Source organism: Vigna umbellata, chromosome 8, assembly GCF_029865625.1.
Source record: "Vigna umbellata cultivar VRB3 chromosome 8, Vumbellata_1.0, whole genome shotgun sequence".
Classification (NCBI taxonomy): Eukaryota; Viridiplantae; Streptophyta; class Magnoliopsida; order Fabales; family Fabaceae; genus Vigna; species Vigna umbellata.
In genome coordinates, this window is record NC_142172.1 from 28,085,017 (window position 1) to 28,157,105 (window position 72,089).

General features: G+C 33.6%; 4 protein-coding genes and 2 pseudogenes across 9 annotated transcripts; 3 read left to right on the forward strand and 3 right to left on the reverse strand.

Annotated features, from left to right (window-relative positions):
• The first annotated feature begins 716 nt into the window (after positions 1–716).
• LOC124834284 (flowering locus K homology domain-like) lies at positions 717–6,337 on the forward strand. 3 transcript variants are annotated; one of them, XM_088096952.1, is made up of 8 exons: positions 1,750–1,891; positions 2,655–2,838; positions 3,224–3,385; positions 3,963–4,212; positions 4,462–4,610; positions 4,935–5,231; positions 5,325–5,519; positions 5,971–6,337. In XM_088096952.1, exons 4-8 carry the CDS (start codon positions 3,966–3,968, stop codon positions 6,154–6,156), a joined length of 1,074 nt encoding a protein of 357 aa, XP_087953078.1. In that variant the 5' UTR covers positions 1,750–1,891; positions 2,655–2,838; positions 3,224–3,385; positions 3,963–3,965; the 3' UTR covers positions 6,157–6,337. The 3 variants fall into 3 exon arrangements, with proteins under 3 accessions (XP_047164904.1, XP_087953078.1, XP_087953079.1); XM_047308948.2 differs by lacking the exons at positions 2,655–2,838; positions 3,224–3,385 and adding an exon at positions 717–858 and having other exon boundaries at positions 1,377–1,891; XM_088096953.1 differs by lacking the exon at positions 2,655–2,838 and having other exon boundaries at positions 1,754–1,891.
• Positions 6,338–8,014: 1,677 nt separating this feature from the next.
• On the reverse strand, positions 8,015–13,136 carry LOC124834287 (pfkB-like carbohydrate kinase family protein). Of its 2 annotated transcripts, XM_088097532.1 has the most exons (6): positions 12,709–13,136; positions 11,891–11,940; positions 11,672–11,752; positions 11,273–11,564; positions 9,338–9,490; positions 8,015–8,858 (listed from the first exon to the last, which is right to left on the reverse strand). In XM_088097532.1, the coding sequence occupies exons 1-6, from the start codon at positions 13,021–13,023 to the stop codon at positions 8,475–8,477; spliced, it is 1,275 nt and encodes a 424-aa protein (XP_087953658.1). In that variant the 5' UTR covers positions 13,024–13,136; the 3' UTR covers positions 8,015–8,474. The 2 variants fall into 2 exon arrangements, with proteins under 2 accessions (XP_087953658.1, XP_047164907.1); XM_047308951.2 differs by having other exon boundaries at positions 11,672–11,940.
• Positions 13,137–22,425: 9,289 nt separating this feature from the next.
• INDH (INDH1(iron-sulfur protein required for NADH dehydrogenase)) lies at positions 22,426–27,337 on the reverse strand. Of its 2 annotated transcripts, none has more exons than XM_047308958.2 (8): positions 27,140–27,337; positions 26,942–27,050; positions 26,712–26,822; positions 26,042–26,139; positions 25,729–25,855; positions 25,165–25,250; positions 24,216–24,341; positions 22,426–23,140 (listed from the first exon to the last, which is right to left on the reverse strand). In XM_047308958.2, the coding sequence occupies exons 1-8, from the start codon at positions 27,143–27,145 to the stop codon at positions 22,982–22,984; spliced, it is 822 nt and encodes a 273-aa protein (XP_047164914.1). In that variant the 5' UTR covers positions 27,146–27,337; the 3' UTR covers positions 22,426–22,981. The 2 variants fall into 2 exon arrangements, with proteins under 2 accessions (XP_047164914.1, XP_047164913.1); XM_047308957.2 differs by having other exon boundaries at positions 26,712–26,834; positions 27,140–27,336.
• Positions 27,338–36,892: 9,555 nt separating this feature from the next.
• LOC124834290 (putative myosin-binding protein 4) lies at positions 36,893–40,990 on the forward strand. 2 transcript variants are annotated; one of them, XM_047308952.2, is made up of 3 exons: positions 36,893–37,077; positions 37,797–39,104; positions 39,185–40,990. In XM_047308952.2, the coding sequence occupies exons 2-3, from the start codon at positions 37,928–37,930 to the stop codon at positions 40,600–40,602; spliced, it is 2,595 nt and encodes an 864-aa protein (XP_047164908.1). In that variant the 5' UTR covers positions 36,893–37,077; positions 37,797–37,927; the 3' UTR covers positions 40,603–40,990. The 2 variants fall into 2 exon arrangements, with proteins under 2 accessions (XP_047164908.1, XP_087954017.1); XM_088097891.1 differs by lacking the exon at positions 36,893–37,077 and having other exon boundaries at positions 37,495–39,104.
• Positions 40,991–50,948: 9,958 nt separating this feature from the next.
• LOC148194383 (uncharacterized) lies at positions 50,949–52,238 on the reverse strand (annotated as a pseudogene).
• Positions 52,239–68,338: 16,100 nt separating this feature from the next.
• Positions 68,339–69,292, forward strand: LOC148194384 (WEB family protein At2g38370-like; annotated as a pseudogene).
• Positions 69,293–72,089: the final 2,797 nt, after the last annotated feature.

Consider the following 72,089-nt stretch of genomic DNA (forward strand, 5'->3'; position numbering starts at 1 on the left):
GTCCCCACTTCTCATTTATATTCTTCCGGTCTCTATCATCATTTGTTGAGTCACTTAATATATGACCTGCATGTCATAATTTTTTAACACTTAAAAAGACTATTTAAATAATTTGTCTTGTTTAAAAGAGTGAGTAGTGGACTAAAATTAAAATAGTTTAACTCCTACAAATTTTAGACAAATTTTAGTTATTTCTACCATAAAATTAAAAATTAGTTTTCTTAACTCATGAATGAAACTGTGTTTTCTAAGGTGAACGACTTATTTTAGAAGATAAAATCATACGGATCTCTATCATCATTTGTCGAGTCACTTAATATATGACTTGCATGTCGTAATTTTTTAACATTCAAAGACTATTTAAATAATTTGTCTTGTTTAAAAGAGTAAGTAATAGACTAAAATTAAAATAGTTTAACTCATACAAATTTTAGACAATTTTCAATTATTTCTACCACAGAATTAAAAAAAAACAGTTTTCTTAACTTATGAATAAAATTGTGTTTTCTAAGGTGAACGACTTATTTTAGAAGATAAATTAGCATATTAGTTTTTAATTTTTTTATCAACAATTAGTTAAATAAGTAAAGGTTTAAAATTATTTATTCACACATTTAATTTATTTGCAATATTTTTAAGAAATTCAAACATCAACAATAAAAAATAAAAAATAAAAGAACCGCCAAAGTTGTGAATACGAGTAGGTTAAAGGCGAGGAAAGCAAATAAAATAAGATGTGAAGGTGTCTCCGTCTCTCATCCTTTACGAAAACCTAAATTCTGCACAGCACCGTTCTCTTCGTATCGAAACGCCACCGTAGTTCTTTTCTCTCCGTTCTCCGAAGCTTCGAGAATCAAAGTAAGTTCTCTAACTCCACTATGCTCGCGTGAGGGTTTCGACATTATCCTTTGTTTTCACTTAGAAGTATTTTTTTCGTTCGCTTAGAATATTCAAATGCGAGTTCTACAGTTTTCACTTTTCGTTAGGGTTGAATAACTGCATTCTTTCTCTTCGCTTTCGTATCTGAGCTCCTTCTATTCGTCTTGTTCGGCTAAGTTGTTATTCTGCACTTCTTTCTGGTGTGGATGAACGGTGGATTTGATTACTTTTGTGTCGATTTGGGTTTTTCTTTTATTCAGCTGATGCGGGGTTTTGTTTTATGACATTGGAAGTTACGGAGTTTGATTGTAGGGTTTTGTGGATTTCGAACGGTGATTCTTGTTGTTAGCTAGTCCTCTTCTTGATGAGTGTGTGTAGATGGAACAATTGATGAATTCTTTACCCCCGTTTTATTTTTATCATTGAATTAATTTGATTTGTGTGTTCTGTTGAAAAGGATACTTATGAGTTGTTGTTTCATGTATTTGGTTTCGTAGTTGCTGGGATGTCTGGAGAAGTTTTTGACGGACAAGATGCTGGCTATGTGCCTGAGAACCCTGAGTTTCCACAAAATCATTCTGAGGAACATGATGGAGGAAATGTGATTGATGACTCAGGGTTTCCGCAACTGCAGCCCGATGAACATGATGAGGCCAATTTGGCCGTGGATGCTGATGTTCCGGAAAATAATTTTGATGGGAATGATGGAGAAGGTTTGCCTGAAAACCCTGATTTTCCTCCGCAAGAAAATGATGAGGAACAGCTTGTTGAAGGAGATATGACTGAGAATTTAGGCTCTGAGGAGAAACAGGAATCTCAGGAGGAGTTGAAAGGAGGTGAAGTAAAAAAATGGCCAGGGTGGCCTGGGGAAAATGTTTTCAGGATGTTGGTTCCTGTGCAAAAGGTTGGCAGTATTATTGGTCGTAAAGGCGAGTTTATTAGGAAAATTACTGAAGAGACTAAGGCTCGTATAAAAATTCTTGATGGTCCCCCTGGAACTGCGGAAAGAGCTGTGAGTATATATTTTTCAGTTTCTTGTTATTCATGCAGTTGATAATGTTCGATTTTAACTGTTTCAAGCACGTTATGTATTTTTCCTATCTAGGAATATTAGAATTATTTGAATGGATTGATTTATGGTTTTCCTTCAACACCCTCCTTACCGTTAGGCTTTATGAACTTCCCTTTCCTTCATTGTTCCATTATCTTATTGAATAAGTGTATAGTTAACAATACGAAATGCCTTGCATGACCTACCTTAAAGTTGCTATAGTGGGTAGGGGATTGGTTACTTTGCTGAACTATTGATTCAGGATAAATAATGCATAATAATAGTATAGAATATATACAAATGCTTAAACATAATGTATTATCTAAAATGATGATATATTCTTAATTCTTAATTAAGAAGTTAGTCTAACGCATATTGACCATTAATTTGAGCTATAACATTGTGAGAAATGAAACTACACGAAATTAAAAGAAAATTAGGAAAATGGAGTTTATAGAAAAACAGAGGGCCATGACAAGAAAGATAGTGGAATTTTATGTATTTGATGTGCTATGAATAACACACTACACGAATAAACAGTGGTAGTCATATATTTCTTAGTTAAGATGCAGCAGTTAAGTGTTTTTTGAATTGCAAAAGAGAATGGAGGTGAACTTGGCAAGAAAATGAATGGGCTTGGAAGAAAAGGGGTTGATTGTGCAAAATGTTAATGTATGTTGTGGTTAAGTTGCAGCAGTTAAGTGTTTATTGAATTGCAAAACAGAGATTGGAGGTGAACCTGGCGGGAAAATGAATGGGCTGGAAAAGGGGTTGATTGTGCAAGAAAGGTTGGATCCGACTATCATATGCAATCTGGCTGCTATTGTTTCAATGCCAAAGTGGTGTACTATGAGTTTCTTGTGGCCACCAGCTCCTGTGATGCTCTGCTGCAGTGTTATAGTGCCGTGGTTGGTACCTATGGATTCTTTGCTCGAACATTATGAATCAGAGTTATAAAATATAATAAAGGGAGCTTCTATTTGATAAATCAATCATACGTCATGCTTAGTCCTATATTTGTTAGTATCTGATTAGTACCTTGATGTGGAAAACATATATTTGATAAACGAAGTTACATACTAAATTTGAGATGAAACATAATGTTTCATTCATGTTAACAAATGAATATTATTGCTAAGAAACTGTGTTATCAAAATAAAACAAAAAATTAACAAGGGAGTAAAAGCATAAAATAAAAATAATCTAGTTGAACCCAAGAAATAATAAATAATCAACAAGTTAATATATAAAAAGAGATGTCTTTTGTCACGATGATCAAATGGGTGTGTGCAGGTTGTCAGCTAATATGAATGACTAAAGTGGCATCAAATTGAAGTGCCAAAGTTCAAGTTGAAGGAAACAACAATGAGCATTTACAACTGCTGAAACGTTGTTTTTGACTTAAGAATCAAATAGTCTGTGCAGATTTTGGTGGAAAGAAGCGTTCACTTCCTGGTAACTTCAGAACTTGGTCGATTGGTGGCTTGCCACACTCCCAGTAAACACTTTCCTCGGAACACTCTTAAGTTACTAAAATAAGAATTAAAAAAGATTATGAAATTTGAAATATATCTAATGTGTAGATCTGAAGCTATATGGGAAAATTGTAAATCTGAAATATATCTAATTAATAAAACTGAAATATATCTTGGTTCATTTAATTACTTATCATTATCAAATTCTTCTCAAGATTTACAATTATTAAATTCAGTGTTTATGCTAATTTTTGGATTAAGGGATGATGCATTCTTCCTAAGAAATATAAATAATGTTAAAGAAAATTTAGTTTAGTAGAGTTGCTAATTTGTGGAACCAAAGACACACTGATTGTTAGAAATGAAAATAAGGTTAACAGATAGTACATATATGTTTTTTCTTTTTTTTGCTAGTGATGCAATATTGATATGTATTTTTGCAACGTGGTGATGAATCAGCCATGGGTCAAGTATATAAAATTAGCTTGCTTTAAAATTTGAAATTTAGCTGCTTATGTTGTGTTTCTTTCTCAATTCTCTTTTTACGCTTTTAAAAGGTAATGGTTTCTGCAAAAGAAGAGCCAGATCGCACCATACCACCTGCTGTGGATGGTTTGTTAAGGGTTCATAAACAGGTTGTCAACGTAGAGCCTCATCCTGCTGATGGTGCATCAGGTGCAGGACGCACAGTTGTTACAAGGCTTCTAGTGGCAGATACTCAAGCAGGGAGCTTAATTGGGAAACAGGGAGCCACTATAAAATCCTTTCAAGATTCCACAGGTTGCAACATACGTGTTCTTGGTTCAGGTGCGCCTTCGAGCACTGTAAACTATATTAGGAAGTGTTAGTTTTGTGTGCCAATGAACACATTTTCCTTTTCAATATTTTCCCAAGTTTCAGTGAATCTTTGATGCTACATATGTTAGTATTTGAAAAGTTGGCTGTGTTGTCAAGTAATGAACTAATAATATTTTAGTAACCATATATTTGAGAAGCATGATTTATGATATCCAAGTTAGTAACTATGGTACCTGAATCATATATTATATACAACAGAACACCTCCCAGTGTTTGCCCTGCGAGATGATAGTGTTGTCGAAATACAAGGAGAATCCTCTGGGGTTCACAAGGCAGTTGAACTTGTTGCAGTTCATCTACGGAAATTCTTGGTTGACCGCAGCATAGTTGGTGTATTTGAAACACAGGTCAGTTCATTTTACTTTCAGTTTTTTATTCAAAAATTGAAAATTGCCAATGACCAATTAATAATGTATATAGAGAATTTATCTCACGAGTTTAATTATGTCATGATAAGTCATTAAGTCTGATTTGAACACTCTAAGCTATATACAGAATGTTGTTTTCAATCTCGGGTTATAGTTGAGGATAGTTGATTATGATATGGTGGGATGGAAAACGTTAGAGTAGGCTTCCTGTAAATTGTATATGTATTTTGTGTAGTTATATGGATCAATTTTATTACCATTCATTTTTGTGAATAATATTTTTTTCTTCCTCCAAAACTTCAGATGCAAAGGCCAGATGTTCGGGCAAACCAGAATGTGCCACATGGCCCACCACACCAACCTTGGGGTCCTCCTCAAGGTTTTCCAGCTCCTGGACCTGTTAGTGGTGGTGGACCTGCTTTCCCACCCAATCCTCAGTATATGCCCCCTTCGCATAACTATGATAATTACTACCCACCTGCTGATCTGCCTCCCATGGACAAGCACCTACATCAGGGTCCTCCACCTGCCTATGGAAGAGATGCTTCCATGGGAATTCATTCATCCGGTGCGCAACCGCAACAATCTGTTGTGACTAAGGTATATTTTTGCCAAGCTTGACTATTTCAGAGAGAAACATTGATTTTAAAACATTTTTTTGTGGTTTAATATGATTTTTTTTGTACTATGTAGGTCACGCAGCACATGCAAATTCCTCTTTCCTATGCAGATGCTGTTATTGGAGCATCAGGGACAAACATCAGCTACATCCGTCGTGCCAGTGGAGCAAGTATTACAATTCAGGAGACCAGGGGTGTGCCTGGAGAGATGACTGTTGAGATAAGTGGTACTGCTTCACAAATACAGGCTGCCCAACAACTGGTGCAGGTATTTTTGTTTTAAAGGGTTTTTGTCATTGTTTGATAGACTATCTGGGTTTTTTTTGGTAATTGGAGTGGCAATGGTTAAATTTGTTTGGTACGTCTTTTTATTTATGCATTACTAGCTCCCAAACTAGTTAATTCGTGTGGGTATATTAATTTCAAATACAAGTATGTTGGGTTTAACTTAAAGTTTGTCTTTTCAATATTCATTCTTTTACGTAAAGTTATAAGTGAATGGTATAAAGAAAGTGCCGCACGAGGAGAGGGAATGTACTTGACATCCAAGTATTTATTTGTAGTCTAGTGTTTGTCATGAGGTTTGAATGACAACTGTTGTAGTTAAGGCTTAAAAGAATATTGTTAATGCTACTCAGGATAGAATAGAGTGTTTTTGTTATTGTCATTATTATGGCTGTTTTTCTCTGAAATGCCCACAATGTGTGTATCGGATGCAGAATTTCATGGCTGAAGCTGCCAGTGCAACTCAGGAACATATGGGAGGATCAATGAACCAAGGTTACAATTCCTATCCTACCAGTGCTCCTGTCTACCCATCTCCGCCCTCAAGCGCTGCTGGTCATGCAGGCCATGTTCCTTCCGCAGATTATGGACCCGTTTATGGCACCAATTATGGCTATTGAGAACATAACATTCAATTTTAGATGAGGAGCCATACCATTTGTAAACATTGACCGTTCAATTTTAGCTGTACTAGTTCTCTTGCAGCCATCATCCTGTCAGCTCCTATATTTTCACTGTATTACAGTTCGTATAATGACTCGATAGGATTTAGAGGATATGATAATGTGCTAGTTCTTTTCATGGGCTTAACTAGCTTTCTAGTCATTATAAAGTAGGCTTTTTTGTTTTCGTCTTAAATTATTTTCCCGTTTAGAGGATATGAGTTTTTCTTACAAGCTTCTAAAAATTCTGTCTATATAAGCATTATTAAACAAACAACATATTTGACCAATAAGTGTTTATAAAGATGGTTTTAACATATACCTCAAACAAACTTAGGGTTTAATGTCATTAAGGATGGGCATGAGATTTAATCTCAATAAGTGTTTACCTATAGAGATCTATTTACGTACAAATAAAAAAAAGACTTGCTTACTTGAAGAGAGAAATTCTTTTGTTACATGTATCTTCTAATGAAGTTTGCATAAGAGTACTTAAGTACATTCAATACGTTGAGAGTCACATTAGATATGAAGTTGATGAGTTTCACCAGTTTGTTCTCTTTTCTCTAATATTCCAATGTGTTTAACTTTGTTAAAAAGCATACTTTTTTTCTTTTTTATGTAGTTGTCACTTCTCTATTGTCTAGAAAACACAATTTTATAGTTTTAAACCTAGATGATTTAATAGAATTATAGACAATAAAATCAAGGTAATCTAATTTTAATAATTTAATCAATTACAATTTAGTTTTCTCCAACCATCATAGTTTAGATAAGACACCCATGATTTTGATCATAAAAAATATCAAATTTTAATGAAATGAATTTTTTTCATCACCAAGAAAAAGCATGCTTGATTTTCATTTAACCATCAAATCATCTACTCATGACTTCTAGGACGCTCACAAGCTCACCTAAGAAAGGACACAATGATCAAGAAGTGACTACCATAATGCAAAATGATCTAACAACCTTATGTAGAATCATGATGTGTTTTGCATTTGTTATTGCTTTTTAATTTTGGAAGAGTTAAATTAATAGATTGCCTTATAGAACAAAAGTACGTGAGATAACTTTATAAATCTTTGCATTTGTGAAGTACTCTCAACAAGGAGTGTTTGAGTTTATATTTCTTCTTTTATCCTTGTAATCTTTTAAGAACATATTTTCTTGTAATAAGGAGAAATACATCCAAAAGTGACTCAATGTTAAAAGATACTTTTTTTATCATTGAAAGAAATAAATGAAATACATAGTGACTATGTGTGCTAGTTATAAACTAGAAGTAGCATAGAGAATATTTGAACAAAATAAAATTAAAAAGTTGTAAAAGAATACACATATTAGTTAAAATTATATATAAAATTCACAAACTATCGAAGAACCAAGACATTATTTAAATCTAACGATAAAAAATCATTTGGTTTCCATAGAAATGAAAGAAAAGACAAATTAGTTTAAAGTAGACAAATAAAATCATTTAGGTTAAAATACTTAATTACCATAAAACCTCCCCTCCCTCAGACCCCGATCTGAGACAGAAAATTTATTTCAATTAGTATAAAACCTCTCCTCCCGTTCCTTTCAACAAATGTTATCCAATAGAGCCGACAACCCAAATGAACGCAACTATAACCATTTCGATGTGATTTTCTTTATTAAAGGTAAAATTTTGCAGTTAATATAAATCAATATGATCAGAGTCCGATGCAGAGAGGAGTCGATGGTCTGGTTTTACTACTACGGCGTGCAAAATACCATTGTTTTGTCACGTACTTGAATCTACTGAATTAAGAGGGAAACAAAATTCTAAGGGTGAAATGTAAACAAGATATTGCAAAGTAATATATTAGAGTGCATACAAACAGCCTTTTCGTGTCAAAAATCAACTATGTAAATAAGGAGACTATTACAAATCACTGTTTGAAAATCATAAACATAGAACATGAAGCAAAAAATTGGGATCTCAGGATAACAGCTCTGCTCCACTGGTTCGTGGAGTAAAATATACCTTTGAAATCAAAATTAAGGGAATACCGTTGAGACTGAAATGCCACAAATCAGTTAAAATGCTTGATGATAAGCTAGCTACCTTTCATGTATTTGCCAAAGCATTCTAGCTACGGCAATTTATGTAACCCTGTTGGGTTATAAAACTCCATTATCTAAATGCTTAAGCTTTAACTTTTACAGAATGAAGCTAAGAACCCAAGAATCAGAAGAGTTCTTTTACATGAACAGATATCAGTGGTTGCAACCCATTTTTCCACAATCAATCAAGTTGACACATTCCCTACTGTTTGTTGAAGATCAAGCCTGGGCAAGATTTCAGAGACAACTTTGTCAAATGAGACAAGGTTGAGATGGTTTCTTTTTCCGTTCATAGCATTTGACAGATATGTTATTTCCTGAGATACCACATTCTTTTCAAGTATGTCAAACCAAAATTCATCATCTTCGCTGATGTTTGATGATCTTATTAAGTCTACTACCTTCTCTAGTGTTGCTACATTCCTACCAGCACCACAGCCCATGGCTGTAGCAGCACCCACTGCATTTGCAATTGCCAATGTATTAACCAGTGGCATATTATGTATAAAACCATAGGCAATAGCAGCTACAAAACTGTCTCCACAACCAACAGTATCAATAACATTCACCTGATAACAGTTCAGAATTACAATTAGTTTATAACAATGGTAAAGGTTGTCAAAGGAAAAAAAAAAAGTTGTCAGACAAGTTTCTTAAATATCATTGGAAGAGACAAGCACTTTTGAACAATCAAAGAAGAAATAACAACATATACTTTGAGCATACCAAACAGTTGAGCTTAACTATTCCTTCAATATTAGGACGTTAGAAAAGCATGTTTGACTCTTTTAAGGGAAAAAAAATCTTCCAGTTGAAGAAACCACAATGTTCATAAAATGTGGTTACTACGTAGTTTTGAACCATTTGATTAATTTGCCCTTAACTGAGATATTCACCTTTAAGCTGATAATATATGAAACTTGAATACCAAAGTGGGTCAAAGCATGGCTAAGCAGAATATGGCAGTATATCAAGAGGAAAAAAATATTATGTTCCAAAATTTGCAAGAATTTAAGAGGCAATGAAGATTAGAATGAGAAGCTCATGCCTTGAATCCAGGTGCACAAGCTATACTAGATGCCGTTATTATAATTGAACCCTTAGAACCCATTTTTACAATCACCCATTTCGTGCGGATTCCTCTTTTGAGAAACTCCTGCCCTGCTAATATTGGATCTTCTATGCCAGTTAATGACTCGGCCTGTCATGCAAAACAATAAAATCAAAGATGACCTAAATTAGAAAGTAGTTTGCCAAACAACAAATAGCAGAAACAAAAAGCAACTTAATTTGCATCACGTTATTGTTTTATGGGAATAAGACAACCAATATCTTCTGTACACGACTTGGGAGATTGCCATGCAAAAAATGTAAACTCCAAAAGTCTTTTGCTTAGGCAGGAAGTTTGACAACATATGGCCTAACAACAAAAGTAAACTAAAAATTGTGGCATGATTTAGATAATCTGATCAACTCAAGCCTATGAATTTCATAATACTTGGTAATGTCAGATTAACAAAGATAGAGACAAGCCCTTTTGGAGTCAGGATAGGGCACCACAAATTCAAATTTACTAAAATATGAGACTTTGAAATAGAGGATCTAAGGCAATTCAGAAACATATGTTGTGAACAATTTTGCGGAGCTGCCAGTCGTGCTTAAAAATTAAAACTTAGGGCCACCTAATGGCGACATCAAACTATTTTTCATCTGCATTGCCTATCTATGGTAGACAAATATTCTGGAGGCAGATTTATAAGGACCACACAAGTAACTAAAGTTAAAAAAAACTGGAGAAAAAACATTTTGTGAAAGCTGTAAGAACAAGTTACCCATGTGACTGAGTAGGGCATTGACGGGTGAGTGTTGCAATATGAATGCAAACTAAATAAAAGGTAGTTAGAGCTCTTTTGTTTAGTTGATGTGGGATCTCCAACATATTTAGTGGGCTATCATTAAAGTTTGTAGTTGTCAACTAGATTGGATAAAAGCTACTGGTGTTGAGTCTTGACTCATCCATCAATAATGTAGAATAAATTTGTAGAGATAGGAAAAGTTAGCATGCAAATAATTGACAATCAATGACTCAGTGAGAAAGGAAAATACATTTTAACTTATCAAATACATTGAATTCTAAATGTTGTTCAAGTGAAACAAAGCCATTACATAATAATGTGAAAGCACCTTACCAAAACCAAGGTTTAGAAATAGGGGAAAGGGATTGGCAACAGAATGGTGGGGGTCTGGTGGGCAAGCAGGAAAGGTGTGTTATCATTGATCAGTAGGTATGGGTTTGGACTGTGCAAAAACCGGCTAATCATTATGATTTAGGCTCAAATTTATCCTGAGAAATACAGATGGTAAACAAGCTCCAAAGGACTCTGAAATACGAACAATAGACTGACACAAGCAAATGAATTATCAGGATTACTTTCAATTAAAGATTATGCTTTTCTTCATACTTCCAAATGTTTGATATGAATTTTGCTACCTAGGTTGAAAGAACAAGTGAAGCAAACTGAAAGTTGCAAAACTACACAACACTTTTAAAGATTCCAGATAGATACAGTTTCTTGGAAAAAATACAATTTGGTAAGGTGAAAGCGTCCATAATTATGCTAGCAGAAATATGTACAGCATACAAAAAAGGTTGGACAACATATGTCCATATTTGAGGAATGGTGTAAACACTGCATAAGGTTCTGAAGGTGCTAAAACACAGAATATGATAACAAAGTCCTTAATATGAAAACAAGAAACTGAGAGATGGGGACAGATAAACACGGAGTACTAGCTGCACATCTAAATGCAAAGTGCAAAACAATGAAATACACACACACACACACACACAAAAGGCGAGTTTTATAGATTATAAAGCAAAGAAAGAGTAACTATATGACATCATATTAGAAATAGTACAGCTTAACCTTGAAGCAAACAATTATAGGAGATCATAATAATTATCAAGGATAAATGCAATAACCTCATCAGAAGTCAGAAGAATAACATCACTCATTCTCAATAACTGGTTAAGAGCTCTTTGTTCATCAGGTGTCCCAGTGGAGAGTTCCTTCCCTCGTGGCCCAGGATCAAAGAAGATTGATGTGCCAACTTCAACAGCATATTCCGTTGCTGAGAGTATTGCACCAGGAGAGAGCTCGTCAAAGCCATAACCATTACAGAACAAGACCTTTGAATTTTCAATAGCTATTTTAACTTCACTGGACAGTTTACTCATCCAATGAAATGCAGGCTCCTTGCTAAAATCAGCCCGACTAATAGAGAAACAGTAATAGGTTAGGTCATTGTAAACAAAAATACGAAAACAAATAATATCCAACACGATAACAACAATAAAAATTAGAGGAAAGATGACTTTTACCTGCAAAATCCATGTCTTTGCAGAGGATCAACGAGAACCCAACATAGAAGAGTATCATAAGAGCCACTATCACTACTAGATCTGTCGATGATATTATCACTATTGTCATTAGAAAGTATCCCAACCAAACCAATGCCCTCATCATGAAGCACGTCCGACAGAAACTTCCCATAGATTTCATTACCCACATGACCAATAGAAATGCAGTTAAGTCCTAACCTTGCAGCTGCTATAGCCATATTGCAGTTCCCACCTGCTTCCCAATATTTCTACACCAAAAGCCATAGGATGAAATAAGGCAATACAATCATTTGCAGAAAATAAACACAAAAATGAACAGTACGAGAAGGGAGGGAAATTGCAGGAATGACAACTTAAATTTCCATTATTAAGGATCCGTAACTTAATTAAATGTTTATTGAATACGAATTTATCATGCATGTACTGATAATTGAATAGAAAATAAGAGCTAAATTGTTTTCATATAAGTTGCAAATATTTTCATAAGTTCTACGTTAACCGAAAAATTCCCCAGAACACTAGAACGTTTCAATAAATTTCTCTTAAAACACTTACAGGATAAAAAAAATAAGAAGACAAATGAAATAAGTTTCTTATGCTATAAGTGCACTATGGAAAATGTGGATTTTGCCTCTCCGCCAAAGTCTTCTCCATTCACGAATCAAACCCCATAAAACACGCTTAATTAATCCCTTACACAAGTACAACGCCACAAGACAAGTCTAAATAAGCTCTTTCGGGCAAAAGTCAAAGAGCGATGTTCTCAGATTATGATGACAAATTGGCAACCGCACGAGTAAGTGGGGAATGCAAACAGAAAACAGTAGCAGAAAAGAAGAGCATCTAAAGTAACGACAAAAACTTGCACAGTTCCCTTTACAGAACTGAACTGATTGGGGGAGGATATTTCTCACCACACAGATTGGTTTTAAATGACAATTAACAAACCACGACAACACCGAACCTAGGTTTAGCCCAAACCCTAAATTATGAAACGGAAGAGAAAGAGAGAGAACCTCGTCAGGGGGAGACTGAGCCAAACGGTCCATGAAGGCCTTGCGTTGAACCGGCGAGGGAGGGGGGAGCTGGGGGACATTGAGGACGATGTCCACGCAGAGGTTGCTGAGAGTGGCGACGTCGACGTGTTTGGAATTCGGTGGAACGTTGGAATGGAGGGAGAGGCTGGGCGCGGCGATTTCGAGGCTTTTGCAGGCGAATGCGCGATTGAGAAGGTGATGGTTGAAGCATGGAGGTTTGGAAATGGAGGGGAATGAGGAAGGTCCATGGAGGACTGGGTGAGTGAGGGTTTTGGAAGGGACTGAGAGAGGCATTCACCCAACAACTAACTACACTCACTGCAGATTCAACAAAAAAAAAAAAAAACAAAACACAGGATAGATTGTTTAGATAACAGAAACCTTATGCAATGGATTCTCACTTTCCTACAACCCAACTACTATTAGTTATTGTTTATATCGTCAAACTACTTTTTCATTTTATTACCATTTTCATCTATATCATTTTCATCTCGAGTTCTTTATATTTTTGGATTGAATCTCGAGCACTTATATTTTTTTTTATTTAAGTCTTTACTTATGAAAAATTAAAACAATTTGACTTCTAACGTTAAGTTCGTTGAATCGTATTAAAAATACCTTGTTAATGTAGTTTTTTTAAATGACGTGACGAACTGTAGTTGTATAATACATTGATATGGCTGCTGACGTGGATTTTCCTATTAACATAAAAAATGGGAAAATTTAATTAAAAACACATAAATTAGGATTGTTTTCATTAAAGTCGCATGGTGTCAAATTAGCGTTCACGGATACGAATTAGGGTTTTTTCATGCAAAGATTGATTAAGTGAAATTAATTGTCGATTATAGAAATTAGGTTTCATTTGAGGTATTTGTCATCATATTTGGAACATTTTTGGTTGGCATCGTAGATATTGTATTGTGGTTTATAATTTATTGTTGAATGATTTTGATCGACATATGTCTTTCTTATTTGAAAAGCTAAATATTTAGATTATTTAATAATATTAAAATGTGTTTAGTTGTTAATTGTGATGTGATCCTTTATGTTTAAAGTTGTATTCCACTGTTTGTTTAAGTGTATTTTATTTTTAATAGGTATTTTTTTTACGGTATATTATTATTTTATAGGTCTATAAATATTTATATATTGTTGTGCGTGATGGAGAAGGATTTTGAGGTTGTTTTCAACCATGAAAGAAAGTTCGTAAATGATGATATGTTGAAATATAATGGGGAAACTTCTACGATATCTTTTGACCTAGACGTTTGGAGTTACTTTTTTGTGGTAAGTGTAGCGAAATGATTGGAGTATGTTGGATTCAAAGAGTTGTGATACTGTGTAGGAGGGGGTTCTATCTTGGATGATAGGTTGAAACCTTTGTGTGATGACACTAGAGTCATGCATATGGTTAACTTAGTTAGGCTAAATGGTCAAGTTCATGTATTTGTGGTTCACACAGTGTCTGAACCTTAGGTGATACAAATGTTGGAATATTTCCTAGTGATACAGCTGAATGAGAAGTTGAATCTGTGTTGCATAAGAAAGGTCAGTGTGTAGGTATAGGTGATGGTGAATGTGAAGGTTAGAGTGAAACACATTTTGAGGTGCCTCATTGTGAAGAAGATGTTGTTGTGTCACAAGATGCTGCTGTGTCGCAAACTAACACTTAATAACTATTGCAAGGGTTGAACGGTCTGTAATAGTTGTTAGACGTTTGTATTTTTAAGCAAGCGTTTAGGAAAACATTATAAGCAATTAAAGCAATAACACAAGTATTTTATACTGTTTCACTCAATCATGAACTACGTCCAATCTCCCTCAAGAACTTTTAAGAGGTTCCACTAATTTTATCCAAGATTATAATCAAGTACAAACCACTTCTGGTATACACCAAGTATTTTCACCACTCCTACTCCCCTAGTCAATCCTAACTAGTCCGAGTTTAACCACTTCTGGTATCTAAATATTCTAACCACTCCTAGTATAAACCATATACAACTATCTAATAAGTTTATCTCTCTTGAGCTAAAACAATACAAGTATTTTAATTATCTTTAGAATTTTCAAACACAATCAATGTTGGTTTACAAGTACAGTTTCCTATAACTCTCAATGAGAGGATAAGTACAATACAGAAATCCGAGAACTTGTGAAGTTCTTTCTTTTTGTTCTATGAACAAACTTAGATAATGTAAGCTTGTGAGAGAATAACAGTGTAAAGTTACAATGATAACAAAAAGTTCTTGTATTCTCTTGTGCGAGTCCTCCTTTTATAATTTTCTTCAAGAGATAATCGTTATTTAGAGATAGTTAACTTTGTTGAGATTAAGTGGCTTCTCGTATAAAGACATGTATTTTCTACGTTTTGGGAAGAACAACATTGTTTTCGTAGTTAGAGCTTGTACGACTATGGTAAGACATAAAGCGTTAGGAAACATTCAAGGAATGTCTTCCTCTCTTACAACGTCTTTCTGATCCCCGTGCAGTGCTTTTGAGTATATCTTGGTGTTGTCAAAATCTACACAAATAACGAGGGAAAAAAATAGAGCAAACAAGGTATAATACGTACATGAATTTAATGATCTATACGTTGATATAATGTCAAAGCATGTTTTGTATAATAAGCGTTTAATACAAGTTTGAGCTTTTTCAAGTAGTGATAATTGTTAAGATAATTGTCAAAGCATGTTGTTTATTCTTTTATACTTACCACGTCATGATTTATTTTATAAGTGGTTAGCAAGAATGTTATGATGTGCACATTGTTCAAACACTATTCATCTCTAATAGTTAAATACTGTTTGTTAAACTTCAAAACTTCCAAATGCCTAGAAAGTCTATTCTCTTTAGACGATCTTGTCTTAACAATCTTCCATCTTTTATGTTTAACAAATACCCATGCTAAACAAAATATGTTTATAAGGGTTTTGAAAGAATTTCAACAATATTGATTAGAATTTGAGTAACTCAAATTATTTTGATATGAATGATTAGAGCATAAATTTTATCTTTATAAATCATTTGCTCGTATCATGATATAATGTTTATGCATTTTCAAATTATCAAAGGGAATGAGTTTAGACGATATGTTACATAACATTTGTATCTCAACTATATTGATTCAAAGATAAGTCTATATAATTTTCATATCAATGTTGTAAAGATTCATTTTCAATTATATCTTCCCTATAATATATATATATATATATATATATATATATATATATATATATATATATATATATAATAAGTTCAAGTGATATTTCATAGTTTTCATATATCATAACTCGTAGAAGTAGATCTCTAAACGATATTTCACAACATTTATATCTGGACTATACGAAGAATACATTTAAGCAATATCTTGTAGCATTTTATGTTTCTAAACTTTTCAAATATAATTGTCTTATGTACTAGACTAGATTATTCAATCATTAAAGATGAGGATGGATAGTTGGATGATATCAGTGCCAAAAGGGGTAGAATCAGATAGGGGACAGTGATTGAAGATATGCGAGGTTAATGGAAGTGCCTTCAATGTCTTTATCATCTTCAACTTTGAAGCCTTGTATGCAAAGGTGACGAAGAGAGTGGATGCAAAGAAGGGCCCGAAAGAGAACGAAGAGAGTTGGATTTGTTGGAACCAAAAGAAGAAGAAGATGGAGATTGAAAACAAAGAAAAACATGATAAAGAATATTATTAAGAAGTGAACTCTAAGTATAACTCAAACTTACAAAATCAGCTTGTAAGATGAGATTTGCACCCACTTATATACTATATATTAGTTTTATCATTAGTCGACGTGAGACTTCCAACACACTCTCTTACATCAAGGCATATACATCTCAAGCATAAGACTAGACATTATTGTATGGTCTGTCCAATAGTAAGTGGAACAAAAAACTGAACAAAAAACTTCGCTAGAAAAACCTCTATCCCACGACTTTTATATTAGGTTAAGAAATGAACTTTAAGTACAACTTGAAGTTTCAAAATCGGCTTGTAAAGTAAGATTTGTACTTAATTATTTATTATGATTTATTTTTATCTCTAGTTGATGTAAGACTTCTAACAAAGATGAAGAAAATGAGAATAATGAAAAAAAAATTAAAAAAAGTGAAAAAAGAAAAAAAAAGTGACCAACATATGTTAATGTATTATAAGGCTGTATGACTTGTCGTTTGTTATGTCGAAAATAGTTTGCAATGTTGGATGAGGAAGAGATTACGTCAATGCACTTTTTAAAACCTAAGAAGAATAAAGTTTGAGATAGAAACAATAACCAAAATATATTATTATAACCACTAAAAAAAATATTATTATAACCACTAAAAAAATGTTAACATAAGCATAAGCACAACAGTAGAGTGAAAAGAATGACCCTTTTATCTTTCCTTTCTTTTAAGTTAGAAAAAAAAAAAGCTTTCCACGTTTACAACCTTACCAAGAAGTTGAAGCTATCTATTTAGTTTGCTTTCAATTGGTTGGTTGATGAGTCTGGTGATAATGTTCAACTTAGACATAGACACAGCCAAAATAATCCTAGTCAAATGGCTAAGCATCATCGTTTAAACCAAATAAAAAACCCTTATGTTCTTTTCGACATTCCCTTTAGTCATACCATATGAGATGATCGAGAAGCTTTCAGCATACCTTGCGTAAAAACTACAACAAATGCTTGGTCACCAATTGCAGATTCTCGGTGCATTCACTTGGACAATGTGTCGCTCTAGCTATGCTATGAAAATTGAGAAACTTGAATGAACCTTCAAAGGTGCATTTTCTTTTTCAAATTGAGGGACGTGATTGAACATTTTAATATTTTATATAGAGAAACCAAATTGAACAGACTGACTAAGTATATAGCAGGATAAAACAATACTTTTGCCTATTGCTAAAGTGACTAAGGGTCAATTAACCGGTGAGAGGTTTTCAACAAATATTATATAATGTCAAATTTTTTATATAAATACATAAAAAAATTGAAAGTGTCAAAAAGTATATAAAATATATTAATTTTTTTTAAAATATTTTAAATATTATATATATAATTGGAAAGATAACAGCCCTCAATTTCCATTAAAATCCGTTACTGGTTATGAGGAATTTTTGGAAAAAGACTTCTAAAAAGGAAAATAAAAAATATTAAAATTAATTTTTTTCATTAGGTAAATTTAAAATAAGTTAATTTGTAGAAACTCTCTCATATTTTTTAAATTTTTATTTCAACGCATGAAATAATATTAATTTAAGGAGAAATCAATTTTCTTTTCATATTTTTCTCTTTCAAAAGTCCTTTTGAAGTGGTCCATTGAAATAGAAAGAAACATAGAATAAATTCCATGTTCTTGCAAAGCCTTCTCTCTATATATTTTTGGTTTCCCTACACTTCTAGAAATTTGGTGTCCGCTTGTCTTCTCGGACATTTCAACACTCAAATTAAGTTTGTTTTCAATTACCAAAAGTGCTAGTAAACTTATCTAGATGGGCTTTTACTTTCTTTTTTCCTGAGTGTAATTAGAGCCTAATCACTCTGTAATTGGCATTACTTAGATTAATCAAGTTTAACATCCTGATCATGTTATTCATGTTCTCGGCCTGAGAGCGGCATGTTATCGGACTTGGGTATATAGTCATACTGCCAAAGCCCAGGTATTTGGTATTGACATCTTGAACAAGGGTTTTTTTTCAAAGAAAAATTGTTTTTTGAACTTGACTTTTAAAGCTTCTCCATGAACCTCCAAGCATTTTTCTTTTACCTCTAAATTTTTTTTAATGAGTTAAATATGCTTTTAGTCTCTTAACTATCAAGTATTTTTAGGTTTAGTCTCTCTTCCAAACTCTATTTCACTTTCATCCTTATTCTTAATGAAACGGTAATATTTAGTCCTAAAAAAGTAACGACATTAAATTTTGTCTGAGTTGGCTAACAATGTGTCATGTTAAAAATTGAAAATATGAAATTCAACTGAAAATGATTTGGTCATTTTCTCTTCCTCGTTACCATGGCTAATGGCCCTCCTCCCTCTCTATGCCTCAACCTCCACCTTGACACCACCACCTCCGCCCCAGCCTTCCACCTTGACCTTGCCGCTCTCCGCCGCCTCTCCGAAAAGCTTCTCATCCTCGTTCTCTCCGTATATAATGGCCCAATGGGCCATTCCTGGATGCGCGACGCCAAACTGTTGGGTCAGGTTCATCTCACCGTTAACTTCTCCACCGTCCTTTCTCACTCCAATACTTCTCCACTTCTTTACTAGCCTCATACAAAGGCTGTCACCAAAGGGTCCAGGAAATAAGGTCGTGATCATATGGTGCAAGGCCACCTCGTGACTAATGTTTTGAATTTGCCTTACAATCTTCCCAAACGGCTCTATGAACGTTCAGAGCAACTTTTCCTTCTCATGCCTGATATTGCTCAAGCTGAGAGATGTTAGAAGATATGGATGGCTTATAGGGAATTGCACCCCAAACTTAGTGCGGATAGTGGTGAAGTGTTTTATGTAGTTGGGTGGTAGGAAATTGAACCAAGTCAACGTTTCTCCCTTGAGTAAGATGGAGAAGAACCTTGTTAGATATATTGTCTTTATTTTATATTTATCTTTTATCTTTAGTTAGTTTGTTATTATTTCTTATTTGTATTTTGGGCTTATCCCATATTTCTTATAAATAAAGAATCCTAGTGTATATTCAACACAAGGGAGATTAATTTTATACATAGTTTTTATTATATTCAACATGGTATATGAGTCTAAGGTTCTTTTGAGGAAAAAAATTATGTTGCCTCACTCGTTTTCCTCTTTCAGGTTCATCGTGTGTTGTCGCACATCTCGTCTCCTCTTAAGCAACTATTCAGACCATCGAGGTTGCTCTTTTTCCCTTTTCAGGTTTTTTTTATTGAAGAATCTTGGATTTTTATGGTTTCTCTCTCCTGTTCATCCATGGCTTCTTTCACTATCGTCTTTTCTGAGCTCTATGTTCTCACTATTGTGTTTGACTCGTCCATATATGTTTTTTCTCCCATGAAAAAGATTACTTTTGTTAGTTTATTTATAGTCATGGTGGCTCTCTAACAATGACCTCTTTATCCACGGGATGTCAACAATGCATTTTTCAATGACGATTTGCAATAAGAGATTTACATGGAGCAACCTCCTAAATTTGTTGCTCATGAGGAGTATTTTGGGTTGATATTTTGTCTTCAATGTTATCTTACAAATCATTAGCAATTTGGTGTCACTCGAGTGCAAAAATAAATATTTTCACTAAATCTTTATGAATTATATTAGTAACAAGTTTGATACATACGATTTGTATGCACTAGCTTTAGGGGGAGTGTTAGATATATTATCTTTATTTCATATTTATCTTTTATCTTTAGTTAGTTTGTTAATATTTCTTATTTGTATTTTGAGTTTAGCCCATATTTCTTTTATTATAAATAGAGAACCCTATGTGTATATTCAACACAAGTGAGATTAATCTCATACATAGTTTTTACTACATTCAACAACCGTAAACTAAACAAGGTTATTAGAGGTGTAAAGTATCATTTGTTTCATGAACATCCTCAAATGTTTGGCAGGATCAATGGAGTCATCATACTTCTCAATGCTAGAAGGGTCCACTTGTTTGACAAGGGGGTTTCCATTATGCCTGACATGAAGGGAAGCAATTATGTTGTGTTCACAATGAGCATGGACGAGAGATCCGTGCTAGCTCCCGTGCTTCCTTCATGAATGGTTCCACATGAGACTTCACGCGGCTTGGTTGGGGTAGGCTAGGTTGGTGTAGGAGGCATTGAATTGCTCACACTTTATTCTTGACATATAGATGCGTTCTCAGCATGATGGGTTGTCAAGTCCTCTTCATCTTTGTGCTACATCTCCTCCATTTGTCGTTGGATGCTTTTGAACATCTCAAGCTAGTCAGGATGTGCACCAAAATGTTTCAGGTGTGTGGTCAAGGTCAACTGTCTAGGTTGTGTTGTGTTGTCTGATTTGTTGTCTAGTAAACAATCTTCCGTACTTATTAGATGATACTTACAGACGTTACTCCAATACTAAAGTCAATTCAACGTTTGACAAATAGAAATTAATGCAACAGTTAATGCATTTAACCTACGTTTTTACCTCAAACCTTTATTTATAGGTTTCTGGGGGGCTTTTGAACAATGTTGACCTAATTATGGTCTAATTTTGAGTAATTACACCTTAACCTTAAGTTGATCAATTTTGGGGTTAATTTATTCTGGTGTCATCCATCCTAATTGGTCCAATTAAAGGTCAAACAACCTATTTGGTGATCATTTGGTCTTTATGGCCCGCTCTTTGTGCTGATGTCTGACTCATCTGAGCTGGTGCATGGTCGACTGAGCTCAATAGCCTAGCCTACTAACTAAGCTGGTATTTGACTATCCAGACAAGTATGTGGCATTCGCTTCGAACTATGAATTAACTATTTAGGCTTGTGTATGGTCAACCAACCCAACTTGTTTGGTGTTCGGCTAGGTTCGCTAGCTTGCTCTATGAGCTGCAAGTTAACTATCAAAGCCAGTTTGTGGTTGGTTGACCTGTTTGGTGGTTAACTAGACTCGTGAACTATAGTTGACCGTCTTGATGGAACTTACCAAACAATCATATGGTACAAAAACCATCATCAATCAGTCTCTTATCAACACATATGGGAGGAGCAATGCAAGAACTCTGACTACCATAAACAAAATCCCAATCATGGAGACCATCCACTTTCCGACTTTCATTCCACTCCCCTCTGTGTCTCTAAAACTTAGTTAATGCAAGAGGTGAACACTACCAACCTCCTGGAATGTACCGAAAAAGGGCAACAAAAAGTTGGAACCCTATACGGAAGTGTGGTGTGAATTCCATAGAACAAATGGGCACATCAAGAAGTGTTTTTCCCTTATATAACAGATTGAACAATTGATCAAGTGAGGATACCTGGGAATGTACAAAAACAAAGGGGAGCCTTCACGGGGAAGGGAGTCTGAAGGATAAAAAAATAAAAAATAAAATAAAACTCTGCAGGGAGCACGAAACACCTATACTTAAGAATTTATTTTCCTCGACAGAGAGATAAGTGAGTATTTCTGATCTCAAGCTCCTTAGCTTCACCATGAACAAATTTAATAATAAGTTTTTATTTAATCATTATTATAATAATTTTTAAATTCTTTTATCATAAAAAATAGATGAACACATGTGTTATATGTGTTCACTAATTCTATAAAAATAAACATTTATTTATTGAATTTATGAACCAAAAATATAAGTTTAGATAAGTTTGTTTAGGTTGAGCCTTTTCAATGCACATCTACAACACAAGATTTTTGCAACCTGATGTACAATATCGAAGGATGTTAGCTAGCCTCATAATAACCTAGTAACAATACATGTCGATTATTAGTGATTGTCCCACATTATAAACTTCCGAAGAGAGAATACGTACCATGAAGACCTTAATGAGAGTTTATCCATAACTTAATTCTGAAGCTTATTTAAATAAATTATATGCACTGATTTCTGCATGCTTCATTATGAAAGTAAAAAATAAACAAAAAAGTTATAGAAAGGTGATCAATCACTTTCATAAGACTCCAATATATATTGCTATAAGCAAATACATTGAACGAAACAAATTTAACATAAACAGAAGCACAATAGCAGAGGTGAAAACAACTACCCTTTTATCTTTCCTTTTTTAAGAAAAAAAATATCGTTTCCACTCTTCCAACCTTATGAAGAAGTTGAAAGCTATGTATTCAGTTTGCTTTCAATTGGTTGGTTGACCAGTGTCGTGGCAAATGTTCAACTTAAACATAGATACTGCCAAAAGAATCCTAGTCAAATGACTATGCATTATCATTTAAACTAAGCTTATTATAAATAGAGGTGACCGCTATGAGGGGTAGTTGTAAAAGATGCATATCGAATCCACCACAGATTTGAACCCAAAAAATACCTTACGTTCTTTTCAACATTCATCAGTACATTCTCCATAGTCACACCTCGTGAGATGTTCAGAAGCTTTCGGCATACCTTGCGTAGAAACTACCACAAATGCTTGGTCAAGAATTGCAGATTCTCGGTGCATTCTCTTTGACAAAATGATTCTCTAGCTATGCTATAATTCTCCAACAGTTCTAAATATAATCTGCGGCCGAAGTCAAAACCCGGATTAAAAGCATGAGGGCAATTAGTTCGATGTTTTTGGAATAAACGCATTTCACAGTATTATCTCTGGTTGGAACTGTTGTTCCTTGAGTTTCTGAGCAAGTTTTTCAGCTAACTCGCCATACGCTCTCGAAACTACTGAATCAGGTGCAGCTAACACTATAGGGTGCCCCTGATCACAAGCTTCTCTGACATTCACTTCTAGTGGTATCTGGAATAATTATTAAATTCAAAACATGTCAGAAATACCCAATAAATAAATTCGATTTGGTTAATCAGAAACCAGAAGCTTGTGGATGTACTTTACACATTAGAATAGTTAAATACTCATTCCTCATGCCCAAAGACAACAAAGATAAGTCAAAACTGATTAGTTGTCTCATAAAAGTTATAAAAAGATGGCTTAATCATCTTTGTCTCATTACTAATAAATTATTCCACAAAATCCCTCAATTTTTAAAAAGGAGGGAAACGGAACCAGAGCAGCAAGCATCACAACTAGGGACATTCCCCGCCACAACAGTTCCACAGGCACCATCGGATCTGGAAATCACATAGAAGATAGAGACTGAATCTATAAAAGGTGGGGATGAATGCAGTGAGATAAAAAGGCAATAGCCCATGGGGTCTCTCAGAAGCACACACTACTTTCCAATTAGCTTGATGATTTATTTTACACAATACAATTTATTACGAATGCCCATTGATAATTTATAAAATCCATTATGTCAATTTAAACAAAGAAAAGAGACATGTTATTGCAATTTTAAAAATTGAGAAACTTGATTGAACCATGGAAGGATCACATAGTTGCATTTTAAAATTGAGGGACTTGATTGAATATTTTATCAATAGAGAAACCAAACTGAACGAAATAAATAAATAATAGGACAAAAAGATACTTAAGTCTAAAAAGATCTATCACTATGTAACTAAGGCTCTGTTCTGACAAATTTCTCCATAGAGACTTCTAATAAAGAAAATAAGAAAAAATAAAATTAATTTGTTCATAAGTTAAATTTAACATATGCATAAGTTATATTAATCTCTCTCATATAGTTTCTCCAAATTTTTATTTTCAACTTGAGCATAAATTAATATTAATTTATGCAGAAAACAATTTAATTTTTCTCTTCATATTTTTTCTCTTTTAAAAGTCTGTTTTAAGAGGTCCGTCCAATAGACCCTAAGAAGTCTGTTCAGTTGCTTCATTCAATGAAGTCCCCATTAAACATCAACGAATTTATAATTATAAAGTAGATTCTACATACAGATCATCAACTTACCTCGCCTAAAAATTCTAATCCCATTTCGGAGGCTGTCCCGTGAGCCCCTCCTTTACCAAATATGTATGAAGGTTCGCCACAATGGGGACACTTAAAGCAGCTCATGTTTTCCACAATTCCCAAAATCTGTAAGAAAAGTTGGAATTTTCATATCATAAAAAGGCATGTTGATATATTAATGGTGGATCATGCATTTCATTCTGTAGCATGTTAGTTGGCACACTTAAGTGCTCAGAAATTAAAATGAAAAAAAAAAAAAAACTCAAAAAGACCTCAAACACAAACATATATGCTTCCACCAGACATTAGATACAAGATAAGCCTATCGTCTGCACTTAGACTAATTTTAGCATCATAAATAATTTCCCGAAATAAGCCAACAGGATTTCTGAAAGTATAGTATCATTCCCACACCTAAACACAACCAAATGCAGTCTATTGATTCAACAAATTGGGATTCAGACAGCTTAACAAGGATCCAGTGCTTATGTGCCACTGATATATAAACTAGGGCAAACTAGGATAACATTAAAGCTACAAAAAAAAAAGAGGCTAAGATTGTATTTTATTCAGGTCCTCAACACAGACGCTGTACGCTTCTTATAATAAGAGACACTTAACACACGTTTCACTTGTGCCCTAAACCTATACAAGCCTGAATGCTACTGAATGAAGGCCTCCTTTAGCCAAGAGTGATTTTTGACACTATGTTTTGGCCCATTTTGCCGATCCAAAACAAATGTTTGGGTCTGTTCGTCTCGTCATTGGGCTTGCTAACAGCCACTAGCTCAAAATTCATGCAAATGATGGCACAACGCCATCTTACTATATGCCCACTGCAAATGTTAAAAGTGCTGAACATCAACATAAATGCAGACATGTATATTCTGATTCACAAAAATATTGTTATTATGCAACAAAGCAAGTATACAAAAGGGAATTATCATACCGGAACATCAACTTTATTGAACATTTTTACTCCCCTCCTGGCATCCATTAATGCAACATCTTGGGGTGTTGAAACAATGAGTGCACCTACCATACAAGCAGCCTTGACAATGAATAACCAAGAAAGCTAAATGTATGGAAACTAGTTGAAAAAAAGTCAATACAAAGGAATATTAGTAATACTGCTATAGTATAAAATATCAATATCGCTATACTTTGTTCAATTTTATCTTGATTTAGTTAAACTTAAAAATATTCTGTTTTAATGATTATAATTAAATTAGTGCGCAATTGAAAGTTTTTCAATTGAATTAAGGTAGTATGGTAAACAGGTTTAGCCACAATCTTCATGAAAGTTTAGTGGCCTATATCAGGCACATGAGAACCAGAAAGACTTAGTGCATAAAGTCAGACATAGTGAAGGTTCAAGCTATTTGCCAAAGTTGCTTTTAAATTATATTTGTTTTTATTGGTATAGCTTAAGTATTATAAACACATAATAGACTAGTTAGAATAAAAAATATATAAACAACCCCCACGGAAGGAATCATGCAGAATTAACTACCTGATAATTGCAGATTTTGAGACATAGCTATCTGGACATCACCAGTGCCTGGAGGCATATCCATTACTAGAATGTCAAGGTTACCCCAGTCAACTCCCCTTGTCATTTTCTCAAGGGCATTTGACACCTACAATAATGCAGCAATAGAAGTTCAGATAAAAAAACAATAGAAGATGGTTTTCGCAAGAACATGCATCCAATAACAAATCCTTCATAGTATATCCCAACAAAAAACTTAAGTTGCAGAAGACAGTTACAGCAAGATATAATGAATGAAATGGAATAAAAACAAATAAGAAAAGAAGTTACTTACCATGGGACCTCTCCAAACAATCGGGGCATCCTTATCCACAAGGAACCCTATTGACATACATTTGACCCCATAATTTTCAATTGGAATCATTTTCTTCTCTGAGAATAAATGAACAGCAAGATATTAAAATTAACTGTAATTGAAAACTGGCAGAGCATTATCACAAAATTAAGCTTAATATATGGCTTCAACATTATCACCACCATTGGTGGAATGTGGAAACTAGAAACAAAACTTTAATTGGTATTGATAGCCACATACTGATAAGAATCTTGGGAGAGCCACACTACAAAAACTACCTATTGTAGTTAAAGAGGTCAAGACCTTCCAATATGAAACTCGACCTGTATCTTGCAATTGGATAACAACCCACAATGCATTACAGCACTGACACCAATGCAGGCAGGTTGTGCACTAGCCCTTTAACTAGTCTTCGGCAAATACAGCAATGACAGCATTCCACCCATGCTGCTCGTTTGCAACTAGACATAGTGGAAGGCTGTAATACCAATTGATAAAGAACCTTGGGAGAACCATACCACAAAAGCTACCTAATGTAGTTAGAGAGACCAAGATCTTGCAATGCGAGATTCTAGTCTCGCGTCTTGCAATTGAATCCTAACACATATGAAATTATCCAATATAAATTATTCTGTAAGAAAAGACATACCATGAGTGACTTCAGGCTTTGTATTGATGTTCATCATTGTGGGAATGCTGGGTCCGTACACATCGACATCAAGCAAACCAACCTTGAGCTGACACTTTCTCGCAAGTGCAACTGCCAAATTAACTGTCAATTCAATTAAATTCAAAGTTCAAACAGAACTCACTCATTCAAATCAACACAACAACAAAATTGTCAAAGATGAAATAGAAAGAAGGATAAAAGGGTTTTACCAGCAGTAGTTGACTTTCCCACACCACCTTTGCCAGAGGCAATGGCTATAGTATCCTTCACCCCATCTAAGCGAAGATGCTTTGCATAGCTCCGAATACTTCCCAGACTCTGAGCACAACAACACAATACAACCCAAAACATTGAGTTAGATTCACAAATAGCCAATTCAACAATCAAGCAGTGTTCAGATTCCTCACCCTCATCAATCGAGAACACAATGCACGCAACGTTGTTTCAGTGAAGTAACACCGCGCTATAAACCCTAAGAAACAAGATTGTTTGATTCTCCCATAAGGCCCTTGTCATCAATGTTACTCTTTCGTCACTTGCTTTCAGTTTTCAAGACTGCTCTTTTCTCCACGGATCTTATTTCTCCACGGATCTTATTTGTGTAATTACAAAAAAAATAATATGACACGGAATTAAGTTATTTAGGTTTTAAATTTGTTTGATTCCTAATTTGTTTAAGTTTTTCAGTTTGGTAATTTTAATTTATTATTGCTATATTTTTATTTACATTTTTACCCCCTTTGATTTTTATAGCACTGTTTTCAAATTTCACGTGGCACTCTCGTGTTTAGTTTAGTTTTCAAATTTGAAAGCCTAATATTTAACGACTCAATTATATATTTCATCATTTCATATAAGATACCGTTAAATTAGTCTCTCAAAAATAAAAATTATGAAATATTTTTTTGAAGTGGCATTATATCAATCACCTTAGTTCACGATAGCAAGTGTAATTTAACAGGTGTGTGGGATAAAGCTATTTGTTTTCCTATTATTCTAAGTAGATTTATTATAGTTGATTCAATGACCGAAATTGATAAGATGAAACAAAATAACATAATGTATTAATCATAACAGTATACATGATTAAATTGGAGAATTAACTAAATCTATAAATAATATTAAAATGTATTTTACGAAATACTTTTAAGACAAATAATATAAATGTAAATTCAATACCATGTTAAATAAAATATTTCATCACGTTAAAAGGATGTGTTGTTAATATATAATCTTTGAAAATATTTGATGCTAAATTAAATTATCATTAAAATGTGTATAAACTATGTTCATCAAACTACCAATTCATTATAAAAACATATACTAGAACCTTGAGTATTATTTAAAATTCAATCACTCCTAACAAATTTATCAAGTATTGTTTGAAACACAACTACTTATGGTTGTGATTAAGTATTTTTTGTACCAAAAACACTTTTAACTAAATATCAATATTATTTGGAAAATAGACACTCTTGGCTAAAGCCAAAAGGTTTTAAAAGAAAGTGTTCTAAAAGATCACTAAATTGTTTACTAAAAAAGAGGTTACGTTTTACTAAATATACAAGACAACTTTAATTTTTTATGTTGCTTTAAAATATGAATAATGTTCTTTCTCATCGTTACAAAGGCTAAGGATGGCTCAAAACTTTGAATTTGTTCTTGCCACATGACTTTTGTTAGCCTTTATTCTTTATAAAAAAAATTTATATATGAAGTTTGAAAAGAAAATAGTTGTTGCACATCTTTGTAGTTGTTGTAAGAGTCTTCTTCTATTATCTTTCTTCATGCAATTAATTCATGTTCAAGCTTCAATGAGCATTAAATGCAATACATGTATTATTAAACATGGTTATCCTTTCAAGCAACATCTTGAAAGCTAAAGAGATGAAATAGGCATTGTTGGAGTCACTATAAGAAAATTGCTATACATAAAATTGTCGATAATTACTGATGACTACAAATTCGTCAGTAAATATATATAAGTAATTATCGATAGATTTTGATCATCAATAACATCCTTTAGTAAAATACGAGATTAAGTCTCCTTTTTACTCCTCATTTTCCTCTTTTGTTTCCTTTATTTTTTTTTATCTTTTTCCTTCTTTCCTCCTGACCATCGTTGGACTGTCGCGCCACCACCACCCCTCTAAGTATCCTCCTCATCTTCTCCACCTTTAGGTCATGCCCCTCTTCCTCCTCCTTCATCTTTCCTTTTCCTTTTCCTCTTCCTCCATCTCTGTCTTTAACTCACGCAACCATCATCACTAGTGTCCTCCACCTACGTGTCATCAACATCACCAACAAGCCACCATTGTCATCACTCTTGCATCATCTTCTCCTCCTCATCCACCTCCTCTTATTCTTTTCATTTCTTCTTCTTCACACCTATCTCCCCTTAATATAGAAAAACTTCATAAAATTGAGATATTTTGCCCAAATTACCAATGGAGTTACCTATAGAATGAGACTGTCGGTAATTGTGATGATAAGGTACTAATATATATAACTGTTAATAATAAGAAGTGTAATTTATCAACTGATATTACCGACTAGTTTTGTTGTTGATAATTATTATAATAAGTTATTGACAAAAGTATTTGTCGATAATACTAATTATAATTTACTAGTAGATCTTTCTGACGAATTTTATAGACGAATTTCATACCGACGAAAATATCCATTGCTAAGTTGAAATGTGAAATTTGTTGAAAACATGTCACTAAATTTCAGTTTATTGACAAAATTACTATCATCGATAATTAACAAGATTCTTGTAGTGAGTGTATTTTCTAAATAGGACAAAAACATGGGACAATACAAAGCAAATAACATTTTAGAGTCAGTAAGGAGTGCATGCAAGATGGTCAACAATGTGGAACAAGTTTAATACATCTTCCAAGAGATATTTGATGTAGACTCGTGCTCTCAATATCTTCTTGTTTAACGTGAGATGCAAATGTTCTTTGCAAACACATAATAAGCATAGACAATATTTGTGAAGAATATTATGTTAAAATTTATGTTAAAATTGTCTAATTAAGGTTCATACTTATGTTAGAGAAAAGTCTAATACCCATTATTTTAATTTAAGTGCTATAAATAACAAAACATAAAATGTGATCATGTTTCATTTAAATACAATGTAAGAAACAAGTGTTTTGTGTGTCGAACAATATAAAACTTTGCATTCTTATTTTTACTTTTAATAATATGTTTGCTCAAACGATAGTCTTAAACTAATAATACTTTACGAATATTTGTATGCTTTTGTTGTATGGAGTGTCTATTTCCTACATTTGACCAAGAAGATCCAAAAAAGCATATGTCACATCAACAATCTCTTGGAAGCTAATCTATAATTGTTTTGCTTCAACAACTCTCAAGTGGTTCATTTGTTAACCCTACAAAAGTTTATTTGCTTTTTATGCCTTTAAGCTTTTAAACATGTTCAAGTAAATTCACTTTGTCTAAGAAGAGATAACTACATTCAACTACACGAATGTTGTTTAAAGGAGAGACGAACATTTAATGTGTGCATGGAGTGCATTTAATGTAACTTATAAGTCTAAGTTTTCAAACACAAGGAAAACATTTAGGCTTTGTTCACTTGAATGGATTTTGGGGAGAGTGATTGAGGGGATTTGAGAGGATTTGAAAGTAAATTTTTTTGTTGTTTATTTGAGTGAATTTGGAGGTAAATGAGAGTGGATTTTGAAGTAAATTTTTTTAATCTGTCACGTCAATCAAATCCTACACTAAATCTCTCAAACTTTACTTCCAAATTCACTCTCACTTACCTCCAAATTCACTCAAATAAACAAAAAAATTTACTTTCAAATCCTCTTAAATTCCCTCAATCACTTTCTTCCAAATCTATTCAAGTGAACAAGGTCTTAAGTAAATTTGAAGTTGCTCAATGACCTGAAAAGGATTTCCAACAACTTTTACACACACATGCACACACATTACACTAAGTTTAAGAAATTTCAAATTTTTCATTACACTATTAAGTTAGATGTGAAATGGGACATGTGTGATGATAAAAACGTGTTAAGCTTGACACCTTAAAAATGGAGTGGTGTAGGTAGATAAAATATGTAGGTAGATAATTCTCTTTTTCTTTTCTTATGTTGTTTTTATTTTTTTAATTTTCTAATTTTTATTTAAATAGAATTTTCTAAATTTTAATTTAAATTGAATTTTGAAAGAATTAAATTTAATTAAAGAAAAGATGAAAATTATTTATTTATTTATTTTAATCCCCTCTCAAAATTACTTAAATACCTATATTTTAGGCATTTATTTTTTTTAAAATCAAATTTTATTCAATCTAATGAAATTGAGTATTCAAACTCTACAAACAGAAAATAAGCATGAAAAGTACTGAATAAAAAACATTAGCTTAAACATGTTCATATTGCCTTATTAAGGCTTTTGCTTATCAAGCAAGGCAAGGAAAACACGTTGTGTTTGTGTCTAATCACCAGATGAATCACTTGTATTTGTCATGTTTAATGCTTTGCATTATTAGACTAGACGAGACATTTTTAAGATTTATACTCTGTTATTTAAGTACCTCATCAAAATAACTTTAAATCTACTTAGTTTAACTCTAAGTTTATTTCATAATCTATATTAATTAAAATTGAAGATGAGTTTACTTTAACTAATTAATTTAGATTTTAACTAAAATTTATAATATAGTATTTGTATATTACTAATATTGTTAACCGTATTGTAACATCCCAAAAATACAGTAATAACCATATAATAGAATTAATTACATTTAATAATATAACAGTTCAGTCTTACACTAAACAACGAACGTTTACGGCCGAACGACCTTACATAATCTTTCCAGCTAAACTGTACCACATAAGAGAGAACCTGACCGAACGGTTTACAAAAGCCAAATACCGAACGGTGAGATAATGAGAGAAAAGAGAGGAGGTGACCGAACGATCACCTCATACTAAACTACTATCTACTAACCGAACATCCTACGGTTCGGCCTTCACTTCCACTTCGACCAAGTTCTCTACTTCCAGCGCCTCTTCCAGCAGCGCGTCTCCTTCTGCTCACATCTACACGGATGATCATTGCAACGACAAGACGAACGCACAAGACGAGACAACACAAGGAAAACACAGGGTAAGCTTATGTAATTTAATTCATGCATCAACATATAAGTTAAACAATCCAACACACAAGAGCATTTCAATACACGTATCATTACGAAGCCTATCACTAGACTGACCGTCCGGACTGTATGAAATCTGTGTAGCTACAGGCGTTCGTGCACCCGGGTGATGTAATAACTGGGATACACTCAACAGTTGCCACCCGAGGTTAGCCCTATCTGTCCAAAGTACCCCTAAGGACTAGGATCTCCTCTCGTTCCCACACATGACCTACCCTCCTCTACGTGAAGACGAGTACTCACGGAACATCAGGATGAACGACCAGCTTAGCATGCCCACAGTCATACTTTACAATTTCCAACATTCATACATGAGTCGTTCCTCCCGGAACGCTCGTCCATAATTCACAACATTTCCAAATCACATTTTCTTCATCTTTCCTTAATAAATATCTCGGTGAACTATCACGTACAAAGATTCAAACAAACTTTAAAATGACGGACGTTCAACCCAAAATTAAACTAGGCCGAACATATAGAGCGAGACCGGGAGATCTTCAAATTTGGAAATAGATTAAGACCGAGGGTTGACATCGGTCTTAAGAAAGATGGGAGCACAAATATATATATTACAAGGACGAATGGGACGAACGTCAATTTCGACATTGAGTAAATTAGATGAACTGACTCTTGAGAACTCACTCAGAATATTAAAAGACTAACCAAGAACTTGAACTCTAGAGTGAAACCAATGAATAAGGATATTTCAAGGCATACAAGGACTAGTACTTAGAGTGATTCGCATGAATACAACCGAACACTTGTATTTAATAGAGTTTAGTATCAAGAAATCAAAATGTCAGTCAAAGATTGAACACTATAGAGGGCGAACCCTGAAGGGTTTAAACGAACGCTCGTATTAAAATTTAGCTTACAGAAATGGAACGAGTGCCTGGTGTAAGACCGAGCACTACTTAGTACGAGTGCTTGGTGTAAGACCGAGCACTAATAAACTTAACATAAAAAGGCTTGATAAACATAGTACGATAATATTGAAGTAATGTTTACGAACAATAAAATATACAATTACATATATACTTAGATTTATAACCGAACGTTAATACTCAGCTGTGCTTGGCCGAACGCTCATGCACAGTATTCTGAAGTGAAGACGCTCGTCCTCAACTAGGATTCTTCCCAAATGAAAGAATCCACTACAAATCCAACTTCACTAGAAAACCGTACGGTCAAGGACCGTTCAATAACGTACGTACACTTTCTTAAGGGAATTTCTCACCAAAATCAATATTATTCAAATTCAGTTCTTAACATACAATTTCATACTTGTATACATTTATACTATAATCAATTTTTCATATCTCATACCATCCAATCATAGAAATTTCATACATTTCATGCATCATAACATAGTATCATCATTTTTCATATTCAATCAAGTAACGAACGTTCATGCAACACTTAATCACATAAATTAAACTAATAAGCTTCCCTTACCTCTTGAAGAGGGTCGAACGTTCTCAAATATGAGCTAGGGTTCTCCTTCTAACAGAGGTCTCAATGTTCTACAACACGTTCTACAAACTATAACCCACATAGACCAAACAATTACTCCGAATGGTAGATTCAACTCATGCAACCAAGAATCTGGGTTTGCATGTTACGGAAAAGACACGAATGGAGAAAGGATGAACTTACCAGTTCAGAATCTTAAACGGATCGGTTGAAACGATCGTCCTCTACGCCGGAAGTGTAGAACTGGTGCCTGAAGGATGATCGGAACAAAGAAAGAGTGAGTTTTGGTAGAGAGAAGGGAGAGTTGTTTAGAGAGAAGAAGGAGAAATGAAGATCAGAGTTTTTGGAAGAAGAAGGGTGCATGCAGAGTGAGTGAAACGGGAGTTTCAAAAAGTTAGATTTTGTTTTTCTCGTTCAAACAAACGTCCGCTCACTCGCTGACACCTGCCTTCCACTATCTGATTTTCGAATCCTCGTTGCCTGACACCTGGCGTCCGCGCAGAGGGTTTTGGGTGCGTTTTAAATGAGTCTGACAAGAGGGGTTTGGGTGCGTTTTTCCGAGGTCTGACATATCAACTTTTTAAACTTAAAATACTAAAGTAATTACATATTTTTTTAAACTAATATTAATAAATAAAATTAATATGAATTTCACAATTGGATAATTGAAACTCTGTTATTAGGACTTTAGAAAATTTATAGTATAATTAATTAACATAAGATGTTATAACCAATTTAATTAGATACGATGATAACATAATTTTGTATTTGACAATTTTTTTGGTAGAGATATATATTGAATTGAATTGGGATGTATTTTTAAATTTATGATTGAATTGGATTTTTGTTATGAACTTGGTTCTTATGTAGTATAATTTGCGAATTTATATTATATTATTTGAACATTGAGTGTGATAATTTTCTTTTGGGCTGTGTTCCCTTTGGGGTAAATTACTGTTTAAGCAGATTTGCGAGCGATGATTTGAAGTGAATTTCGTGTTCACTTGCAGAGAAATGTGCAGACAAATTTGAAGAGAAATGTGGGATGATGTGTTTTTAACTCACCCGCGGATGTAGTGAGATTTGCGGGATCAAATCGAAAAGGTTTGAACTACCCCTCTATCCTTGCGTTTGGTTCGAATGAAGCACCAAATAATGAGGTCTATGCCTACGGAGATCACAAAAGGAAAGGGCTTTCCATGCAGAGGTGTTGGTGTTGGTGGTGAGAAGGTGGTGAAGAAGCTTGAATTGGGTAATGGGGTTTCGGAAAGGGGTTGAACTTAAAGGCTTTGGGTTTGGAAAGGAAGGAGAAGGGTTGGGAGACGATGATGGGTGATCGGAGAGCGGCGTTAGAGAATTGGGATATGGAGATGACTGAGTGAGGACGATGATGGAATTGGGAGAAGAGAGAGAAGGAATGAACTTTGATATTTGCACATAATTATTTCTACAACTTTTGTGTCAAAGTAAACCTACAGAGAATGTATTACAATATATATTTTTGAATAAACAAGCACCTGTCAACCATTTTTGAATTACATATTTTCTGTTTCTATATATCCAACTGACTCTTTTTTTAATTGAATATTTTCTTCCTCTCATTTTATCAACATGAAAATGGCAAACTATCAATTTCATGAGATTTTGAAAACTATTTTTCTTCAAATTTTAACTTCCAAAAGAATTTTAAATTTATAACCAGTTTTAAAATTATAATTTTTTTACATTTTTAAAATTAATTTTAATAATTAACATTAATTTTTTACTTTTTTATAAAAATTAATTTTAATAATTATTTTTAATTTTTTACTCTTTATAAACATTTTTACAATTAAGTATAATATTAACAATTATCATTTTATATTACTTTAATAACTAGGGTCATTTTGGTAATCTTTAATTTCTACCAATTAAACAAATTTTTTAAAAATGTCACAAGAATCAAATCTTACACTAATTCTCACAAACTTTACCTCTAAATCCACTCTCAATTAGCTCCAAATCCAGTCAAGTAAACACAAAGAAATTTACCCTCAAATCCACTTAAATCCATTCAATCACTCTCCCCAAATCATCTCCCTCAATCACCCCAAGTGAACACAACATTAGAGATATGCCGAAAAATGTAATTTATGGATTTTGTGAGTTAACTATGATTAGGATAACCAATATTATAACTTAAATTTCTCCTCAAAATATTAAAATCTAATATTTTAAACTTAAACTCATCCAAAATAATTTTTTTAAGGAATCAATATAGTAAAATATAGTAAGTAATGAAAGCTTGTATAAAATAGCACAATATAAACATAATAGCAAACTACAAACTACACAAAATTATAGATGAAATGTAGACATATGTTGAGTCATTGTTTTAACATAGTAATCATACTATCATTATTTTTTATTATTTTTATAGATATTATTTATAGATTACGGGATAAAATGCTCAAAAGGAATGAAAAAAAAAAGCTTAAGAGTTATTACACGTGTCACATTGAAGTTAATCAGGATTAATTACACTATTTTTTTGAAACCTAAGATAATAATTGTCAAGATTAATTGAGTTTTACCCAAAATGATTCAAACTAATTATGAAACTTCAAGTTGAGTTGAGTTAATTATCAAAGTCCACCAACCAGAATATAATCAAACACTAAATTCAATAAAGCAATGAACATTCATCCTTTCATGGATACAATTAGTTACTTTCCCAGTACATCAACTTATATATTGTTCTTTCTTTTCTTTTTTACTTTTTTAACTTAGAGAAAAAATAAGTAATAATGCATAGAAAAATATCCCATAAATTGTTTCTGCATATTAATTTTATAAAATTTGGATTCTTATATGTATAACATTATTTTCAAATTACATTGTTTTTAATATTTAAAAGTACTTGAAATTAATTATAATATCTCAAAGTCAATATATTTTAAATATAAAACAAGAAAGCAATACTAAAAATTAAAAAAATCTGGATTCAATTTTACACTATCTTACTTAAACTTATTTTAATATTATAAAATTGACTTATATAGATTAATTATGTTATATTTAAATATTATAATTTAATTATATTTCGGTTTCGAGCATTAAACTACTCAATATCCTTTAAGGGAATAATTTTTCTTTGAAAATGATTGATAGCAAAGTCATCCATTGTTGCAGCTGTAATATAGCAACGTGATGAGCAGTTGGCATGAACCCAATCCCAAAGTGCAAATATTCTTATGTATTTGTAATCAATTCTTTTTATTAATTATTTCAATTTAATCTCTATATTTTGATACATTCTTTGTTTCATCATATAACAATACAACAACAAATGAATCATCAAATTAAACCCATTCAGAGAAAAATATTTTAAGAAATTAAAATTATTTTTCAGCTGAATAGGTGACAATCAGACCGTTGGTTTCAACTGTCATTGATCAAGCGGAGAGGGAGGGACCGACTCGTAATTTCGCGCCTTATTTTTCTTCAATCTTCACTTTTTCTTACTATTTTGTTTTGTTTTTAATTTTATTTATTGATAGTTTTGTTTATTCCTTATTTTTGGAAGGAAAGAAAGACAAATTCTATGCCATCTTTGATCAGAAATTGCCTCTGGGCCTCATCCTCTCTGTTTCTCTTTCGCAGTCTGCAGAACAGGACACAACAGAACAGGTATCCTCATTTTCCAGAACCAGAAAATGTGAACAAAATATAATAAATAAATCAGGAAATTTTTGTGGGTTATCCACCACTTTTTTAATTTATTTATTTCTGAAATTTGTGTCCTTTGAATTTATTTGATTTAATTCTGATAACTAAATTGCAGTTGGTAGTTGGTAATCTAAGGCGTGATGCGTTACGGATGGGTTGGTTTCAATTCACTTTCTGATTATGTTTACGGTTACTTCATAATTTATGAGTATAGGTTGTTTCGATGAGGGAAGTGTATATTTCGTTTTCATCAATCAATTACTCTATTAAATTGAAAATCTGTTCCTATTTATTTATTTGATTAATTGTTCTTTGTCGTTGTCTAAGGAGTTGAGGATTTATTAATGGCTTTGCTCAATTTGTTTGATGTTGGTTGTTGTTGTGGTTGTGCTGTCTATGATTATGGATGATGTCTGGAATTTTTCGTTGTTAAAATGGCGCGTCAACTAAATGCAATCCACCTTGCATTGTTATTCCGATTTAATCATTATACTTGAGTTTGAATCCTGAATTTTAACCATGTTAAATTTACTGTGATCTTCTTGGGTTCGAGTAGGGTTGTTTATGGAGGAAGATACATGTGTTCTTATAGTAGAAATACTGAATGCAATTCATTTAATTTGAGTTTTAATTTTAACTTTTAGATTCTAATGGTAGTTGTTTTGTTGCCATTTTTGCAGCCTTCTAGCCTTAGCTCATCATCTATCTTGGTGAGGCAATTTTGGGCTTTGAGTTGGGTGGCTGTGATTTGATTGATGAGTTTCCCTGTCTTGTCTGAGTCTTGTGGGTTTGTAGAGCGACTGTGGTGGGGATGGCACCAAGTGGTAAGGAAACTTCATTTGTCAAAGCAAAGAGGATGAAATGGTTCATTTCCCATCTTACATCTGCAGCTTGTGAGTGGTTTTTGATATTTCTGCTGCTACTAGATGCTTTGCTGTCATACATGCTCACCAAATTTGCAAGTTATTGCCGACTGCAACTGCCTTGTTTGTTGTGTTCTAGGCTTGATCACATCTTAGGCCGTGAAAGGCCAGAGTTCTATGATAACCTGTTTTGCAGCAATCACAAATCAGAAATATCATCTCTGGTTTTGTGTCATATTCATGGTAAGGTAGCAAATGGGCATAAGATGTGTGATGACTGTCTTCTGTCAGTCAATGCAAAGACCAAGACCAATGGAAAATCTCACAGATTGTTGGTGGGTAAATTTGGGCTGGCTCTTGGTGATTCTGGTTTCAAAAGTTCATCACTAAGCAGAGATTTGTTTGCTGGCTCTAAGGGTTCAAGATTATGTACAAGACAGTGTGCTTGTTGTGGTAAGCTTTGGAAGTCAGATCCGAACTCCCCAAGATCTAAGCCATATATTCCTTTGCCATGTGCACCAAGGCAAAGCCGTTTAAATCACCGGGATAACATGAGGAAAATGAGGGATAAATTTGGCGGATTAGAGGGAAAAAACTGTTTTCAGCCCTTATCTCATGTTGGGTACTGCGAGCTGAGACTGACTTCAGATTCTGAGAATGAATTTCCATTTTCTGATGACGATGATTTTAGCAACAGTAGTGTGTTTCAGGAGAACATTGAAGCCAGTAATGACCGCATGGCTCAAATTACATTACCACCTCCCACAAAATCTATTCCAAGTAATTCGAATCCGGAAAATGGTAGTTCTGCCAAACCCATGCCCTTGTCCTCAGATCAATGTGTGGAACCTAATGTTGGCAAACATCAAGGCGTGAATGCCAATTCTGCCGTAGAAATTAACTTGCAGCAAACAAAACAAGAGTCATTCAGTTCTAAACTGGCTGAGCTCATTTCACTGGATGAGGTTTCACCATTACCTACTGTTGGGAATGTTCCTAATAGAGAATCAGAATCAGAGGACAGTAAGATTACTTCTCCTTCTCAGGATTATCTTCCTGGTCCCCTATCTGAACTTATGACTTTGAATGTCACAAATACACTTGCTGGAGCATCATTAGAAAAATGTAAGATTTCTCTTTCGCTGTATTTCAAATTTTATTATTCAAAATAGTTGTTTAACATCTGCTTTCTGAAATATTTCCAGCTGCAGATGTTGCACAACCAAGTGATATCGGAATGGTATCTGAAAAGAATGGGGATGTTTTAGAGAAAATTGGTACAGAGGAAAAAACATCTACTGAGACTGATCCAGTGGTACGTGATGCTGCTCCTACAAATCCTAGTCAAGAGAACTCAAGCAACACGAATAAATTCTCTGTCGTGACTAAGGAAAGAAAAGAAACTGAATTTGTCATAAACCAACCAACCACCGAGGAAGTTAATACCATCAAGGAGGAAGTGGAGCAATCACCATTAGATAATTCTGCTCCTAATGGATCTAACTTATCATCACCGTTTCCTATTAATCATGTTGACTTGCCTGAGATGCATACTGAGGATTCTAGTTCAAATGGAATTCAGGTACTTAAAAAGTCATCCTCTGTGGAATCTGGTCTTGAATCTCTGGATGAAAGCAATATTGGTGAAATTGAAGGAGAGTGTTATGCTGATAGATTGAGGAGACACATTCATTATTACAGGCAATGCTTGGATTCTTTGCATAAGGAACTGGAGGAAGAAAGAAACGCTTCTGCTGTTGCTACAAATGAAGCAATGTCTATGATTACAAGGTTACAGGAGGAGAAGGCATCCCTGCAGATGGAGGCTCTTCAATATTTAAGAATGATGGAAGAGCAAGCAGAATATGATAAAGATCAATTGGAGAGAGTTAATGATCTACTCACTGAAAAGGAAAAGGATTTACAAGATTTGGAAGCCGAGCTAGAATTTTATAGATCAAGCATGCCGAATGTTGAACCTATGGTCCACAATATGCATAAGGAAAGTTGGGATTTGAGAGGAGAAAAGGCCACAACACAAAATACTGGTGTGCCTAACATCCTCAGAAAATTTTCCAGTTCAAAGAATCTTGAAGTATCCAGAGTTGGCGATGAAGCTAATGGTGGAACCTTCATTTTAGAGTTTGAAGAGGAAAAGGAATACATTTCTCAATGTTTGAAAAACTTGGAACAGAGAGTTTATCAAATTAGTTTGCATGCATCTAATGATAGACATGAGAAACTTGAAGTCAGTAGTAAATCAAATCAACAAGGAGCTTCTAATGTTGAAGGGCATCAAGTAGATGGCCATGAAGAGACTGACCTGTCCACACAGAAAAACACTAAAATGTTGAATGGAAATCATATTGATAAGGATGGATCAGCTGTAGAAAACAATCATTCCACGTCTCCAGGACCAACAATCTCCACACCTAGAAGAGATTTTGAGTTGGTTGTTCTAGAAAATGAAATATCGGATCTTAATGATCGGTTAGAAGCACTTGAACTTAATCATGAACTTCTTGAGCACCTAACAAATTCTCTCAATACCAATGATGGAAAACTATTTATCCAAGACATAGCTCGTCGATTGCGTGAGCTACGCAAAATTGGAATAAAATGAAGACGGTAAGCAGTCATACAGAAGTGTTTTTAGCTCTTCCTTTACTTTTAGGCACAAATAAACTTTCATATAGCATATAGTATAAAACATGTTGTACCAATGGAGATGATATGAATCCTCCATAATTTTCCGAATTTGCTTTGACAATTATATGCTTGTGCTATTTCAAAACATGTAACCAATGCTGGACATGCTTGTTGGCCAGGCGTGGAGTCGCTCAATTATTATGGATGTCTATGAATAGATTTTACAATTTTGTAAGTCTCATTTACTTGTTAAACTCTGCTTCAAATGTTGATCTTGATTTAATTCTAATGACAAGATCAAGTTTTGTAATGTCCAATGTAATTTTTAGAGGGTTATAACTGTTGAGTTCTCAGTTCTGCTTTTTTGGTGTGTTGATTTCTCAGTTCTCTTAGTAATTCTCAAGTCATTTAATAAATTTTTTGTGATTCTCAAGTTTTAAAGTCCGGATTCCTTAATGTGTTAGCATGTTAACTTTTCCTTTTATATCTGTTATTTTTCTTGTGCATCATTTTGCATGAATAACTTGAGCATCTGATATAATCTGTTACCGAGAATCATTTGCACACTCCAAACCTTTATTTTTTTAAATCAGAATATTTTTACAAAAATTATGGGGTCAAATTTTATTTTATTTTATCTCAAGTCATTTAATAAATTTTTTAAAGCAAAAAACAAATGTGGACGTTAGCAATGACCATTGAAAATGTAGTATAATCAATAAAAGATACTCCAACTCATTTTTTCTTTTACAATATTATTTTAACCCTTCACTAACTATATATCTATATACCTGTACTTGGGAAAACATGCCTCCATAGTTAATTCCTTTTGTGTTGCTTATGATGGATAACAATATCTATTATATATGAAAAGTGTAATAGTGAATATCATTAAATGATTGGTTGGAGCTTGAGAAATGGGTTAATAATCAGCTAGACCTAACACGGCTCTTGCCCAATGAGCTATTTGCTCGCCAAAGTAGTTTGCATAACTTAGAATTCATGACAGATGGGAGGATTTGTTTCCAACGCTGCGCTTGAGAGCGTGTTTTTCTCCATTCTCATAAAAACCAAAGTTACCAAGCCAACAATGCACCCACTGATACCAATTGAACCATACTTACCAACTTTGAAGCAATTACAATAACAAAACCTAATCACATATATCAAAACTAATCACAATCATCCACTCAACACAATACCAATTCACATTCTCAAACTAGCCAATTCATATTACACATCAAAATCAATGAACCTAAATCAACACTAAATCATAGTTTCATACCCAAGCATATTTAATATATAACTAACTTATCTTACCTGACCTTATTTTTTAGCACAAAACACAATTTTATCTGCCTAGCACTCCTAACCACATAGAAGAGAATATTTGCACAAAGAAGACTCACAACAATGATATGATCATACTCCAACAATCTTAATTGAACATAGATTCATCTAAAGCTTTGAGATGACACATGTAGTCCCTTAACCTCACTCATGCATTACAAAATCCAAAAAGACTATAAAAACAAAGGTTTAGTACTTATTTTGGTCCCTTGATTCATAACGTTTATTCAAATTGATCCTACCTTTTTTAAAAAGTTCTAAATTGTTTCATATTGTGTAAAACCAGTTCAAGTTGGTCATTTTTGCTGACAGTGTTAAAAATCTAATGGTGTAGATGCCTCTTGGCCAAAACTAAATGAGTTGTCCATTTCTTCATTGTGTGATACGCTGAGGTCAAATGAGGTGTCAATTTTAAAAATAAAACTTAATAACGCGAGGTCAAATGAGGTGGCACTTCTTCATTATGTTTCAAATTTTGCAAATTTTAGGGATTTCATATTAGAGTTTTGAATCAGGGTTGATTTTGCGTTTTGGGGTTCTTTCCTTTGTTTGCGAATTGGATTTCCTTTTCTTGGGTTGATCTCGTGTTTTGGGTTTTGGTGTCCATGATCTTACAATTTGAGATTTTCTGTTCTTGCTTTCTCAATTTTCGAATTTGGAATTTGTGGTTTGCAAGTTGTTGAATTAGACTTGTGGGGTTCCTACTTTTGCGTTCTTGATTTTTCAGTGGTTTGATATTGCAATTTGAGGGTAGGGTTTGAATTAGGATTCTGGATTTTTGCTTGGAGGATGATGACTGTGAATTTGGGTTTTCTTTTTTTTTTTTCTTTTTCGTTTCTGTTCTTGGACTGAAGACGTTGATAGTGGTTGCCCGAGTTGTGGCGGGGGCGACCATGGGGTGTTGCGGTGACATTGAAAAATCTTTCTTTGGTTGATGTTCCCTAAAGTTCTGCATCTTTGCTGTATTGAGATTTTAGATGGAGATCTTCAACAAATTCTATCTGCATTGGGGAAGGGTGAAATAATTGAAGAGGTAGAAGGAGAAAAAGACCAATTTGAAAACCAATTTTAGCATATTATTCAACTCCAAATTTCCAAGTTATTAACTTTTTTTGTAAAATTTAAACCTTAATTGACATTGGTGTGCCAGGCAATAAAAAATATGGAACAATTTTGAACTTTTTGAAAAAGGTAGAACAACTTTAAACAAACACTACGAATCGAAAAAGCAAAATAGATATTAAACAAAAATAAAAAAATGAATGTAATCTATTCGAGGTATAAAGATATATTTTTTCACTAAGAATCATATGTTATAATATTCAAACAAACGAAAGATGAAATAAAAAATAAAGGAAAAAAGATAAAGAAATTTTGTTCAAAAGAGAAGTTTTATATAAAAAAACTCATTAATAAGAATCTCTATTTATAATATAATTTTTATTAATAAAATAATTGAGTGTGACCAGTAATACTCATTCTGATTTTTTACATCCTTACATCTATCTACAACTAAAATTTGAATTAATATCACTTGAGACTTGATATTTTAAAAAGCAAGAATTTAACTAAATTTTTTAAATTAAAAATGATTTTTTATTTTCTTTCAATTTGGAAAGAATTGTTTGTAGATGTGATAAAGGACAGACTAGGGATGACAAAAAATTTCGTGCATGCGGATATCCGCGGATAAAACCTGCGACATATAATTAATATCCGCAAATATTTACTATTCGCAGGTTGCAGGTAGCGGGGGTGTTTTAATACTCGCTTATAAACGGATCGAGTACGGGTATTATACTATCCGTACTTGCGGATATCCGTTACCCACAAAAAATAAAAATAAAAATTTAATTTATATTTTATTAAATTTAATTTAATTAAAATTAACATTAATTTATATTTTATAACGTTACATTTAATTAAAATTAAATTTTAATTCATATTTAATTTAATTTATATTATATTTTATATTTTTTTTGTAATTTTAATTAAATTTTATTTTAATAATTTATAAAAATATATATTTTTTAAATATTTGCGGATATCCGTGGGTATCACGGGTATCCGCGGGTTTTAAAATATCCACGAATGTTTTTAAGTGAGTATCGATGTTGATAGCGAGTCGGGTAATAGATGAATTTTTTTTGTCGGATCGGATTGCGAATAGATACTATCCGTGCCCGACCCGACCCGTTATCATTCCTAAGCCAAATTTGTTTTTCGTGCATTTAAAATATGAGTCAAATCATACTAATTCAAGTCAAATTAAAAAAATTCGTTGTGTTAGGTCGAGTAGTTCATTTTACTAGCTCTATAATTGAATTGTGCTAAAAAGAAACTTTATAAGATTAATAAAAAGAAGTTTAATTTATGCTTATGAAGTCATCTATATTTTTCTTAAGAAAATTTGTCAGAAACATTTTTTATTATTACGGTTTGAATGGATTTCTTCCTAACTAATTTTGAAGGAGAAAAATAAAAAGAAGGAAAATAAAATAAAATAAAATTCTTTGTAAACTAAAAATGAAGATTTATAAAAGATATACAAAAGATAATTTGGACCAACGAACTTCTGTCTAGAAAAATAATAATTTCATAGTTTACTGTTATTTTGGAAATATTTATGGAGAATTTTTGAATAAAGTAAAAACAACTATAGGTTAAGTTTGTGGTTCTGAATGAGATAGCTGGGACCACCCATTAATCCCAAAAAAGAATCATCACTATGTGCAAACTTATTAGTAGATAGATCTGAATTTAGAAATATCCTGAAAGACTTTTCAAGACTGAATGTGTTCAGAACCATACAAAAATATAGAATAATATTACAAATCTTAAAGTTTTTAAACTTATCATTCATCGATTTAATTCTTTAATGAGTTATGTAAAATGTTTTTATATTTTACCTCCTTGTTGAAGTTATAATATTTTATACCATATTTGTTGCTAAAAAACCTATCTAGTATCATTCTTCTAACAATGAAAAACACCACATATCAGCTAATATAAAAAACAATAAAAAATGTAAAGGAAGAAAATAAGCACGTGATCTAATAAAGTGAGATGATGCCCAAATTGGAAAAGATTGTAATGTACCAAAAAAAGAAAAAACCATAATTGGAAATTGAAATGTTCTCACACTTTGCAAAAGTAGCATCTCAAGCTAAAATCCTGCCATGCATAATGTGCGTTAGAACTTTTAGTAATGTATTTTCCCGTGGTCTCAAGCTAAATTCCTTATTTTTATGATTGTGGTTGTGCATTAATTTATATATAAATTAAATATAATTAATAACTTAATATATATCTCATTTTTTATCTAAACTAAAATTTTTCAATATTATATTCAAAATTAACTTTTAACTGAACAAAATAAGATGATAATATTTAAAAAAAAATAAAATGGACGTAAAAAATAAAATACAAGAACATTATTACAAGAGGTTGCACTCACTTATAACCCTAAGATTATAAATTGACAAATAGACAAATTTCAAAATTAATAAAAGAGAAAAATTACAGTGAATTTATAAACACATATTAAATATTTAATATATCAGTGAATTTAAATTCTTGGACCACTTTGTTGAAATCTGCATTTCTATCTGAAAAAAAAAATTAAATTAATATTAACTTATTAAGAAAACTTTATAAAATATGTCATTTATCCTAATAATCATAAGGTTGAAGAAAAGTGAATAACTTTGTCTCTTCCTCAAACTCATCTACGCCCATGGTTGAGTTGAAAGTGGAATGCAATGCTCTCAGTGCATGCATATTCCCAAAGTCAACAATTTCTTCTCGAGTTTTCTCGTTCCAATCATACGTTTTATGTTTAGTCAATTTATTTTTCTAAAATATCCTTTTGTCGCCATACATTATCAATTCTTCCTTTTGTCTTTCTTATTTTATTATCCTTTAATATCAAAATCACTTTATTTCATTTTTAAAGACTTTTTAAATACAAAAACAAAATTAAAATTTTGTTTGGGATGAAAAGTATATAAAAATAATATTAAAATAAAAATACTTAAAACTGAAAACATATTTAAATCCAGTCATTTACTTATAGGTTTTAAAGTTTTAAAAAATATTCTTAAATTTATATATTTTGTACTTTCTCTGGGTTAAGTTGATTTATAGGAATAATTTATTGCTTCACGATGAGTTTGGCAAGTCTTCTCGTCTGAACTTTAAGCAGTTTTTACATTAATTAGTTGGTTTCCAACTAGTTGGTACGAGGAGCTTCTCGGTTTCTAAACTATTCGAATTGTATATGTAAAAGGTACTCCAATACTAAACTCAGTAAATGACCAAGTCAAAAAGCATTAGCTACTATGATGCATGTGTTGTACACAAATATGAAAGTCAGACTTTAGACTTTTATTTTTAATAGTTGTTATGGATTTTTACCTTTTGGTGGTCTAATCACGACTCAATCACACCTTATAATCAGTAGTAGTACTTCTAGATGAAGGGTTCTTCATGGCTTGAGTCTCAGGTCAGGGCTTGAGGAAACCTTCCAAAGTGGTTTTCTTCATGTGGTTCAAGACCCAGATTTTAACGATGCAGTCGTGCTGATGTCTGTTTTCTATTTTCTTTATTTTTCTTAAAATTCAACTTTGGCTCTTGAATTTCATGAAAAACCTACAAAACAAGTAAAATTGGGGTGATAAACATATATATATATATATATATATATATATATATATATATATATATATTTTACATAATCAAAACAAGATAAGTGTCAAATTAACATTAAAATAAACTCATATTGGACACTTATCAATCTCTTATATGAATCTCGCTTGAAAGACACATTAGTGTTATCATTGTCAATGGCTCATCTTATTGATCGATCACTCAGATGAGTACAATATAGTTCATGTATTACTTAATAGAGGGTCCAAGAATGTGTTGTATTATGATGAATGATAGTGCAAGTAAGGCTCACTAGTGACATACTCATGATTAAAAATTCTTCCTCTCGACAGGGAGTGTACCAATGTCGAAAGGACTCACACTTGAAGTGGATATTATTAGGATATCATATGTGTGTCTAAACCTCACATTTAGTAGAAATGACAAACTTGAACAATATACAAGGAAAAAGACCCATAAACTTATCGTCTTGATTGGAGATGTCAGTCCTTTGTATATTATTGAGATATTACCATTATGGTTGTTTATTCTTATTATCGTTAGTCATTATATTTAGGATATATATTCTTATCCTAATTAAGAGCATGTTTAGTGGCTGCAATTTGAAAAATTATGGACATGTTTAATGACCTTAATAATTGTAATTGTGAGTTATGATATGTATTCAAATTCATGATACATGAATGAAATGACATGAATTTATTTTTTCTTGCAATAAAACTTATCATGGTATCAAGAGTCTCGGAAAATCCTAAGGAGAATTAAAACACATTTGTTTTAGAAGAATAAGAGATTATGGGGTAGTCTCATTCTCTATCAAACCCAGGTGAGAAAACAAGAATATCTAGCATCACTCTAACATAATGGCAAAACATCAACATTTTTTTAGCTCGACGGAAATTTTCTTCTTTTCCTAAAGATTTTATGAAATAGAAATAGAGAACGAAGTAACTACAAAGGATAGTCTCATAATTTAGGGTAAAACGTATATATTATTATGCTGAGATTACAAATTCATATATACAATGCTAGAAAGCTATTTTAGGAAGTCTAATAATAGCTCCTAAAGAAAGAATCCCCAGGGATATCCTAATCATAACTGATAATTATAATCTCCTAAATAAGGAAGAAATATAATTAATAAAAGCAATAAAAGCAAAGACTTTAATACAGATAAAAAGATTCTAACACTCCCCCTCAAGCTGGTGAATAAGTATTTTCCATTCCCAGCTTGGAAACAATACTTTCAAAGTTGTTACTATTCAGCCCCTTTGTTAGAATATCTGCAAGGTTGTCTTGTGAAGAGGCATATGGAGTACATATTAGACCACTATCTAATTTTTCTTTGATAAAATGCCTGTCGATCTCGATATATTTGGTTTTATCATGTTGCACTAGATTATGAGCTATGCTAATAGCATATTTATTATCACAATAAAGTCTCATTGATTCATCTGACTTTATTCCTAAGTCTTCCAAGATGATCTTTAACCACAGTAGTTCGCATATCCCTTGTGCCATTGCCCTGAATTCTGCTTCAGCACTAGATCTGGCTACCACATTTTTGTTTTTTACTCTTCCAAGTCACAAGATTTCCACCAATGAAAGTGCAATACCCTGTAATTGACCTCTTGTCCACAATTGAGCTTGCATAGTCTGCATCTGTATATGCTTCCACACTTACATTCCCATTTCGTTCAAACAAAATTCCCTTGCCTGGGGTTCCCTTCAAATATTGCACAATTCTTAGTGGAGCTTGTAAGTGAACCTCCTTAGGTTGGGGCATGAACTGACTAACAAGGTTTACAACAAATGCAACATCAAGCCTAGTGTGAGATAAATAAATCAATCTACCAACTAACCTTTGATACATTTCCTTGTCAACTGTAGTACCTTCTTCTACATTCCTCAATTTCATGTTTGGATCAATTGGTGTACTTGCAGGCTTGCATGTTGTCTTCCTAGTTTCTTTCAACAAATCTGTGATATATTTTTGCTGAGATATAAATATTCCCCTTTTAGAATGGGCCACTTCAATCCCTAAGAAATACTTCAATTTTCCCAAGGTCTTAATTTCAAATTCCTTGGCTAGATGTTGGCCTAAAAGTTGTTGTTCCTCCTCATCATCACCTGTTATTATAATATCATCTACATAAACCAATAACACTGTAACTCTCCCTGATTTAGAGTGTTTAATGAACAAGGTGTGATCTCCTTGACTTTGTTTAAAGCCTAAACTTATCATAATTTTAGTAAACCTTCCAAACCACGCTCGCGTTGATTGTTTCGACCCATACAATGCCTTTTTTAGCTTGCAAACAGTGTTGGCAGCTGTTTTCCCCTCATATCGAGGGGGCAATTCCATGTAAATCTCCTCTTCAATTTCTCCATGAAGGAAGGCATTTTCGACATCAAATTGTTGCAAGTTCCAACCATAATTAGCTCCTAGAGATAATATCACCCTAATTGTATTCATTTTTGCCACTAGAGCAAAAGTTTCCATGTAATCCACTCCATAGGTTTGAGTGAATCCCTTAGCCACTAACCTTGCTTTGTACCTCTCAATAGACCCATCAACCTTGTATTTTATAGTATATATCCACCTGCACCCTACTGGTCTTTTTCCATTCGGGAGAGCCACCAAATCCCAAGTACTATTCTTTTCTAGTGCTTCCATTTCCATGTCCATAGCTTGTTTTCATTTTTTATCACTCAATGCCTTAAATAAAGAGGTAGGTGTGGTTGTGGTGTTTAGGCTTGTGAGGAAGGCGTTATGAGTAGGTGAGAATTTTTTAAAGGATAGGTAATTAGCTAGAGGGTACAATGGCTTGGTAGTGCATTTCCTAGTCTCTTTCCTAAGGACAATTGGAATATCTAGGTCCTCATAAAGGGATGCTGGACTGGAATCAGATTCTTGTATATTTGGAAAAACAGAGTTTGATGCATTGGAGATTAAAGGATTAGGGATAGTTACCTCATGTAATGTTGGGTTGGATGGTTGAACATGGACAGACTCTGGAATGGTCTTTGTCTTCCTTGTATAAACCATATTTTTACCAAATCTTACATCAGCCCCATCTTGAGTCTCAGCTGTTACACTTTTAGTCCCTATTTCTAGTCCTAAGCTTAAGTCAGGAAGCATAAGGATATCATCTTCATTTGGTGCAGTCTCCCCCTAAAGATGATCTTTATGAAAGTAACTTTTGTGCTAAAAAAAGGTGACATCACGAGACACAAAGAATTTTTTGGATGTTGGGTGATAGCATTTATATCCCTTTTGTGTGAATGAGTAACCTATGAAAACACATTTTAAGGCTCTAGGATCAAATTTGCCTCTATCACTATTGTGGACATGGACAAAAGAGACACAACCAAAGATGCATGGAACAAGGTGGTTGGATGTGGACATATTAGGATAAAAGGATGACAGGACCTCCATAGGGATTTTAGAAGCTAGAATACTAGAAGGTAGTCTATTAATTAGATAACAGGAAGTGAGTACAACATCCCCCAAAAACTTTTAGGAAACTTATGTTGAAAAAGGAGAGCTCTAGTTTGGTCAAGAAGGTGTCCATTTTTCCTCTCTACAATCCCATTTTGTTGAGGAGTTTTGACACAGGAGGACTCATGAATGATACCTTCCTTTCCTTTTGACAAAAAGAAATAAGCCCATGATTAAACTAATCTTTGCCATTATCAGATCTAATCCTCTTAATGCTAACACCAAATTGATTTTTTACCATTGAGAAAAAACTTTGAACCACAGAGCTTACTTCAGATTATTGTTTTAGTAAGAAAACTCATGTGACATGAGTGCAATCATCTATAAAGGTAATAAACCAACGACCACCAGAAACATTTGTGACATTTGAGCGACCCCATACATCAGTATGAATTAAATAAAAGGGAAAAGTGCTCTTATTATTACTAACAGGGAAAGAAACACGTTTGTGTTTAACAAGTTCACACACTTCACAATTAAGACTTGCCACATCCAATTTGCTAAAAAGGGAAGGGAATAATAATTTTATGACCCTAAAGGAAGGATGTCCAAGACGACAATGATGGAGGAAGATCTTCTCCCTGCTGGTCTTTATTGAATCAGAGAAAAAAGAGTTGGTATATCCCAGGGCTGATGGCAGATTTGGATTGTCCAAGTAATACAAGTCATTCCAGTCTCTAGCATGTCCAATCGTCCTCCCCGATTGTTGGTTCTGTATGATACAGTCATTGTTAGAAAAAATAACATTGCATGTGAGATCGTGTATGAGTTTTTTAATGGAGACTAAACTAACAGATAATTTAGGAATATGACATTTTTAAGGTGATAGATGAGCTTATTTGAACATCTCCTTGACCTGCTGCAGTCATCAGAGAGCCATCAGCTATGGATATTTTCTTGTTGCTAGGGCAAGGGGTGTAAGAGGAGAAACTGTTAGATAAGGGTGTCATATGGTCGGTAGCCCCAGAATCTAGTATACAATATGGGTTAGGTTGTTTATCTAAGGCATTAAGTCCAAAAGAAGGAAACTCGCCAAACGTATCTGAATGCGCTAGAGAACAACCATTTGGTGATTTATCCAACTTGTTAAGGAAGGAGCACATCTGCTGAACCTCATCCTAGTTAAGTGGAATTGGTCCGCTGCTATTTTCTTCATGTTTTGCAGCACCTAGGTGTGCTTGTCCGCCCTTTCTACTGTTGTCGCCTCTTTTTCCCCACTCCTTTTCACGATTTTGGGATCCCCAATCTTGACTAGGAGGCTTTCCATGTAGCTTCCAACATTTATCACGAGTGTGGCAAGGTTTTTTGCAAAAGGTACACCACACTCCTTCATTTTTCTTTTCCATATTGGTGAGTCCCCCCTTTTGGGGATTGACTATCTTGGCTTATCCGATTGCTATCATGGTGGAGTTTTCCATGGTTGGGGATTCTAGCATTATTCCCCTTCTGCTTTCTTCACTTCTTACCATAGCTACCACTTCATTAATTCTTGGAACTTTGTCTTTGCCAAGAATTTGGACTCTCACTTGATCAAAATCAGAGTTAAGCCCTACCAAAAAATTATAGACTCTATCTTGCACAATATATTCTTTGAGCATGGCAAAATCATCTGAGCACTTGGCTTTGATGACCCTGTAATGGTCTAATTCCATCCACAGTGATTTAAGTTGATTGACATACTCTGTAACAGTCTTGGTTCCTAGTTTGGCAGCGACACTCTTCACCTTCACATCATATATTTGGGCAACATCTTTAGCTTTTGAGTATGTCTGCTCCATTGCATTCCAAATCTCCTTTGCAGAATTAAGAAACATGCAAGTATCAAAAATTTCTGGGATCATGGAGTTCCATAGCCATGCCATGATCATAGAGTCTTCTTCATCCCATTTTGTAAATTTTGGATCATCTTCTAGAGGAGCATCATCAGTCAAGTGGTTAGCTTTCCCTTTACCTTTTAAAGTTCTACGAACAAGCTGGGCCCATTTCAAATAATTCGTTCCATTTAAGCAGTAGGCAGTGTTGAGGTTTTGAAGTTGTTCCTGATTGGTTTGTAATGTAGTAGGCACCACTTCAACAGTTTGGTCTGCCATGTCCAAGTAGCAGAGATGGTAATACAGTGAGACGAGATTTGAAAGGAAAAGCACTACTAAAGAAAGAACACTACAGTAATGAAGGCTACAGCGTAGAGTTGTGTTGGCAACAACAATGAAGGCTGTTTTGAAAGAGAGAGTGGCAATAGTGAAGGCTACTGGCTAGGGTTTTAGTGCGCAGTCAAAGACGGCTCCCAGATGTTTAGAGCTCTGATGCCATCTCATAATTTAGGGTAAAACGTATATATTATTATGCTGAAATTACAAATCCATATATACAATGCTAGAAAGTTATTTTAGGAAGTCTAATAATAGCTCCTAAAGAAAGAATCCCTATAGGGATATCCTAATCATAACTGATAATTATAATCTCCTAAATAAGGAAGAAATATAATTAATAAAAGTAATAAAAGCAAAGACTTTAATACAGATAAAAAGATTCTAACAGATAGTCTTCATGGTTAGAATGAAAGTCCTTAGATTATTGACATGGGAGCATCATACCATGTGAGAGGAAATTTATCTTGTTTGATAAATGTGAAAGAGATTACAAACATACCAGTGAGATTGTTGAATGAAAAAGAAGTCACCACTACGAAGGAGGTCAATATACCTTTAGATGGTGGTTTGTAACTTGATAATGTCGTTTTTGTGCCTTAATTAACATGCAACTTAAATTTTGTATCGCAATTCATTTATGTTTCCAATTGTATCGTTCAATTTAATATTACATTGTGTATAATATAGTATAGTATTAGAAGACGAGAACATTGATTGAAGGGAGTGAACAAAGCAATGAACTTTATGTTTTTTTGGGATATCCCGAAAGTGTATGCATTAATGTTTGACGGAGATTGGTTTGTTGGTGTGAAGGCATAGGAATTTTTCGATCTCTCAAAACGAGGTTGGCCTATTGACAAGAACTTGGTTAAGACAAGTCGACTATTGTGAAAGTAGTCAAAAAGTTGACAACAATGAGTGAGATGTGCATGTCGGCCACAATGAAAGTGACGTCGGCCATTAAGAAAGCAAAGAACCTAATTATTCATGAAAGAAGCAAGCACAGTGTAAGAGGACTTATTGCATACGGAAAGCCAAGATAAAGGATAAAAGAAGTATTTATGTTCACAGAAGTGTTTTGTTGGGTTTGGAATAAACTTAAATATATTAGTTGGAGTCTTATGGGTAGTCAATGTATTAGTCGTTGTTCTTTTATGGGTAGTTAATGTGTTAGTCAATTTTAGCCGGTTTTGTTTGTTTTGAGTACAATGGTTTGAAATATATAAGTCTATAAATTTTATTTTTAATTGCATGAATAACATAACAACAAGAAATGTGAATAAGTTTTTCACAAAATAAATTTGTTATCTACCCTCACTATAAGAAAATCCCTAGATAATGACAAATTTTAGTGACAAAAAATAATTGTCACTATAATGACAAATTTAGATACCAATTTTTAAAATAAAATTATTCGTAATTAAATTAGTTTTTATTATGAATAAAATATTATTGGTTTAAACCCTCGGATGGTCCTCGTATTTGTAGGAGAATCTCAAGTGGGTCCTCTTGTTGAAAGCAGTTTCAATTGGGTCCTAATTTTTGAAAAATTGAGTAAATTAAGCCCTTTTTGTTAAGTATTGACAAATGGCGTCAAAGTCTGCTGATGTGGTGATGCTGATCTAAATGATTTTATTTACGTGGAAATAAAATTTTGACTTGGAATTCCCTACCCAATGAGAGCTTTCCACGTTGCAGCCCCTTTTTCCCCCAAAAAATTAGGGTTCCTAATTAGGCAAAGGGCTCGCCTACTTCTCCTCCGTGGCAGCTATTGGGTAGAAGAGTTTCAACAGTGACGCGAGATGGTTCAAAGATTCGCGATGTCTGATTCTGGTTGCTCGAATTGGTTTCTATGATTTTTTTCTACAGGTTTCGTGGACGAGAATTGGATGACGAAGTCACGACTGGTTTTGAGTGGAGAAGATGTAGCACAATTTGAAGGTTCGTGATTCAGTGGAGGCGCGAAGGAATCACGACTGATCATAGAGGAGAATCGCAATTGGGATTTCACAATTAGGGTTTCTGAATTGGGTTTCTGGATTTCTCTGATTTGCAAGTTAGAGGCGTGATTCTCAGTTCAGAGAAGGGTTTCTGATGAAGGTTGATGGTGGTGCAAATCGCAGTGGCAAAATTAGGTTCTTCACGATCTATGTTACAAATCAGCTTTAGGCGAGGTTGAATGAAGAGTAGCGACAAAGCGCGAAGAACTGGCGAATGGCGAGGACACTGTGATGTAGGATAGCGGCGATTTTTCCTTGGTTACTAGCGACGCGATTTTGAGATGAACAAGCCTGGATTTCAGATGCAAGTTCGCTTGGGATTTTCTGTGTTTGATTCGCTGCACAAGGTGGCTTCATCGTGGCGGTTTGATGGGCTGCCATATTTCACGGTGACGCATGACTAGGTGGAGTCGTGGTGGTCTGATGGAGATGACGACAGTGCAAGGTTCTACGGTGCCGCGACGAAGAAGATGAATCCCCCTTTGAATAAGAATCCTAATTTGGGTGGGGAATTACAAGTCATAATTTAAATTCTCCACCTAATAAAATCATCAAGTCAGCATTACCATATCAGCAGACTTTGATGTTGTATGTCAACATTTAACGAAAATGGCTTAATTGACTCAATTTTTCAAACATTAGGACCCAATTGAGACTGTTTTAAACAAGAGGACCCACTTGAGATTTCCCTTCAAATATGAGGATCATCCGAGGATTTAAACCAATATTATAATTGTTTTGTGAATGGATATCTAAATTGATCATTAACATTAACTATCAAGGTTTTGACTACCAAAATAATTGGTCTCTAATTATTAAAGACCAATTTAGAGACCAATTCCTTTGGTACCTAAAACCTTGGTAGCTAATGTTAGTGATCAATTCATAAATCAATTATAATTTTTTTTCTTGTAGTACGTATCACATTCTTTCATCATGTGGGGCACAATATTACTTAATAGAATGAGTGATTTTTCTTTAATGAATGGGGTGATGTTTAAGAAATCTTGGGTAGGTAAAGTCCTTGGAAATTTCATCTACTTAGTAACATGTCTTAAGTACTCCTTATCGTATTGCTTACTCTATGATTATGATGATTTGTTTTTGCTAGACATTGAACTTTTGTTGCAATTTTAATAACATGGAACAAACCTAAAATATGTTAAGGAAGTCTAAAAGATTCTTGTTGGTGTGCTACAATGGCCAATAAGATATGAACCCTACAAGATAATTAGACATGAGTTTTGTAAAAAATTGTTGTCTGGAAAGAAATCTCTTGTAATTAAGTATACAAAATAAAACATCACTCTAATGAAAGCATAAAACTTTTGAAAGTGATACTTTTTATATTTGAACATCATTAGAAAAAAGATATACAATATCATGAAACTTTTGACTAGTGGCAAACGTGATGATTGTATGTATGGTAGTGACGATAATTAAAAAGTGGGAAGTTCACCAAATGAGTTTACATAGGACATTTCTCTATGGTGATTTGGTTGAGGAGTTGTACATGAAAGTTACTCTAGGTTTTAAGAACACATACTCAAATTTGGTTTTCTGGTTGAAAAAACATTGAATAGATTAAAACAAACTTTTCATTGGTTTGCTAGGTTGACTCTGACATTGAAGTGTAATGGCTTTGTTCAATCCTATTTAAATTACTTAATGTTTATATTGTATAGGGGAGAAATATATCTGTGTTTTAGCCTATGTGGATGACTTAATTATTGTAGTAAATGATATTTTAGCCATGAAAATTTTAAAGCTTATTTTGGTGTTTGCTTTCATATTAAAGGCTAAGAAGTCTTAAAATATTTTTTAGGGATGGAAATAACCCGTAATCCCAATAGGATTTATTTTTTATAGAGAAAATATGTGTTTTAAATAATTAAAGACAAGTTTATTATAGGTGTCAAGCTCGCAAATTTTTCAATGGAACAACACTGTAAGCTAGCATTAACTTGCGATTAATCTATTTGTCTGTGACTAAACCTGATCTTGCTTGCTCTGTATACATTTTATCTTAATTTATACAAAAACCATTGGAGACAGTGTTAAAGGTTATTAAATATTTGAAGAAACATTTGGGGGCAAGGTATACTCACTAGTGCAAAAAAGGCTTTAGATGTCTGTTATTTTGGGCTTTTAACGTCACATCCCGATCCGACGTCTTTATGGGTGACGTTAATGGAATGTCGGATCTATAGAGTTTGACGTCTATAACGACGTCGGATTACACCAAAATCGACGTCTAAGGGCACTATAGACGTTGGACATGACATTAACCAACGTCTACTACAGCTCGTGTCTTTGTGTAGCGTAGTAGCACCTTCTTCCTTGTTTCCTCATAAGAAAAGTTTGCGTCTTTTGGATCTCTTATGACATTTCAACCGAAAACCGAATCTGGGTCCTTGCCTAGTTCCATTTCAACCGCCAATGAAAAAGAATACGGTGACATGAGAACTAGGCAAGGACCCAGGTTCGATTTTGGGTTGAAATGCTATAAGAGATCAAAAAGACGCAAGTTTTTCTTACGAGAAAACTAGCAAAGGGAGAAAGTGCTACTACGCTACCCAAAGACACGAGAAAAACTGCACCAAAACACAACGAAAACTCATTTTAATCGGTTCAAATGGAAGATAATCCATCAAAAACTAATTTAATCGGAGTAAAAGTAAGTTTAAGCGGTTCAAAAGAGATAAAACGCACCTGAAAATGCAATGCCATGGAGAGAAAAGGCGAGGAGGAAGACGATGAAGTGCGCGTAACCGCGGGTTCGCAATTTCTGATTTAAAAGGCATCAAGACGTCGGTGCCCCTAGTGCCCGACGTCTATTCTTGACTAGACGTCGGGGACCTCAATAATATGACGTCCATTTGATTTAAAAATTAATATTCGCGGTGTATATAGATGTCGGATGTAAGGGGAGCCGACGTCCAAAACAACTTTTCACCTACTCTGTCAAGCCATTTAGGCATCGAATGTAAGGGGGACCGACGTCTCAATGACTATCTAGACGTCGGTGTGGCGGGATCCGACGTCTAAATGGCGAAAAAAAAATGACTTTTCACATTCTGGCGCTCCCTCTTTGGCGTCTAATTGTACGAACTGACGTGGTTTAAAGTATAGACGTCAGTTATGCACATGTAACCGACGTCTAGACGTTGGATTTCCCATGAACCGACGTCGCTAAGACCAACTTATTTACCAAAATGCCACCAGTCAATTTTTTACGTTGAATATTACGTGATCCGACGTCTAAGGGATGACGTTAAAAGTCATTTATGCATTAGTGACTACTTTAGTTTGTTAGCAAATTGGAACTAGAGATCATGTGATTTGGATCTGGCGGACAACCCACTTCCAAGACATTCTTTAACTAATTGGGTGGTACTTCGTGGTTCCTCTAGCATCTTTAAAAACCATGATCTCTCGTTCTTTCATAGATGTTGAATATCGTTTAGGATAAGAACTGTATGTGAGGTAAAATAACTTAAACAATTAATGATTTAGGATTATTAATTCGAAAGGAATTCAATTGATAAAAAATAAACATTACGTATAATTCAAAATCCAGTACTTTATGAAAAAAATGAAAATACCCATTTTGTTCATAATAAAGTTACAAACATATTATTAAAATTATTGTTGTTAATCATTATATTTAAAAGATATATTCTTATTCTTATTACTGTAATTTACTTAATTATAGATAGGTTAAAAACCCTTTGATATTTGTAACCATGTCTTATGATATTTAGGTTGTAGATAGATAAATGAAATAGTTTGAATTTTCTTGTAATAAAACTTATCATGAATGAATATAAATAATATTGTTCCACTAATCTTATATTCCTAACTTATTAACAAGATGCATGTAAGAAAATAGAGAAATATTTAATTGAAAGAGAAGGTTTGCATGCCGATAATGAAGAGGAAAAGAAGAGAGAAAGTGCAGAGGAAGAAGACAAAGGGTGTTATGATGGTGAATGTGGCGTTTGAATTAATGGTGATGCACTCTCCTTTGTCTGCGACTAAAGAGTGCCTTCAACATAACAGACAAAGCTAGTTGGTCGGTTTTCGTGATGCTACAGGTGTTATTCTGTTATATGTTCTATCACAACGATCCAGGGTGTATACCACTACCTCTAATCGATAATCACTAAACAAACTACACTGTTGTTAATTCACACCACTCTGTGGCGTGCACTATCATCTTCTTCAGAGATGTCATAAACCTTGCAACTTTTCAATTTTTTACATATTAAATTTAATGTTCACCTACTTTTTTCTTTTATTATTTGCTAATCATAATATTAATACGAATAGTGTTCATATTTTTTTTTATGTCTATTCAGGTTGAATTAAATTGATTAATTTGAGTGATTTATGTTGATTAATGACTATTGGAAATTAAAAAAAATTAAAATTATATGTTATGCTATTTTTTAGGAAAATAAAAGTCATGTTGACTAGTAGAATTTATTTGCTATTTTCTAGGCACTAAGAGCACTAGTTTGTTAGTGGTTATAGAGGCCAACATTTTCGTACATTTACGTTCACTTATTTGCTTTATAAAAGCAATTGCACTCCAAAAATTAATATCAAGCAGTTTTATATTCCTCTGTTCCACTCTCTCATTTTTCTCTGTTCCACTCTCTCAACCTTTCCTTCAATAAAATAACCAACAAATTGGTATCTAGAGCTACGTCTTACGGGACCTATGGATGCTGAAACAAGTTTCTCTCAAGTTGCTCCTCCTATCTTTGATGGAGATAACTATGATCTCTGGGCCATAAAAATGCAGAACTTCCTAGAGGCTTTGGATCTTTGGGAAGCAGTGGAGGAGGATTACGAAATTGCTCCGCTGCCCGACAACCCCACTATAGCCCAGATGAAAACCTACAAGGAGAAAAAAACCAGAAAAGCAAAGGCAAAGGCATGTTTATTTTCTGGTGTTTCAAAAATAATTTTCACCAGGATCATGTCTCACAACACAGCAAAAGCAATTTGGGATTACTTGAAGGAAGAATATGCAGGAGATGAGAGGATTAGAAGCATGCAAGTATTGAATTTAATGAGAGAATTTGAGCTGCAGCGAATGAAAGAATCAGACACCATAAAAGAGTACTCAAATACGTTGCTTGGCATTGCCAACAAAGTACGATTGTTGGGCACCGCTTTTTCTGATTCAAGAATTGTTGAAAAAATTCTTGTATCAGTACCAGAGAGATATGAAGCTTCTATAGCTACCTTGGAGAACACAAAGGATCTATCTAAAATCACTTTGGCAGAGGTGATGCATGCCTTACAGGCCCAAGAGCAAAGAAGACTTATGAGGCAAGAAGGATCTGTGGAGGGTGCTTTTCAAGTCCAATTCCAGAGCAATGGCAATAAACAGAAAAAGAAGCAGAACAATTACACCAAACCTGGAAGATTAAACAAGATCAACAAGAGTAATGATAATCAGGTTTTTCCACCTTGTCCTCATTGTAAAAAAACCAATCATCCACAAAAAAGGTGTGGTGGAGACCTGATGTAAAGTGTCATAAGTGTGGGCAGCTAGGGCACATGGAAAAGATTTGCAAATCTCATCAACAACAAGGAGAAGTTAAGGTTGCTGAGGATCAACCACAAGAGGAACAATTGTTTGCTGTTACATGCTTTGCTGCCAATAGCTCCACAGAAAGTTGGCTCATAGACAGTGGTTGCACAAATCATATGAGTTATGATCGAGAGCTCTTTAAAGAACTTGACAAAACTGCACTTTCTAAAGTCAGAGTAGGTAATGGAGCATATATTGCAGTAAAAGGCAAAGGAACAGTGGCAATTGAAGGTCAAACAGGTTTGAAACTAATTTCAGATGTTTTATATGTTCCAGAAATTAACCAAAACCTGTTGAGTGTTCCTCAATTGCTTGAAAAAGGTTATAAGGTGTTGTTTGAAGATAAAAACTGCATAATCAAAGATTCAGCAGGCAAGGAAGTATTTAAAGTTAGAATGAAAAGAAAAAGCTTTGCTTTGGACTTCATGAGTGAAGAACATGCTGCAGTGCACAAAGAGGTCAGCAATACAATACTTTGGCATAAAAGATTGGGCCATTTTCACCACAGTGCTCTAATATTCTTGAAGAAGAATAACATGGTCAGAGGCTTACCTGATATAGAAGAAGAATCTCCTACATGCATTGCTTGTCAGTATGGAAAGCAAACAAGACTCCCATTTCCACAAAACAAGACTTGGAGGGCTATACAAAATCTACAATTGATACATACAGATGTTGGAGGACCTATGAGCACACCATCATTGAATGGAAGTAGGTATTATATTATTTTCATTGATGACATGACAAGAATGTGTTGGATATATTTTATGAAGTTTAAATATGAAGTTGCTGACATTTTTTGGAAGTTTAAAACTTTGGTGGAAAATCAAAGCAAGTGCAAAATGCAGATGATCAGATCCGACAATGGAACTGAATATACTTCAAAAAAGTTTAACAAGTTTTGTGAAGATACAGGTATAGAACACCAGCTTACAGCCCCTTATTCACCTCAGCAAAATGGCACCGCAGAAAGGAAAAATCGGACAATTATGGAGATGGCTAGGTGCTTACTTCATGACAAAGATTTGCCTAAAAAATTCTGGGCAGAGGCTGTAAATACTGCAGTGTTTTTACTCAATAGATTGCCAACAAAAGCTTTACAACAGAGAACGCCTTTTGAAGCATGGTACGGTTACAAACCTGAGCTGTTTAATTTAAAGATATTTGGTTGCTTGTGTTTCTCTTATATTCCTCATATTAAGAGAGACAAATTGGACAAGAAAGCAGAACCTGGAATTTTTGTAGGCTATAGCTTGATTTCAAAGGCCTACAGGATCTATCTTCCACACAAAAACAAAGTCATTGTTAGTAGGGATGTGAAATTCTTGGAGTTTGACTGTTGGAGCTGGAAAGACAACAAATTCCTTGAACAATTTGATTGTTTGAACTGGAAAGGCAACAATGACCTTGCATTGCAGGAGGAGAATGAAGATGTGGATGATGAACCTGTCAGAGGAACAAGATTGCTTTCTGACATCTATCAAAGGTGTAATGTTGCTGTCATGGAACCTGGTGGATATGAAGAGGCTGCAACTGACAAAAAATGGATAAATGCTATGGAAGAGGAGCTCAAAATGATTGAAAAAAATCAGACGTGGAGTTGGTGGATAGACCTAGTCATAAGAAGGCCATTGGAGTAAAGTGGGTTTATAGAACCAAGTTCAATCCCGATGGTTCTGTGAACAAGTACAAGGCAAGACTTGTTGTCAAGGGATATGCTCAGATGTTTGGGGTGGATTTCTCTGAAACATTTGCCCCAGTTGCCAGGTTAGACACAATAAGATTGCTGCTAGCACTAGTTGCACAAAAGGGCTGGCTTATACATCAATTGGATGTAAAATCAGCATTTTTGAATGGATATTTGGAGGAAGAAATTTTTGTGGAACAGCCAGAAGGTTTTGCTCTTCAAGGACAAGAAGACAAGGTTTATCTACTGAAAAAGGCATTATATGGTTTGAAACAAGCACCAAGGTCTTGGTATAGCAGAATTGATGCACATTTAATGAGCTTAGGCTTTGTGAAAAGTCTGAGTGAGTACACCTTATATATTAAAAAGGTGAATGAAGATATACTTATGATATCTCTGTATGTTGATGACTTATTTGTTACAGGAAATTGTAAGGAGATGATTGACAAGTTTAAAGAAGAAATGGAAAATGTTTTTGAAATGACAGACCTTGGAAAGATGACATTTTTTCTTGGTATGCAAGTGCAACAAAAGAAGAATGAAATATTTGTGTGCCAAGAAAAGTATGCAAAGGAAGTGCTTATGAAGTTCAACATGGGAGAGTGTAAGTCAGCTGCAACTCCAATGAACCAAAAAGAAAAGTTCTGCAGAGAAGATGGTGCTGAAAAGGTTGATGAAAAGCTGTTTAGATCCTTAATTGGATGCTTAATGTATTTAACTGCCACCAGACCAGACATCATGCATTCAGTGAGTTTGTTATCAAGGTACATGCATTGTGCTAGTGAAATTCATTTTCAAGCAGCAAAAAGAATTCTTAGATATGTTAAAGGCACAATTGATTATGGTATACGGTTCAAGAAAGTTGAAAGCTTAAGTTTTCATGGTTATTCAGATAGTGATTGGGCAGGATGTGTTGATGATATGAGAAGCACTTCTGGTTATTGTTTCTCACTTGGTTCTGGAGTTTTTTCATGGTGTTCCAAAAAACAAGAAATTATAGCTCAATCAACAGCAGAAGCAGAGTATGTTGCTGCTGCAGCTGCTGTAAATCAAACTGTCTGGATAAGGAAGATCATGGCTGATTTACACATAGAACAAGAAGACAGCACAAAGATTTTTGTTGATAATCAAGCTGCAATTTCAATTGCCAATAATCCTGTTTTTCATGGCAAACAAAGCATTTTAAGATAAAACTTTTCCTTTTAAGAGAAGTTCAAAGAGAAGGACAAGTGAAACTAGTCTACTGCAAATCAGAAGATCAAGTTGCTGATATCCTAACCAAGGCACTTCCAAAATCTAGATTTGAGTTCTTGAGACAAAAGCTTGGAGTTTGCAGTTCCAAAGTCAAGGAGGAGTGTTGATTAATGACTATTGGAAATTAAAAAAAATTAAAATTATATGTTATGCTATTTTTTAGGAAAATAAAAGTCATGTTGACTAGTAGAATTTATTTGCTATTTTCTAGGCACTAAGAGCACTAGTTTGTTAGTGGTTATAGAGGCCAACATTTTCGTACATTTACGTTCACTTATTTGCTTTATAAAAGCAATTGCACTCCAAAAATTAATATCAAGCAGTTTTATATTCCTCTGTTCCACTCTCTCATTTTTCTCTGTTCCACTCTCTCAACCTTTCCTTCAATAAAATAACCAACAATTTATAGTTAGCAACTAACACGATATAATTACAAAAATTCATGCTTAGTCATTTAATCTTTATATTTAAGTTTTTTATTATTTTGATTTTTATAATTTATTTTATGTCCCTATTTTTTTTTTCTTTTGAAAAAGACTCAATTGAATCCGTATATCTTTGTAATTAAAAAAAAAAAAAAACTCAATGTAGTCAATGGATTTGTCATATATCCAAATCTATATCATCTTTTATTATTGAAAAAAAGTCATCTATCAAAATTATAGGATTACAAAGTAAAAGATAATTTAAATTTTGATAATTAACTGATTTAGACTTTAAGAGGTGACACTTTCAAACAAAGTTAATATCAATTTAGCGGAAAAACATATTGAATCATTTTGCAAAAAAAGAAACTTAACCGACTAAAAAATAAATATAAAAAGTAAAAAGAATCAAAATTTAAATATATATATTTTTATAAGATAAGGAGTTTCCTCTTGTCACGTACGTGGAAAAATAAGAAACAAAAATTGTAAATGAAAATTAGATTCAACTATTCAAATAAAAATATTTGAACTAAAACTAATTTATAGTGTCATATTATTCAGTGACGGATTTCAGTCACTATTCAATAAATTTGTAGTAGTGGTTGTAATTCTTTTGAGTGAAGGATATTGGAGTCTGATTTAATGCCCAACTTGTGAAAGTATAGTCAATGACTAAATGTTTTTAATTATTGAATGATATTAATTAGATATGGATATGATTTTTGAAAATGTGTGATTGTGTGTAGTGTGACTTTATAAATGTATTAATTATACTTTTAAAATAATACTAAGTAATCATGTTGGTTTACAGTTTGTCTTATTTTTAATTTGTGATAATCGTGTGTTAGACGTAAACACGTGATGTTTGAGATGAAAATACTCAATAGTTATAGATGGAAGAGTGATAATTTTTATATGTGTATGTATGTTTTATTTTAGAGAGATAATTTTTATTTATGAAAAAATGTAAATACATTAATATATATATATATATATATATATATATATATATATATATGGTTTGTTAATGTAAGCACTTTTTTAATTGGTATATTTTAATAAAGTGTATTGAGTTTTTAGTAAATGAAAATACTCTCATGGATTTTAAATTTTAACGTCGAGGGTATTTGCATAATTTCCACTCTCAAAATTAAAAAAAAAAAAACAAGAAACTTTCAAACCCTTACTCATATCTCTCTCATCCCTCATTCCTCTCAATCATTTCTCTTTCATTTTTTTCACTCTAACATTCTTATTGTTGATACTAATCGTTAAAATTTGATGTGATTTATAATATGTGAAAGGTATAACATCAATCCAATCTTTTCTAATTACTGCTCAAATGATGATTTTTATCCAAGACACGACATAATAGTCACATATTCATGAATTTATCTATTTATTACACTAAACATGACAAAAATAATATTCACATATTAAGGTCATAATTTGACGTGTAAAAACTAATAACTTTAAGATGAATGAGTTCCAACTTCTGGATATAGTACTTGAATTTGTTGTGCCTTACCCATAACTCTAATTAAATTGAAAACATTTGAAACAAAGGTTAGCATTAATATAACTAAGTAGATGATATGAAAAAAAAAGTAACACTTACATTTGTAACATGGATTTCAATTTAGGTTTCATCTTCCTAGGTAGGAACCAAAACCATACATGTGCATTTCCTTGGTACGAAAATCATTAGTTGTCAATGGGCCTACAATGAATCACAAATAGTTAATCAATTAATTATCATTATTTCATAAAATATTGCATTCAATAAAACTTACCCATTAATGTATGGCGCAAGATACATTTTTTTTTTGACTCAGACATCCATGTTTGTAAATAAAACCAACATGTCAAACATATGAACAAAACCAAGAAAAAAAGTGATCAAAAAAACTTCTCCAAAAAAGTTCCTAAAATTCCTAAAAATATTTGGCCAATATAAATAAAATAATTGGAAACATAATGAAAAAAATCACATGCAAATCAAGCCACATCCATACGAAATATTCATTCAATATTTAGTGTACATAACAAACCTTGAATGAAGTTGGAGGATGGTGGAGGAGTCGTCGACGCTACTGTGGACGACTCGTCACTAATGAGGAAGAAAGGAGAATTTTCACCGTTGCGTAAAGGTGTTCAAAACATAGTTCCTGCACGAAAAATAATAAATGAAAACGAAATAAAATCATAACTAAGACAACCCAACAACAAGCATTTTTTTAAAATGAAAGAAAACTTACCTTTGGTGGTGGTCAAACAAGTTGCCGCAACTATTTGGAGGTATGAGAAGAGAGAGCGCAAAGAAATAGTGAAAGGAAAATCCTCTAGCACTATTTATTTCAATTTTTTAAACAACATATGACGTCAGATTCTATAGGAGGTCGACGACATATCTCATTACACGTCAGATATGTAGGAGAGCTGACGTCTAATGAGTATAGAAAAATGAATTTTTTTAATGATTTAAACAACATTAGACGTCGACCACCATACGATTTGACATCTAAAGGGTACAAGAACATCCTTTCTAGCTGTGATTTTTAATGTTTTAAAGACCATTAGATGATGACCTCGTATAATTCGTCGTCTAATGAGATATGATATCGACTCTCTTAGGTTTCAACGTCAAACTCTTTAAGAATATTGTCTTCCAACTGACTTTGTTAAATGTTTAAAAACCACGACCCCCAATGGTGTTCCACGTCAAACTCCTTATTATTTACAAAAATATCATCGATTACTATTGACATTGGTTTTTTTTATTGATGTTGAATAAAAGATGTTATAAACTCATTTTGCACTAATATATATATATATATATATATATATATATATATATATATATATTTGGTGAATAATTAATTATAATTTAGATTGAATGTCACGACATTATGATTCATAATTAAAAGATTTCACATAATATATGAAAATAATTAATTGAAGAATTACTCTAGTAACCACTCAATTCTCAATTTCAACTTTTAACATTTTGTATATAATCTCAAACTTAAATGTTTTATATAATATATAATTCATAATAAATTAAAAAGTTAAAACGTAATTTATTAATATATATTAGGTAAAATATTTAGCTGACTTCGTAGGTTCCTAAAAGTGAAGTCAAAAGTGGATTGAGTTCACTTTGTTTTATCCATTGTAAAATTGATCTAATTTGAAAGTCCAAACTTATAATGGATTCATTTCACCAAGAAGTTTGAACCCATTTTAGAATCATTGTTGGAAACAATTCAAACCATGTTTATACCTTAAAAACATTGTGATTTATTATCTCCCTCAATATGGATTATTATTTGATACTCAAAATCGGAAAATTTACTAAAATGATGTAATTTTATATAAACATTATTAGAATGAGTAAATTTTAAATAAATTATAGTGTTTACAAATACCAATTTATTTGTTATTAAATTTTAACTCATCACTTTTTCTTAGTAAAATGGAGCATTTGGGGACACACATAGTGTAGTGTCATGAAAAGCGATGAGGGAGATCCACCTTCAAGGACAAGATTGGAGTTTTGGGTTTGGATGGACTTGGAGAAAATGTAGCACCAAGAACGTTTAATCAGAATCATAATCAAGCTAGAATCGGTTTCCCACCCTATGAGATTGAGACCCACCACACTAACAGTAGCATATTTAATGCCTTCCAATTGTCTTCCACAGTGTCAAACAACAAAACAGTGTGGCCGGGAGAAGTTATAATATCCACATTTAGAAAATGTGCTACTTACTACTATTCCTCAAGAATCGACCTAAAACAGCGCCATGACCTTTTTCTTTAATTATTGTGAGATATTTTACATTGTATCACGTGCATTTGATGTAAAAGTTGATTAAGTTTTAAACAGTAATTTTTTATACTGTAGTTGTAGTGCACAAACGAGAAATAATAACACGTTTTTCTTTTGCTAATGTAGGTTGTGAAGAATGAAAATAAGATTAAAGAAAGATGGATCAAGGTGAATGAAAGAGATTGTATTGTATTTGAATATTGATTATGCACTTTGATCAATCTTTATTTAATTTTGTTTTCATTCCTCATTAACCAACAAGTGACATTCACCGTAGAGCCTCAAGAAATAATAAACCCTAGAAAGGGTTTGAATAGTATTTTTGAAATTTATTTTTGATGTTGATACTTAAAAAACTTTGATAATGATTAGATGATTATCGTGAGTCGCTAAACCCTTGACTTGTAAAACGTTGTTTTGACAAAAGCATTTATAGTTCAATTATTTAGCTGTTAAGGAAAGGTGCGTTCTGATGATAAGCGTGTTTGTTGACTATTTGCTTTGCAAATATATACTATATTTATAGATAGAATACTTTTAGAACTAACATACTAAGCGCACACATTTTATACTAGTTCACTTAAATGAGTTATGTCTAGTTCTCCTATAAGATATCTTAGAGAGTTTCACTAGATTTCAATGAAGTACATATGAGTATTCGCACCACTCCTGGTTACACTAGTTAAGCCCAGTAACCCCCACTATTGTGACTGGTATTGAGTATCACCAATTCTTAGTTGTGTAGTATTCTTCACCACTCCTAGTATCCCTAGACAATCTCAATATCTTCCCCATACTCTATATAGCTAAGTTTTACCCGCTACTGGTGTTCCTAGTCAACCTAGTAACCCCGTTATTGTGACTATAACTGAGTTTCACTCACTCCTGGTTGTCCAGAAGTGGGTTAAACTGAACTAGATAGTGTATCGGGAAGATACCGGAAGTGTCTAGGGAAACCAGGAGTGGTGACACTAGTGCAGTGAAGGGAAACGACATCGATTGTTTTTGACAATACGTTTCGGTTGTGGAACCGAGACATATACGGACGAGGTAAAAAGATGGGAGACTTTTGGCCTCGATTCCAACCGAGGTAATATCTCAAAGGATACTGCCTCGGTTCTTCAACAACCGAAGTAGTAAGGAAGAAAAAAAAGGGGGAGGGTGGACCTATGGCACCGGTTCTAGGTTGAACCGCTGCCAAAGCCCCTTTGTTTTTTTAAAAAAAAAATGAATATTGGAGAAAGAACTGATCTTGAAAGAAAGGGAAACTCTTGATGTGTTGAAAGAATTGGAAAGTACCAAAAAGCTTGTTGAAGAATTGAAATCAAAGATACAGAAGGAACAGTCTGAAGTGAACTTGAATCTTCAGCTTGGCGAATGTGATAGAAACTCAGTTGTTGAAGAGAATGAAGAAAAGGAAAACCAGATGAGTCAATTGAATGTTCTTCAACCTTTCAGACAAGGTTTTGCTTCCCATCTTCCATCTGTGTCGGGTTTAATATTACAGGAATTGAAGCAGGCCAAGTTGAATTTAACCAGAACTACTATTGATCTCGCTGATGTCCGAACTTCTGTCGAATCTCTAAATAAGAAGTTAGAGAAGGAAAGAATCTCACTTGAGAAAACGCGTGAGAGGTTAGCTCAAAATACTTCAAAAATATCTTCTCTTAAGGAAGAGCTAAACCATACCAGATTAAGGTTGCTAATAGCAAAAGGGGCTGAAATTAAAGATGCTTCAGATGATCCTTCGGTTATTACTAGAGAGCTCCAGCGATTGAGTTCTGAGGCCGAGAATTTCAAAATAATGGGAGAATCTGCAAAAGCAGAAGTTCTGAGAACAATGTCCGAGATTGAACAGACAAAAACCATGATAAGAATGACTAAAATCAGATTGGTTTCTACCAGGAAAATGAAAGAAGCTGCTGAAGCTTTTGCCCTTGTAGAAATTAACGCATTATCTAATAATGAAAATGAGAGTTTACCTGGAAATCAGATTACTCTTTCATTTAAAGAGTATACCGTTCTGACATGCAAAGCCCATGATGCAGAGGAACAATCTAGGAAGAGAGTTGCAAATGCAATGCTTGAAGTTGATGAAACAAATTTGTGAAACATGACCATTTTGAAAAGGGTAGAAAAAGCTAAAGAGGAAGTTAAAACCAGCAAGAATGCCCTTTTGCAATGACTTAAGCCACATAACAAGCAAACTTGGAGACCTAACACAGAAATGTAGATTCAAGAACAAACAAAAAAATTGAATATCATTCAGACCTTTAATCAAACAGTTCATAAGCAAAAACTGAACTATTGAAACCAGCCAAGCAATGCTCCACCAGTGGCGCACCAACATGTTCGAAAATATCCAGCTAAAAAACCAGATCCGAAAGTGCATCAAACACCGAAATCAATAATTATGAAGAAGCGAGAAAGGCAAGAGCGGCCTTCGTCCTTAAGCTGAAAATAGGGAAGAAGCACCAACGACGACGGTGGCAGTTGGGCAACGACGGCAACCGGGGCGACGACGACGACAACTGTAGGGACAAAGGCCGCGAGGGAGAACGGAGAAACTTCAGTTGTACAAGATGAAGAAGAGAGGCTGCGAGGAAGGAGGAAAACGGAGGTTCAGCCGAGGAAGAAAATGGAGGTTCAATAGGTGGTGATGGCTAGAGAGAAAATGCAGTAGAGGGAGGAAATGCATAACGGAAGTGGAAGAAAGAAGATTCATAATAGGTTAAGTGGCTATGCGAAAAAGTGGGAGTGAGGATATGCTTCGGTTATTCAACTAACCGATGTCTTAGCTCCAAACATATGCTTCGGTTCCACCAACTAACTGACGCAATACCACAGTCCTGAGTGGTTTGCAGTGGGGTTGCAGGACGTGGCAAGCCTATAGGCATCGGGTTTGCTACCAACCGATGCAATAGGACCTTTTCTAAAAAGTTGTCAGCCAAAAGTCTGATTTGCAGGACGTCATGCAGAAGGATAGGCATCGGTTCTGCAGCTAACTGATGCATTATGCTTCTTCCACCTCGGGTTTCTCTAAACCGAGGTATATACTTCTTTATGCTTCGGTTTTTTCTTAACCGAAGCTTATATGACGCGTCAGTAACCACTTTTTATACTAGTGTGAAGAATATTGCACAACTAGAAGTGGGTAAAACTCAGTCAGAGTCACGATAATGAAGGTTACTGGGTTGACAACGACAATTAGGAGTGGGTTAAACTCAACGAGACAGTGTATTGAAAAGATACTAGGAATGTCTAGGGATACCAAGAGTGATAAATAATAATACACAACCAAGAGTATGTGATATACTCGGTTCTAGTAGAACCTTCAAGTTATTTTAGAGGAGAATTGGACGTAGCTCAGTTGAATGAACCGGCATAAAAAGTATGTGTGTCATGTCCTAGCTTTACAAACATTTGACTTTCAAATAATCATATGTGCGAAAAGTACATCATTAGCATGCACACTTATCAACAGACACTCCTCTAAGAGTCACTTCTCCTAAACGCTACAGAGATTAAATAAACACTAGAATTATAAATGTGGCTATTAGAACAACGTTTATACATTAAGAACTTAGCTTCTTATGAGGATCACCCAATCTCTATCAACAATTGTCAAATATTAGCTCCAGAAAGGATTTAAAAAAACGTTATTCAACCCTCCCCCTTCTAGTGTTTCTCGTTACTTCAGGTCAGATCTAACATTCTTAATGAATTTATCGAGTTAATTCTCAACTAAGCCTTAAAAGATTTGAACGTGTCCAATGATTGAGACTTTTTCATGAATAAGATATAGGTATGCATATCTAGAATAATCGTCTATGAATGATATAAAATATTATTGACCACCCCATGAAGGTGTAGGGAATGAGCCACAAATATTTGTATCTATTAATTATAAGATGTTTGTAGGTCTATATACACCTAGTCTCAATGTCTTGGTCTATTTACCTTTAACGCATTCAACACAAACATCAAAGTTTGTGAAGTTAATGAAATTCAAAATCTCATCTACACAAGTCGTTCAACTCTATTTTTAGAGATGTGACCTAAATGTTTGTACTAAAATGTGCCACAATCAATATTATCAATTTTACACTTAGTACCAAAACGATTATGTATTGAATCATTTACTATAGAAAGTTATTGTATCCAACATATACAAGTTATCATTAACCAAAAGTGAATCGGTTCTGACAATATTTGAATTTAAAGATAATTTGAATTTACGGTTTCCAAATGAACACAAATATCCTAATTTGTTCAAATAGGAAATTGAGACCAAATTTCGTCTAAATGATGGCACAACAAAAGTGTCTTTCAAATCCATGAAGAAATTGGTGCACAATAATAACCTAAAATTTCCTATAGCTTCCACCTCTACTGATTTGTCATCTCTCACATAGATCCATCTTTCATAATTAGTTGGATTTCGGTAGCTTATGCATCCCTTCATTGAAACACCGATATTAGTAGTTGCACTATAATCTAACCACCACGTGTTTATCAGTACTAAAGCTAAATTGACCTCAGAACATACCAAAACAAGACTACTACGCTTAAAAATCATGCTATTTGAATAATTCCACTTCTCATAATTTTTCATAAGAGATACTTGAGTCAGTAAGAGAAGTAGGTTTCTGCAATGCAAAGTCGAGATCGAGCCAAGAACTATATGCATGTTTTCTTTCTATTCTTTAAAGTTGTTTAACCCTGGAACAAACTTGGAACAAGAGAAAAGCTAAACAGAGACAACAAATTCAAAAGGGTGGCCAAGATCAACAAGATAATACAAAAACATCATACAAGAAGCACGGATTCCATAAAATAAATAAAAAACTGCTTAAAAGACACAATTTTATTAGAAAAAAGGTCATAATGTGAATTATAACTTTAATAAAAATAACGAAACCCATATTTGTAAAGACAAATTCTTATTTTTCAACCTGAAATAATAAACATATCTTATCCAT

Coding starts and splice junctions, on each gene's coding strand:
- LOC124834287 (XM_047308951.2), bottom strand. CDS start 13,023: ATGCCTCTCTCAGTCCCTTCCAAAACCCTCACTCACCCAGTCCTCCAT. Junction 11,941..12,708: donor CTCAGTCTCCCCCTGACGAG/GTTCTCTCTCTT, acceptor CTTTTGGTGTAG/AAATATTGGGAAGCAGGTGG. Junction 8,859..9,337: donor CTTGTGCACCTGGATTCAAG/GCATGAGCTTCT, acceptor AACTGTTATCAG/GTGAATGTTATTGATACTGT.
- INDH (XM_047308957.2), bottom strand. Junction 26,140..26,711: donor AAAGCCTGAAGTCACTCATG/GTATGTCTTTTC, acceptor ATTTATTCTCAG/AGAAGAAAATGATTCCAATT. Junction 24,342..25,164: donor TCAATAAAGTTGATGTTCCG/GTATGATAATTC, acceptor CTTTTCTTACAG/ATTTTGGGAATTGTGGAAAA.
- LOC124834290 (XM_047308952.2), top strand. CDS start 37,928: ATGGCACCAAGTGGTAAGGAAACTTCATTTGTCAAAGCAAAGAGGATG. Junction 39,105..39,184: donor TGGAGCATCATTAGAAAAAT/GTAAGATTTCTC, acceptor AAATATTTCCAG/CTGCAGATGTTGCACAACCA.
- LOC124834284 (XM_047308948.2), top strand. CDS start 1,385: ATGTCTGGAGAAGTTTTTGACGGACAAGATGCTGGCTATGTGCCTGAG. Junction 1,892..3,962: donor CTGGAACTGCGGAAAGAGCT/GTGAGTATATAT, acceptor CGCTTTTAAAAG/GTAATGGTTTCTGCAAAAGA. Junction 5,232..5,324: donor AACAATCTGTTGTGACTAAG/GTATATTTTTGC, acceptor TGTACTATGTAG/GTCACGCAGCACATGCAAAT.